The sequence below is a fragment of the Grus americana genome, chromosome 1, assembly GCF_028858705.1.
Source record: "Grus americana isolate bGruAme1 chromosome 1, bGruAme1.mat, whole genome shotgun sequence".
Lineage (NCBI taxonomy): Eukaryota > Metazoa > Chordata > Aves > Gruiformes > Gruidae > Grus > Grus americana.
The window spans coordinates 148,789,980-148,861,246 of NC_072852.1; the positions used below are offsets into that span (position 1 = coordinate 148,789,980).

At 42.0% G+C, this 71,267-nt stretch overlaps 2 protein-coding genes and 1 long non-coding RNA gene across 29 annotated transcripts in view; 2 read left to right on the plus strand and 1 right to left on the minus strand.

Annotated features, from left to right (window-relative positions):
- Positions 1 to 9,457: 9,457 nt before the first annotated feature.
- LOC129213739 (uncharacterized) lies at positions 9,458 to 10,981 on the minus strand. Its single transcript, XR_008579517.1, has 3 exons — positions 10,063 to 10,981; positions 9,906 to 9,964; positions 9,458 to 9,773 (listed from the first exon to the last, which is right to left on the minus strand). It is a non-coding gene; the product is annotated as an uncharacterized LOC129213739 (long non-coding RNA).
- A 9,653-nt stretch (positions 10,982 to 20,634) lies between these two features.
- Positions 20,635 to 46,529, plus strand: LOC129205078 (interleukin-1 receptor type 1-like). Of its 26 annotated transcripts, none has more exons than XM_054822130.1 (14): positions 21,283 to 21,408; positions 22,921 to 23,002; positions 24,532 to 24,615; positions 24,716 to 24,801; positions 25,653 to 25,816; positions 27,502 to 27,733; positions 29,773 to 29,962; positions 30,994 to 31,168; positions 32,326 to 32,391; positions 36,351 to 36,471; positions 39,497 to 39,642; positions 41,214 to 41,357; positions 42,401 to 42,565; positions 43,667 to 46,529. In XM_054822130.1, exons 5-14 carry the CDS (start codon positions 25,660 to 25,662, stop codon positions 44,041 to 44,043), a joined length of 1,773 nt encoding a protein of 590 aa, XP_054678105.1. In that variant the 5' UTR covers positions 21,283 to 21,408; positions 22,921 to 23,002; positions 24,532 to 24,615; positions 24,716 to 24,801; positions 25,653 to 25,659; the 3' UTR covers positions 44,044 to 46,529. The 26 variants fall into 26 exon arrangements, with proteins under 26 accessions (XP_054678125.1, XP_054678105.1, XP_054678220.1 ...); XM_054822245.1 differs by having other exon boundaries at positions 25,683 to 25,816; XM_054822270.1 differs by having other exon boundaries at positions 25,683 to 25,816; positions 32,329 to 32,391.
- Positions 46,530 to 63,848: 17,319 nt separating this feature from the next.
- LOC129199875 (interleukin-1 receptor-like 2) overlaps positions 63,849 to 71,267 on the plus strand; it is a 19,987-nt gene continuing 12,568 nt past the window's right edge. The window contains exons 1-3 of one of the 2 annotated variants that reach the window (XM_054810988.1): positions 63,849 to 65,100; positions 65,540 to 65,726; positions 68,471 to 68,540. In XM_054810988.1, the coding sequence (XP_054666963.1) occupies positions 65,679 to 65,726; positions 68,471 to 68,540 (118 nt within the window). In that variant the 5' untranslated portion in view covers positions 63,849 to 65,100; positions 65,540 to 65,678. Of the gene's footprint in view, positions 65,727 to 68,470; positions 68,541 to 71,267 lie in introns of both variants that reach the window. The other variant, XM_054810997.1, reaches the window with a different exon arrangement.

Consider the following 71,267-nt stretch of genomic DNA (forward strand, 5'->3'; position numbering starts at 1 on the left):
GTCAGAGCCTCCAGAAACAGGGAAATGACGGGGAGACTGGAGGCGTCTGTTTTGAAGGAGGAGGAGGAAATGAGACTACGTATGAAAGGAGACTACAACTGGCATTAGAGGTCAAAGAAAATAGAGACCATGACAAGAAGTTCCAGGTGCATCTCACAAGACTGAGAAAGTAGGCAAAAAGGTGGCAGATAAATCTCAGTGTAGGTAGATGTAAGGTAATGCATATAGATAAAAATAATCTAGCCCATGTTGACATGATTGTGAACACAGAACTGGCACGTACAGCTCAAGAAAGAAATCCTGGACTAATCATTGGCAGTTCTCTGAAGGAATCACCTCAATGTTCAGTAGAAACCAGAAGACCTAGCTGAATGGGTTGAGAATAAAACAGAAAGCATCATTTTGCTGATATATAAAGCCTTGGGGCAGCTCTGTAGAGTATTGCTTGAACAACTGAGTATTGTGTGATACCCTTACTTCAAGATACAGGTGCATGACACAAAGTGATGATTAAGGGGATGATGCAGCTGTCCTATCATGGGAGACAAAAGGCTGAAACTTTTCACTTTACAGAGAAGGTGGCGGGTGGGAAAGATATTGTTGGGACTTACAAAATTTTGAAGGCAATGAGTAAGATGAATGTAGAACTTTTATTCACCAAATCTTATGGTACTAAGATTAGAGGATTGTCATTGCAACTGGCACTTGGCTTAAAAAAAAGACAGTACAGTCAGTACTGACCTTCTGGAAGTGGTTGCTACAGGTGGTTGTGGAGGCAGACGGTATCAGCAGGATCAAAACAGAATTAGACTAATGGTCTAGATTCTCTTGGGGAAACACATCAACGTGCCCTCTGATTCCACAGTGGCATTGCCCCCTTGCCTGACTGTTACTCCCATGGCTGGTTCTGCCTGCTGGACTCTCTTGTGGGTCATGGTCAGGATCCCCTCAGATGTGTTGAGAAGGCCTCTCCCATCAGAGAGGGTCTGGCCCTGCAAATTATGTTTGCCCCAAAGATGGGATTGCACTGCCTGCCAGGGTCTGGGACAGTGGTCTCAGCGTAGGTGTCTAGGGTGGCAAGACTTGAGGAGGAAAGGTCAAGGGAGAGAGCCATCTGCCTTTGCAAGTAGGTTGCTCTTGCTTTAGGGTGTCCCTTATAGCCCCCTCCCCAGGGACCCTGCTTCCCCACCGCAGGCAGTTTCAGCTGAGTTGTCCTTCTCATGCTGACCCCACCACCCCCACAGAGGGAGGGGATGCCTGGGTGTGAAGGGCCACTGGCAGTGGTGCATCTGAGGCCCTCTTTTGCCAGTCTTCCTTCCTGCATCAATGGAGAAACCCAGAAGTGCCACGAAGCCCAGTGGGAGAAGGTGGGCAGCGGAGGTAGCACCCCACCCACAGGCAGGCACCCATTTGCCAGGGTGCTGGGAGTGGGGCGATCCCAGAAGAGGCGCAACATCCGTGCGCTTTTGCCAATGCAAGGCAGGAAGAAGGGAGGAGATGGGTAGGATGGGGGAGAGCAATTCCAACAGCTCCCGACAATTCTGGATGCAAGGTTACATGAGAGGAACGGACCGTAGCTAGTGGTCGGATTGCCATGATGACCCTTAATAGCACCTCCAACGGCCATTGCTGGACACAGAGTGCTGGGCCAGATGGGACATTTTGGTATGGTCCAGTTGGGCATTCCTTTCATTCTCAGATTATTATAAAGATGAACATTATCAAAATGAATGATTCACAATTATTTGTTGCTTAAAGTTGCTTATGCAACTAACATTTCTTTTCCTTTTACATACATTAGAATTATTTAGTCACATACTATTGTACCTTCTAGGAAGTCTTTGGCTCTATTGGCAAGAAAGAAGGTGCTCTCTTTGAATGATCATGTAGTCAGGACATTTTTCCCTCCCTGGTAATTCGGTGAGCATCCCCATGCCTCATTTCTTGTCTTCTGTTCAATCAGAACAGTAAATATTTGTTTCTACATGGACTTCCTTTTGGCATTCACCATTTGTTTTCTAACACTGACTTTGCAATCAAGTTCTTTTAACATAGCAAGTTCACGCTATAAATTCAGTCAGGACAAGACCTTGTGCTGAATGCCATTTTTGCTCTTTATAGCTGCTGACAACACTGATGAAGAAAAGAAGGGCACACCATAAATCTGCCAGTAAAATGTACATATTTCAGGTATCTTAGCATCAAGAGACTTATTATCAACTAAACAATAAAAACTAGGAAAGGCCAAGCAAAGGTGATGTCCTGGTTTTTGCTATTTTAGAGTTAATTTTCTTCCTAGCAGCTGGTATAGTGCTGTGTTTTGGATTTAGGATGAGAATAATGTTGATAACACACTGATGGTTTTAGTTGTTGCTGAGCAGCCAAGGACTTTTCAGCTTCTCACGCTGTCCTGCCAACAAGAAGGTGGGGAGGTGCACAAGAAGCTGGGAGGGGGCACAGCCGGGACTACTAACCCAAACTGGCTAAAGGGATGTTCCATACCATATGACATCATGCTCAGTATATAACGGGGGCTTGGCCGGGAGGTGGTGCGGCTCAGGAACTAGCTGAGCATCAGCTTCTGGTGGTGAGCAATTGTGCTGTGCATCACTTGCTTTGTACATTCTTTTATTATTGTTATTGCTATTGTTGGTTTTATCATCATCATCATCATCATCATCATCTTCCTTTGCTGTCCTATTGAACTGTCTTTATCTCAGCCCATGAGGTCTAACCTTTTTTTCTTTTTGATTGTCTCCCTCATCCCACTGCAGGAGGGAGTGAGCAAACAGCTGTGGAGTTGTTTTAGTTGCTGGCCGGCTTAAACCACAACAGGTGAGATTCATGAAACTCAGGGACTACAGGTGACGTCCATCTCTTCAGAATGGGGGATGCTCCAGAAAGATGACTTTAGGAATGAAAAGGAGCATCTGCCCTTGGGTCCCAGCTGCTAGTCCTCACATAGGTCACATTCATACTGGGTATATGGACCCAGAGTTGAGCATAAATGTGAACTAAGATGTATCTATTGTAGACAACCAGGGAATTAGCAGCCTGTTTGACCCAGACTGCCAAGTACTATCAAATATCTGAAAATGTGGAACAAAGACAGTTGATAAATTTAAATCACCTCTTCAACAGAAAACAAACCTGCAACATCTGCAAGTGCTAATGCTACTTTTATTCTTTGTGACCATTACAGTTCTTCCTTTATTGAGTGTTACAGGGAGAGGCAGGAAGCCTGGCAAACCACAGAAGTCACAGAAGTATAAGCCCAGTGTGCTGGTACCTTTTGAGTAATGTTGCACTTGTAGTCTAAGCTGCTGTAGTGCTGCACTGATTGCGACTATGCCCTACATTTGATGTAGCAGACATTATTGCCTTTGTGTAACTCCACTTGTGGCTAAAAAGCCTTGAATAAGAAATTCAAAGAGTGATCTAGTGACCTCTGTGCAAAATTACTCCCACGCTTACAGTGAGGAGCCATTTTCCCTGTAGTCTGCTTTTTTCTAGGTTTTCAAAAAATATTTGTAATCAATAAAACAGTTTTTTTAGTCTAATCAATCTCCTTTGAAATCATTATTACTGAACAGAACTAGTGGCCACTTCAACACTGTGACAAGCATAGGCTCCCAAAAGCACTGCGGGAGGCTCCTTTAACTACTTGCCTTGTCAGGATGAAACACCTGGTTTTTAAGCGACAGAATTGCTGTCTAGCTTACTTCAGTGCAGGCTTTCCTTAGAATGTTCTTCAAAGACTGTTTTTCAAGTAGCCATTGCAATGAAATCATACAGAAAACCCCATCAATCTTTCATATGAAACTGATTTGTAAATAGAGCGTGTCTTGGCCAGTTTTATTTTAAGGTGTTATAACTGGCTGGCGTTAGACTTCAGAAGGGGAGTTACAATAGCAATAATAATGAATAGGTAGTATCATGGATAGGGTTGATAGAAACTCCGTAAACTTCTGAGTCACCTCTTCTTAATATTGTTAAAATTATCGCTTTGGACAGAAATTTTCTATGCTCTGTAGTCATCTAAGTTTGTTTTTAAAAAAGGAAAGTCACTGAAATCCATTCAGAGATTTCTAAAATGAGGATAAAGAAGAAAACCACTGTGTCTACATGCTTTAAAGCCAGGAACAGGAACACAGTCTTTGTCAGGGACATATTGCTTGCAAAGTGTTATGTGGATTTGGCCAATTTATAAATGATTCCATATTCCATCTCACATACACTCATATTTGCTACGAGTTACCACCTAAGGTCTTTGAATAGTTTTCTTTTAGGATGTTTAATCTGAGTTCTGTCTATGCATTGGGAGCTCGGTTTCTGTGCCATGAGAGAGGAAGGGCTATGTTATTGCAACATCCTCCTCATAAGCCATTGATGCCGACCTTTTCCAGAAAACCTAAAAAATTCTGGGTCCTAACTGCTATAGTGCAAGGAAGGTGAGGAGACAGCCTGCAACTGCTCTGTCCAAGGCCAGCTGTGGCCACGGGCTAGTTTCTTCCACACCTTAGGGTGCCTCTGAAAGCTGCCCTAAATTGTAACTCCTTCAGGGCAGTCTATCTATGCCACTGGATGACTCTTCCTTGCCTACGCTTTTTCTTTCCTCTTCTCTATTCCTGCTTTCCTAATGACCGATCTCTGAGGTTAACAGCTGGGACATACAGCAAAGATCACAGAGCGGTCCAGAAGAGGAACCTACCGGGCGCAGAATCCCCCGGAGGGGCAGGAGGCCTCCCCTGAGTGGGGCACAGCCTGCTAACCATGATCCTTCCCCTCCCCACCTGCTGCGTTTGAGCAATGATAAGCAACCTCACCCGGTCGGCATACAAGTATGTGTCAGATTTGTAATGGTTTCATTAAACTGAAACATGTCCTTGAAAAGCTGCTCTTGAAGAAAGCAAAACAAGCTTTGAGAAGTTTCTGCTAAGAAAAACAACAAGGGAAAGTACCAGCTTTGTAACTTGTTGGACCTGTGCACTCAACTTTCTAAAAGTGGAGACAAGGTCTGTTCTACAGTGAGATCTATGTTGGAGACAGCTTATCATCTAAAGTGCCGATTTGGCTTCTTTCCTTTAGCTCTGTACTTTCCCTTGCAGTCCGTTATATCCTTCGCCTTAGTTGCTCCTTCTCCCAAGTATGCCGTCATTCTGAAACCGTTCCCTGCAATGCTGCTGAGCAACACAGCACAAACACCATATAAATGAAGGATGGGGGAATAAAGAGAGCGCTTACTGTGGAATCATGTGAACAAAAATTATTGTTTCCAGCTTGCCTGCATGTAATGTGAATTTCCACAGTTGGCATGTCCTGTTTAAGAGAAAAAAAAAAAAAGCATAATGCTGTGGTCTGGCTCCTCTTCACTCCTTCAGGCTTCTGCTGAAGAGCAGGAAACTGAAACCAGCAGGACATGAAGCTCGCTCAATCACCTGGCGGCATAAGGGGGCTGGGGGCATTCAGAGCTCAGAACTGCTTCTTGCATTTGCTCCAGGGATGGAAGAGATGCCGCCTCCCATGGCATCACCTTCCCAGCTCTCCAAAGAGTGTCCAGAGACCTGGTGGGGCAGGACAGAGTGTGGGGAGGGAACCAGTCACTACAGTAAGCTGAATTTCTTCATGCATCCCAAACAAGCATTAAAAAAGTAGAGCTGTTTTGTCTGTTTTCATTCACTTTCAAACTCTGTGCTTGGCACTCATGAGAGGTTTACATTACCAGTTTAATAGCTTAAACTACCATCAGCCCAAACTACTAGTTTGATACTAGTTAAATGGTAGTCCCTAATCCAGATTTTGTGTTTCCTCTTCTATCAGACATTCTGGTCATCTGCATTGTTTAAGCTACCACCCTCTCAGACAGTGATTTAGCATCAGTTTTAGGAAATGCCCCAAAGGAGAAAGCCTTCAAGTGGCTTGTGCATTCTCTTCTGTTGTTCTCTTAGACTGGTTCTATTGCTTGATCTCACAGGCCTGGACCTTCCTTATCTCAGTGTGGTTGCTCTGAGCTGGAGAAACTTCAAGGCTGCTGTGAGTAATGGTGAATGGGGTGACTCTGAATTCATTACTGAGTCTTGCAAGAAGAGTTAAATCAGCAAAAGTTGATTTCATAATAGTGGTAAAAGTTCACAATTATTGTTGAATGAAAGAAGCAGCTAGTTGACTGGAGGTTATGAGGTTACATCCTGCCGCAAGCTTTCTTTGCAAAAGGAAAAACAAAAAACCTCCAAGCGAATTCACACCAATGACAATCTCATTTAAGCTGCTTTGGATCCTGTAAATAAGGTCAGATTCCCTCAAACAATATTTGCTCCCACTCGGTCCCCCTGATTATTTAACAGCTTTTTGATACTTCACGTAGACAAATAATAACACCCTGCCCCCCAAATCCAGAGAGCTCAGTTGAAGTAAACAAAAAATGGGAAGAGTAACAAAGGTCAGTGACACGTTTCTCCCTCTCCAGCTCCACTTGCATGTAAAACAGTGGTTAACCTCTGAGTCAAAGCTGCGGCTGCTCTTTGTACCGCTCCACCCCCCCGCCACAGCAGCCCGATGACATTTGAACGATGGATTCGAATTATGATTCCGGTTCAAACATTCATCACAAACATTCTTAAAGCTCTTGGTCACTCTTTTGCAGGAGATCATAAGGTACCTTTACTCTACTTGCAAGCATGGCCTTGCTATACCTTATAACGATCTGTTACTTCACTTTTCTTAGTCCTTCTTCTTCAGGTAGCCCCAGAAATCTGGCTCATCCTCCTTTCTTCCACCTCTTTCTTCCTGCTGATAAAACCCCTTCTCGCCATTCCCTCAGCATCCAAATACCATCTTTTTCAAAAGGCTGTCTCTGGTTATCCCTAATCCATGCAGGTCCTGCTCAAATTTTCCTCTTCTTTATACAAATCTGGCTGTTCTGATGAGCTTGAAAGGTCTAGGAACCTGGTACTTTACTTGGGGCATGAACTGACTTGATATACCATGAAGAGAAGAAGAAAATAGTTTAGTGTAAGGTATGTTCTGAAGTTTAACCTTAACCCTGTAAGTTCACCAACACTAAATATTAAGCTGGCTAGTTGTTTTACTACCTTGAATGCCAGGGCATAAAGCTTGGCATTAACAACACCGGCTTCTTCTGGGTCAGGATGTTTCATAGGAACTGTGCTTTTTAAAAATCTAAAACAGCAAAGTCAAAGCCAGAACTTCTCAGGAAACCACAGCCTAAGCCAGCCTCAGATGGTTCCCACTTTCCTTACTTCTTTGCTCAACTGAATCATCTTCACCATTTGTTTTTTTTAGCCAAATACTATTTATCTATTGCATTAATTTCCCTCCTAAAAGCATTATCAGAAGGCAGCCATTACACATGATTTACTCCCATGAGACAAGGACTTGTGTAAGTCAGGCACATAAGCTGCTGAAAATGATAGAACTACTCTTCACCTGTGTGGCCTGTGCTAGTTTGGGATGTGAAGGGTCTAGAGTACAAACGTTAGGAGGAGCGGCTGAGGGAGCTGGGGTTGTTTAGCCTGGAGGAAAGGAGCCTGAGGGGAGACCTTATCGCTCTCTACAACTTCCTGAAAGGAGGTTGGAGGCAGGCGGGTGTGGGTCTCTTCTCCCAAGTAACAAGCAGTATGACAAGAGGAAATGGCCTCAAGTTGCACCAGGGGAAGGTTTAGATTGGATATTAGGAAAAATTTCTTCACCAAAAGGCTTGTCAAGCATTGGAACAGGCTGCCCAGTAGCGGACTTGGCTGTGCTAGTTTAATGGTTGGACTCAATGATCTTAAAGGTCTTTTTCAACCTAAATGATTCTATGATTCTATGTTTGGGGGGCAAGGTACCATGGATACTCCTTTTCATTGTTCCCAGCTCTCAGCTGCCACCAGAGTCATCTAGATTTTGAAAAGTCACTTACCATGGGAGAGGATTGAGAAACGTAATGGGACTGTTTATTGCTGTTGGTATTCACAATAGCACACCACCAGTTTAGGCTGAACTATTTACACACTCTTGAAAAACAGTCTAATTGCAGCTGGCTGGTTGGAAACGACACTTAGGAAGTATATTAGCAAAAGCGCTATATTTACAAAGCTCTGAAAAAAAGGTATCGGGAAAGGCCATGAGCACAGCACACTCTCTTAATTCAATTGTCTATCATTCTGGACAGCACTTAGATACCCCTCTGAGTTTACCCAGTAGCATCTGAAAGTACTGTGCATGCTGGGTCTTGTGTGCTCTGGATGATGCCCTCCATCTGTGCAAGACACCATGCTTGACATTGTTATGGTCTCCACAGAGTGGGAAGCTGGTCTGGAGGATGGTCCTGGAGCCATAAGATGTAGTATTAGATGTACTCAAATTTTCTAATCTTCATGCTGGAGAGGCTTTATAACTGGTTTAATCTCCCTAGTGCAGACTAAGTGCTACCTTCTTGCAGGTGAATTATGAAGAGAAGTCATCATTGTGGGGTTAACTAAAAGGGTTTTATTAATGATTAAATAATGATCAAATGATAATTAATTGATGATTGAATGAAAATTAAACGGTAATCAAATGGTGATTAAGCAGTAATTGAATGGTAATCGAACAGTGACTTGACAGTGATTTGACGACCATTTAAACGATTTAAATGATAATTTAGAAGGCAGTCACTCTACTACTTACTACATTTCTAATAATTAAGCTATAGCAAGATATAGATATATTTATAAATGTCGCTAGCGTACATGTCGTGGTTTAGGCCCAGCCGGTAGCTGGGTGCCACGCGGCCGCTCACTCACCCCTCCCCCAGCGGGATGGGAGAGGAGAAGTATAACAAAAGGCTTGGGTCAAGATAAGGACAGGGAGAGATCACTCACTAATTATCGTCACGAGCAAAACAGACTGAATGTAGAGAGGAGATTCATCTAATTTATTACTAGGCAAAACAGAGTAGAGCAATGAGAAAATACAATCAAGTCTTAAAACACCTCCCCCCACCCCTCCCATCTTCTCGGGCTCAACTTCACTCCCGGCTTCAACCTCCGCCCCCCTCAGCGGCACAGGGGGACGGGGAATGGGGGTTACGGTCAGTTCATCACACAGTGTCTCTGCTGCTTCTTTGTCCTCAGGGGGAGGACTCCTCTCAACATTCCCCTGCTCCAACATGGAGTCTCTCCCACGGGCTACAGTCCTTCACGAACTGCTCCAGCGTAGTCTCTCCCATAGGGTGCAGACCTTCAGGAGCAAACTGCTCCAGCGTGGGGTCTCTCCCACAGGGTTCAGACCTTCAGGAGCAAACTGCTCCAGCGTGGGGTCTCTCCCACAGGGTCGCAAGTCCTGCCAGCAAACCTGCCCTGGCGTGGGCTCCCCTCTTCATGGGTCTACTGGTCCGGCCCGGACTTGCTCCAGCGTGGGCTTCCCACGGGCCGCAGCCTCCTTCAGGTGCCTCCACCTGCTCCAGCGTGGGGTCCTCCACGGGCTGCAGGTGGAATCTCTACACCCCCTCATCCTTCCTCCATGGGCTGCAGGGGACAGCTTGCCTCACCATGGTTTTCACCACGGGCTGCAGGGGGATCTTTGCTCTGGTGTCTGGAGCGCCTCCTCCCCCTCCTTCCTCACTGACCTTGGTGTCTGCAGAGTTTCTTACATCTTCTCACTCCTCTCTCTGGTTGCAAAAGCTTTTTCAACTGTTTTGTTTTTCCTTCTTAATTATGTTATCACAGAGGCGCTGATTGGCTTGGCCTAGGCCAGGGGCGGATCCATCTTGGAGCCGGCTGGCATTGGCTCTATCAGACACAGGGGGAGCTTCTAGCAGCTTCTCACAGAAGCCACCCCTGTAGCCCCTCCCGCTACCAAAACCTTGCCACACAAAACCCAACAGAGTACAATATACTTTTAGGCATAATGTAAAATGTCACTTTGTTCTAGATATCAGATGCCGAATCAGACAGTTTCACATGATCAGTAGCAATATATTCTGTGCATTTTACAATGAGATATACTGATTAGGTTAAAAACCAAACTAAAATATGTAAAAAGACAATAACAACAATACAAATTACCACAAGGACAAACCTTATTATCACGGGATGTAATATGGCGTTCCATACACCCATTGCCACTGGAAACCATCCTAATAGGGTTTCTCACCAGTGGTGTTCCCCGTCCTTCTTCCCTCTTTCCAGTATGTGGTGCATTTCTTCTCCATTGTGATGTACCCTTATCAATGTGGTTTTGCTTTGTTGTTGTGTCTTTCACAATAAGGCTGGTAAGTCTCTATGTGCCAGAAGCTTGTGAAACAGCGTCAAGTCCATCCTAATGGGGGAAGGTAAAAGGTCTCAATGCAGTGTGTAATCTTCCTTTAACGGCACGTATGAGGTCACTGGGGCTGTATTGATTAGCGCAAATAAAAGAAATGAGGGCCTCCACCCTATGCATCAGGCTTGTTGATGTGCGAATCGGAAATGGTCTATACTAGCGATGATTGTTCCCATGTGAGAGATGAATATTCCTCCCATGATCAATTCGATCTCCAAGGGAGGCATTCTGGTATCAATCCCGGTATTATTCCTGGAAAAAGAAAATAACACAAGTCTCGGAGGAGTGACTTCAGGCTGGTTACCCCTTTTATTTCATAGGTGGGGTACATCCACCCAGCACTAATGCCACATTCAGTTCCACTGAGCTATAGTGGGTGAATGCTTATAGCCCTGAGGAAGTCTGTTTAAAGTAAATTGTATGCCATCCCAGGTAAAAGCAAGTTTTCTTTTATCCTCCTCCTGCAGCGGCACCATAAAGACCATACCTTTTACATCTAGTTCTGCCATCCAGGGGTGAGCAGCACCTTGGTGGTGGTTAATGTACCAATGTTTGGATGGTGGCCGTAAAAGGAGGCGTATTTGCATTTAACTTTCTATAGCGTATGGTTAAGCTCCACCTCCTGTCTGGTTTTTCAACTGGCCACATTGGGGAATTATACAGGGAGTGGAGTGCATTCAGGCAATAGTGTGTCTTTTTCCTAGGGCAGCCATGACCTCCGCAATACCCGTCTGAGACAGGATACTGAGGGATGTCGGTTATTTTTGAGTCAGGCAGTCTGGGTACAGCTCGCAGCAAGTGAACTGTGCCGGTTCTCTGACACCCACAGGTAGCTGCTAATTTTCTCTCAGCTAACCAAGGACACTCTGGGCAGCCAAAAGACCAACAACTACCGTCTGGCACTTTCCAAACTTGTCCTTGCAATACATGAAAGCCTAAAATATTTTCCTTCCCTGAAACTACTGCTAATTGGTGTCTTGATTTTTTTTTTTCCTCCCCTGGCAATAAGAAGTTTGCTCTAGCTACAGGGCATATTTCACTTTTGCCAGTAAATCCTGTTATTTTAACCCTTTGTCAGGTGGGCTTAATGTTCATTCTTTGGGCATCCAAACTTGAAATTATTGAAATTTGAGCTCCTGTGTTAATTAAAAATTTCATTAGCTGTCTTTGGAGGCTGACTGGAACAGAAATATGAAGGTTGTCTGTGTTATCCCATTGATAAGCTTTCATCGGGGGCCTTATGCAATCAGGGAAAGCACTGGGGGTTCTTGGGAGTCTGTCTTACTTGCTGGATCTGTCTGCTGTCTGCGTCAGCTCAGGGTTGCCACGCTGGTGTCGGTTCATCCCATCCCATTTCTGGACGATGATTTACAATGCATCAAATCTGCCCAAGTCAGGATGGGTTGGCCTAAGCATGATGTTTTGTCTTATTTCCTCCCTTTTTGCAATGAGGTACAATTTTAAGACAGCAGGGGCTCCCCTTGTCAGTGGTCTCAAGGCTTGGGGGTCTACAGGGGCAGAGAGAAGGTGATTACCATGTGCACCCCTGTCGTTCATAGTCTGAAGGCAGGCTGCTTTTGTAATGGCAATGGAAAGTTCGCTTAACAATCTTATTAGTATAGCAGTGGGCTGCTCTCTGTCTTGAGGGTCCATGCCCCCTGCCCAATATGCTGCTCAGCACATAATAGAGTGTGGTTCAGTGTTCGGGGCTGGTCCCTGATTCAAGAATGCTCCAGGTCCCCAAAAGCCATCTGCTTCACCTTGATCTAACATAATACGATCTCCTCCAGTTAAGGAGACACGTCACAGACATTCAGTCTTGCTTTTGCCACATGTCTGTCCATATTTTTTGTGCAGACCAGCCAGTTGAATGGGGTCCCACAAAGTGGTTTTTATGCTATTTCTCTGGTTGCCCCCTTGAGGTTCAGCAGATACCTCAGTTTTAATAATAGGGGCTACTTTAAATTCTGATTTATCTTATCCACTTCCCTCCCTGAGTTCTTGGTCAGAGGTCCTCCCTACTATCTCCGTCCCAATCTTAGGGGGAAATGATTAGCTTACGAATTTTGATAGGATCTGGGGGATTGGGGGGGCAAATTATCATGAGTTCTAGCTTACCCTCTACCTTCCTGCATTTTTGTTTTTCCTCCCCCAGTTGTTTCTGCAATTGCTCTATTTGCAGAGATAACAGCATTTCTTGTCCCTGTCTTTGCTCAACCTCATCTTGTAACACTCTCATTTCCTTTTCTTTGCATCTTATACCGACATGTTGCTTCTAAATACTTTTTCAACATTTTGTATATTATTATTACCTTCTCTTTCAGTTTCCTTCTTGCAAGGTTTAACTGTTCTTTTATCTTATTCCAATTATCCCACTTTTCTCACACCCGATTATCCAAAAATTTCAGTGAAGGGTTAACTCCGTGCCTCCGTAACCAGTCAGCGATTGAATCTGCCATCCTGCTGCCTATGCCAATTTTGGTTGCAGGTGAATTATGAAGAGAGGTCATCGTTGTGAGGTTAACTAAAAGGGGTTTATGAATGATTAAATGATGATAAAATGATAATTAATCAATGATTGAATGAAAATGAAATGGTAATCAAATGGTGATTAAGCAGTAATTGAATGGTAATTAAACAGTGATTTAACAATGATTTGATGATGATTTGACAATGATTTCAATGGTGATTTAAATGATAATTTAGAAGGCAGTCAAACACTCTACTACTTACTACACTTCTAATAATTAAGCTATAGCAGGATATATATATATATATATAAAAAAATGTCACTAGTGTACAACATACTTTTAGGCCTAATGAAAAATGTCACTTACCTCATTCTAGATATCAGATACCGGGTCAGGGGTGTCTCAGCCTCAAAGAGTAACCTGGAGAGGTGTCCCTGCTCAAGGGGAGGTCCCCACCGTGCAGCCTGCTGCTGTACCAGAGAGCTCAATGGGCTGGGGCGGGGGGCTACAGAGTCAATCACTTTACACTATATTTATAGTCGAACTCCCTCATTTGGTGTGTGTGCGGGAGTGCAGTTGTAGCAGTTTTTAGTTTTGTCTAATCCCAGCTCAGGCTGGCATTGTTAGCTCCTGATAAGACGTGGCCTAGACTCCTTAGTCGCTGGGAAGATATGGCCTAGCCTAGTTCTCACAGTTTGCACAGCTAGGCTGATTTCATAGAATCACAGAACCATAGAAGGGTTTGGGTTGGAAGGGACCTCAAAGATCATCCATTTCCAACCCCAGTCAGGCCCACTTGTCGGTGATGCCTGAACCAAAGCACCGCTCGCTCACTCAGAGTGAGGGCATCCCTCACACTCCACCTCTCACACCTTTTGCCTTTGCCTCTCTCTCCTCCACTTCACCACGCAGCAGAGTGGAAGTTCTGCCAGTCGCGGTACCTGACCGCAGCCGCCACAAAGGCGACCTGTTACACATACCGACAAAACACGATATCTCCTTAGGCAGAGCCCCAAGACATCCCTGATAAGCTCAGCCCCTGATAAGCTCAGCTGAAACCTCCCTAATGGAGAGCAGTCGGCAGGACAAAGAAACTGCGGTAACGAACTGACCTTCCAGGAGAACAGGAGTCAGCAACAAATATTCAAGGAGCTGATGTCCTACACCCACTTACGTACCTACCAAAAAGGTATTTATGCCAAAAAGGTATACAAAGTAACTTGCTACCTACCCAAAATAAGCTTCTGTGAAAGAGATCTCCTGGACAGACCAGACCCTTGCTGGGAACGCCTAGCTGACTCCAGACCCCATGACGTGGGTCATCTTTGAAGTGAGGCTTCTTCCATCAGGAATTAGCCCCACTCTTGGGAGCGGTTTGGTGAGTGCCATACTGGTAACACCTCGCAAAATATACTTACAGGCATGCCTACAGGTAAAGGTTCATAAGTATATACTTGCTTCACTAGTTGGAATTCTGCAAAAACTTTTAATATATGTATATTTGCTTTACTCTTGTAATATATATATATACACACTTGCTTTCATAGTGGTAATTTTGTAGTATATATTTATATTTATAATTTGTATTTGTATTTGTATTTGTATTTGTATTTGTATTTATTTGGTTTTACTAATAGTAGTTTTGTAGTCATTTGTAATGAAGAAATTGTCAGAAACCCTGACCTCCATGTCCTTGCATAGTGCGGAATCCTGAAAATCCCATGGTCACCATCTTTACACACTCGTGGGTTGGGTAACTCCCACAGGTCATGACCGTCACCGCCACAGTACCCATCTCTGTGGGTGCTCACATATAATCTAGAGAAAAGACAGAGGACAAAAAGAGCACATGGGAATCCAGAGGAGGAAAGAATTTTAGTTCAAAGAATTTCAAAATGAACATCATTTATTTTGGAACACAGGAGCTTACTGTGCCATCTGCAGCTGTATTTACTGTGGGTGGAGAGCTGGTTTTGATTACCAAAATCCAAGCAAAATATTAGCCCAACATTTCAATGAACACAGCAGCAGTATTTTACCGTAACTTTCATATCACAGGTCAGTTGCTAACGCAGTTAAGCAAGGACCATGGGAACAGAGGTGACCAGCTGGGAAAAAGGATACACAATGTAATTTTTCTTCTACTCCCATAGCAAGTAGTCCTTGAGTGACTACCAATAGGAAAAATGAAGTTAATGAATTTTTTTCCTCATCTCCAAAATGCCAATTAATAGCTGTGGCCCAGTTGTGTTTTATAGCAATAAAAACACAGAGTGAATGTCCCCAAGGGAGAAAGCATAATGCCAGTAGGAGCTGGGATTGCTTAACACCACTGTCAGCATTTGCCAACTCATTTTTAAGGGTTCCACTGACAGAAAACCAGCTCATGAACTACTTCTGTATTCCACATTGCTGTTTGCTTTCTTTTGGCTGAGGGGAGCACCAGGCAATGGAAAGTTTCAGCGGAGAACAAAAAAAGCTCCTGCAGGTACTTTCGGAAGCAACAAGAAATTATTCGTCCAAAACATAATGCAGCTCATGAGGGAAATTGTCTTCTCTTCTGTAACATGATCCAGTGACAGGAATTATCATCACATAAATAATAAATTAAAAATGCATGAAATGTATTAGAGATGCTGCAGGCTGTTCAGGCAGGTCCAAGGACTGGATTCATCCCCTCCAGTGCAGACATCCACAGTACAGATAGATTTCTACGGCTGAGAGAGTTTTCAAGTAGACAGAGGGGAGCAGGTCAGAGGACTGCAACTCTCGGTGACCACAGATGGATCATCTGCTGACACAAACTCTGTCCTAAGTGCTCAAGTCAGGCTTTGCGAAAGCCTGAGAGACCTGGGAGCTGAAAGTCCTGAAGAGCTTGCCCTGAAAGGAGGGTTATAAGGAGAAATGTGACATTGTTGTGGTTTTACCCCAGCCGGCAGCTGAGTACCATGCAGCCACTCGCTCACTCCCCGCCATCAGGATGGGGGAGAGAATTGGAAAAGTGAGAAAACTCGTGGGTTGAGATAAAGACAGTTTAATAGGTAAAGCAAAAGCCACACACACAAGCAAAGCAAAGCAAGGAATTCATTCACCACTTCCCATGGGCAGGCAGGCGTTCAGCCGTCTCCAGGAAAGGAGGGCTCTGTCACGTGTAACGGTTACTTGGGAAGACAAACGCCATCACTCCGAATGCCGCCGCCCCCCCTCTCCCTCTTCCCCCAAGCTCCTTATAAACTGACTATGACATCATATGGTATGGAATATCCCTTTGGTCAGTTGGGGTCACCTGTCCTGTCTGTGTCCCCTCCCAACTCCTTGTGCACCCCCAGCCATCCCGCTGGCAGGGCAGTGCGAGAAGCAGAGAAGGCCTTGGCTCTGTGTGAGCACTGCTCAACAACAGGTCCATAGAACAAAACCATCTCTATATTATCAACACTGCTTCCAGCACAAATCCAAAACATAGCCACATACTAGCTACTATGAAGAAAATTAACCCTCTCAGCTGAAATCAGGACAGACATGTATGGCTGGGGAATGGGAAGAAGAAAAAATCTAAGCGAGGAGTGTGGCAAGGGGACACTCTGACACCTTGGCAGCAAGAAAGCTGGGGATTCTTTTAGTTTCTGCTGAGGGTTGTAAGACAAGGATAGGATTTAGAAGAAGTTGTGCTGTAATGAGTCAGTCTCCTTGGGGTAAGACATTACAAGGTTACTCTTCCAAAGTCTGAGCTACTGTTTGTGTTTGAAGGGCATGTGGAAGGAAAAGGAAAGAAGCAAAACTATCTGGGTAGTGTTATGTGTTATGAATGCTGCTGCTGCTGAATGAAAACCTACTGAGAAAATAGTGATCATCTTACAGACCTCACTGCAAGTTAATTACAGCCATTTCACTTGCACTTCTGCTGACTCCAAGAGCTGTAACCCACAAACCAGGATAAAAGATCTTGAGTTGGCTGTGTGTCACGCAGAGATATCAAGTTGTGAAACTTGATTTTCATTTCAGTGACTCACCTACTGGCTAGTGAAGCCGTCACTTGCTTTGGCTCTGATGAGTACTGTTAGTGTCAACATACTGTCTCCACCTCAAGGAAGTCCTAAGGAGACCAAGAATAAACTTGAAGCCATTCCGGGATCTGCCTTGAGAACTGCTTCAGTTCAAACCAGAACTATTCAGGTAATGTCGGTAATACAAGCACTACCAATTTACTTAGGTAGTAATGTGGTAAAGCCAAAAAAAGCAGGGATTTGGACCTGCTTAGTCACACTGGAAATGAACAAGGCTATAGGTCTTCTGCACGCTGAAGGCAAAAAGGAAAAAAAACCAACAACTGTCAGCATTGCTCTCAGGAGGCATGGGAAAGAGTCACAGAAAAGACAGAAGAGAAGCACCTGATAGAGAAATCCACAGTGATTCTGGGTGGACAGGAGGAGAAAGGTGCTCCTACCATTCATTCCTGGTTAAGTGTTGCAGTGGCAGTCACATAACAGCAGAGACCTCCTCCACTTAAGCTCCAGTTGCACATGGAAGCATGTAGAACTGATGAAAGATCTTCTAGCTCTTTTAAAAAGAAAAATTAAAAATCTATTTTTATTTTAAATGAGATTCCAATTGCGAAAGCTGTCTTTTGCGATAACTGGTATGTTACGGTTTTTCACTTACTTACAATGTCAATTTGAGATCAGTTCCTTTATCCACTATAAATTTGCTTTAAGCACAGATGGATATACCCGATCAAATAGGAACTCTCTTTGCTTTGTGTGGAAATCCTGGATGGTGTGACTGAACAAGCCTCAATACATGAAAACATGTTTCAGGTTACTGCCATGTGTACAAAATAGGTCTGACATGCCTTTGAAGGAGTCACACTAAAAGCGCTGTTATGAGTGCAATGCGATGGCTGCGTCTTTGTGTTTCAGTTGCTACCCCATTCTCTCCAAGAAGAGTGCGCTTTGTACAAGAGGGCATTCAGGGAAGGGATCTAGTAGGATATGTAGCTACTCAGTTTTGATTTAGGCTTTGGACTTGGCTGACCAGAAAATCAACCACCCCTGCATTTAAGATTTTCTGGGATGAGGGTCTTGGTTGGCACAAGCTCTGCTGTTGTGCTAAAACCGGTGTGTTCAGACTGTACGAGACTCAGAACTGGGTTGTTTTCAAAGATCTATAGCTTTTGGTGCTGCAGCAAGCTGTACCAAGATTTAATTCAATATAAATAGACTCTCCGGAATGAACTAGCGCTTCTTGCTTGCTTTCCGCATTAACCAGGAGAGGGCCAGAGCACCTCTCCTATGAGGACAGGCTGAGAGAGCTGGGGTTGTTCAGCCTGGAGAAGAGAAGGCTTCAGGGACACCTTACAGCAGCCTTCCAGTACCTAAAAGGGGCCTACAGGAAAGATGGTGAGGGACTGTTTACAAGGGCATGTAGTGATATGACAAGGGGTAATAGGTTTAAACTAAAAGAGGGTAGATTTAGATTAGATATATGGAAAAAAATCTTCATTTGTGAGGGTGGTGAGGCACTGGAACAGGTTGCCCAGAGAAGCTGTGGATGCCCCCTCCCTGGAAGTGTTCAAGGCCAGGTTGGATGGGGCTTTGGGCAACCTGGTCTAGTGGAGGGTGTCCCTGCCCATGGCAGGGGGGTTGGAACTAGACGATCTTTGAGGTCCCTTCCAACCCAAACCATTCTGTGATTCTATGATTCTAACCTATATTAAACTACAAGTCCAAAGAGCCCTGTGGAGAACTTGAGTGGAATTACCAGACTGCCTTTGACTTAACTAGCATGACATAGTCATCACTTCCAACATCAGTCATCGATGTGCCAGGAGCCGTACCTTTCAGGGCAAACTGTTGCTCTGAAGTTCACCCTCGCCAGTTAGTCCAGGATGCTGAAGGACCCAAACCTCTGACTGGCTTCTTGGTGCTGACTGATTTCTGAACAATGCAGTCTCATTAGCAGCAACCTGGCATCGGCCCACAGGACTAAGCCCCGAAGCATGCCTCAGAGGCCTGCAGTTGGAAGCAGTGACAGGCTTTTCCCAATTACATGTGAACTCCACGCCTAGGCACACTCACACAGTTGACTGTGTAATTGAGATAACAGGTTGGGTTGTAAAACTCAGGAAAACAGCTCTACAGTGGAACAAGAACAGAAATTTGCAAAATTACTCCTCTCTAACTGGAGTCTTACTAGATGTTTCATGATCAATTCATTCACAGCACTCTTAAGAAACTCTAGGAAACATCCTCTGCTCTGAGAAAAATGCATACTTTGCTCCTGAATCACAATTTGGCAGTGCTGATGCTTGCGTGTGTTCTTTTGGAAGTGTACTTTTGGTTTGGAGTGATTAGTTTCTCTAAAATGAGTGCGAGAGAGTACTTTGGGTTTTTACTTCAAAAGTGTGGTCATGACAGATATGGGATATCAGAATTATGGAAATAGTGATGTGTGCCAGATCCTACAAATGACCATTTTATCTTCAACGCTTATCAAGTATTATATACATCCAATATAAGTGTGTTACTCTTTCTTGAGACTGCTGGGTTTCTGGCATGCTCTCTATTCTCTTGCTGCATGGTGGAGAGCTTTTTTAGTCATTGCTAGCTACTGGGAGACACTTCTTTCTCTGAACCCCCCATGTCACCAACTTTCAAACTTTGTGCAGCTTAATTGGAAGCATTGCTGTTATCCTTTGGATATTGTGGAACAAAGAATTGGGCAGGTAAACACTTAAAGCACTCTAATACCTTTGTTCTTAAGATTGGTATGGCCTATGAAGTTCCTCCAATTTAGCCAGTCACCTTAACACCACCCTTGACTCAAAAACAGTGAAGGCAAAAGCCAATAAAAGCATTTTGCACAGCTAAAATAGACATGAGAGCTTGCAAAGGCTTATAATCACACACAGCAACAGGAAGAGAAATTTACCCATCCAGCTCATAAAGGGTTTTCTCCCCCTTTATATCATCAGATAAGCTGGTCAACATTTCATGGCTTACTTCTCTGAGAACTCCATGGCTCAAGCCAGCTCTTCATCCTGATATCATCAACATGGAAGAAGGCCAGTATGAGAATCCCTTCTTTCTTCTAATTAGTCTTAATGAAACCAAGAGGGAAGCAAACTAGCCCTTCTACCCGAAAAAGCCCGAGCTTCCCACTTGGGAAAGAGTAATGGTTCTCCAAGTCCAGAAGAGAGGATCTCCTCTATCATTTAATAAGTTAAAACATGCCTTCCTGCATTTTCCCAAACCCTTAACTAAGTTGCCAGACCCTTCACATTGATTTGGAAATTGTTCAAACCCCAAGATGAAGCTTCTTCTTACATTACATTTTTATAATTCATACTAAAAAGTATGTTTACTTCAACAATAAAGTTAATGCGTGTGGATCTTGAATAAAAGCAGAGATGGGGACAAGCGATCACGCTGAGTACCCTACAGTCGTGTCTCTGAGGACTGACTAAAAGTAAGCTGATGGGAACCAAAATGAAGGAGGTGAAGGCAAACTCAAGGAGGAAAAGGCACTGAATTGAAAACTATGGAGAAGGAAACAATTCCAGAGAAACTTCTCCCTGTCTGGAAAAATTTGAATTTCTGTGTTTGAACATGCTTAATTTCACCATCAAACTAAAGAATGTAAGTATATAGAGTTACTACCCAAACCCTGAAGGAAGAACTATTGTTTGAACTGAAAAAGTGATACCCTAGCACAGTGGAAGGGACGGCTGACCGAACCAGATAAAAAGTAAACACATGATAGAAAGCAAACAAAGCTCTGCTCCAAATAGAGAGGTTGAGCAACTTCAGGTGATGGAATACGGGAACGGTGGCAGTGGGCACTCGCATTCTGTCCTGGAAAATCCCAGGCAAACGTGAGGGTCCCTGCACTCACTTCAGGAGCGGGGTGCCAGATTCACCAAGGCCTGGTTTCACTCGTGCTACACAGGTCCCCAGGGCAGGTACGGTTCCATCCGGCAGGCCCTGCGATGCCCCGCAGTGCACGGGTAGAATCTGGTTATTTGAAGACGTGTCTCTGTTCCCACCGGGCAGCAGATGGGCATGAGCCCCGCACAGCGGCAGAGCCGGCAAGCTGAGCTGGCTGCAGGGCTCTTGTGCCTTGAGACCAGCCTGGTCAGGGCTTGCCATGAGCCCCGAGGGCAGCCTGAGGGAAAACTGGTGTCTGCACTGAAGCCAACCCGGCCGCCCTGGCATTGCAGCCTGAAGGGGAACTAAACCCAGGCGTGGCGGCTAAAGGAAGTGGGCTGGTGCCAGAGAAAACAGGGTGACCTCAAACTTCGGGGAGATGCCCCAAAGGAGGCCACACAGGCCACACTGAGGGCCAGCTCGCCTGCGCCAGGTGCTCGCAGGCCCTCGGGGATCGGTGGGGGTTGGCCGGCTCGCCGGGCTCCCCACAGCCATTCAGCCCACCCTGAAGCAGCCAACCAGGCTCCCACCCGTCGCCAGCGGACAGCGGGCCGCCATCCGGGCGGTGCAGGCGGTGGGGCGGCCGCTGGGAGGGGCGAGGCGCCGGCCGCGACCTCGGCTCTCCGGGGAGGCGGGGCTTGCTGCCCGCCCCCCCGCCCGCTCTGTGGCGCGGGCCGTGGCGGCAGGCGCAGCACGGGGAGCGGACGGAGGTGAGGAAGGGCGGTGGGCGGTGCAGGGGCAGCCGCCTCGCTCCCTCCCGGGGCTAAGCTCGGCTTCCAGCGGCGGGACGGGGAGGGCAGCTGGGCGTCCGGCCGCGGCGGGGACCGGGGGCGCAGCTGGGCTTTTCCTTCGTCGCGTGTCTCCCGCTGCCCGTTTGCCTCCTGTGTGGCGGCGTGGGGAGCGGGCGGTGGCGGGAGTGCCTCCTCCGGCCCGGCGTCCCCAGGCCGGTCAGGGTGTCCGCGGGTTGCGGCGAAGGCGGGGATCGGCTCCTCGGCAGGTAGACTGGAGTGCTGATGGTTCCTAAAAAATGAACCGCAACCCCTCGGTTTCTGTGAATGTCATCCGTGTTTTGAGCCCGTTTGTTTGGACGCGCGGTGTGTTCGTACAATCCCGCTACCTCGACGTGGGGCTGCCGGTTTTCCTGCTGTTACGGCACCAAATCGCTTCCTTGGAAGGCGTTTTTTATTTTGCATTTGCGCCTGCTTCCTCGTTGTGTAGCGCCTTATACACAGGTGGGAAAGCACGGTATAAAACTGAAGACTGTAGGAGTGCCGAACGCTACCACAATTTTTTATTTTTTTTTTTTAAAGTACTTGTAACAGGAAGCAGGATAAAGTTTGGCGTAAATCTTCTCGACCCGGTAAAAGACTACAGAAAGTATTTATTGCATAACCGTGATCCAACAGGGGCTCCTTTTTAACTCTTCGTATGACAACAAAAACAAAGCTCTGGGTGAAAGAGCTGCCTGGGGGACATCTCCATCTCCACGGTAGCGAGGAGCTGCTCCGGCGGTCCCGGACCTGTGCTGGTCCCAGCCGGCACGGTGCCTGGCAGCAGCCCGGGCAGCCGGAGCTGGGGGGCGGTGGGTGAGTGAGCTGCTCCTTGAAAGCTGCTCCGCTGCATCAAGGTTCCGGTTTGGTTCCAGCAGCAGCTCTTAAGTTTGGAGAGTTTTAATCGGGGGTTCGGTTGATGTGCTTCATTCGGTTGAAATGCTGGATGGGTGGTTTTTGGTTTTCATCTTTGTAAATTGATTCGGCAGCTGGATGCTTGTTTGAGTTGGGGTGTTTGTATGCGCTTGGATTCTCAAAAAAACAGGTTGCGGTTGGTAAATGAACACGCTCGCCTTTCATATAGATTGCAAAGTTGAAGTGCTGTAAAAGCTGAGAAATTGGCATAAAACTCTTGCAGAAAAGTTGTTTTATAATGCAGAATCCTTAATTCAGATATTTTAAATTAATCCTGAAATGAGAAATACCCATTACTTTTTTTTTGTAAACAATATTACTGATTCTCCCACCCTTTTCCCCAAGTAACACATTAATTTTTTAATACTTTTCATCACTGTATTTTTGATACATACATTTTTATCTGCATGAGCCCTTCTGGTCCCTTTAAATGCCTCTTAACTGTACTCTGAAAATGTTAGTGGAAAAGTAATAACTTACTTCGGACTTAAATAAGAAATATTCCACATTAAGGTCCACATTACTTTATATTGACAGGTATCAGGAGTTGAAATGACATAGAAGAGTCTTTGAAGCGCTGACTACAAAATGAGCTCCTTCCACTTGATGCTGAAAGGAGGTAATGTTTTCAGTTGACTTGAATACTGATCAGATCACTTCTTTCAAGGTGCTCTGGATGCTCTCGTTGCCTCCAGTTTGATGTGAGGTGGAAGTGGGCAGATAGGTAGCTCTTCACTGTACTAGAATCAACCAGTGGTGGCTAGTTATGCAGAGCTACAGATATCCATCTTTTTTTTCCCTTTCCCTTCCCCCCCCCCCCCCCCCCCCCCCCCCCGGTGCTTTGGTGAAAGTTGAGGCAGTACTTCTAACAAACACTTTGATCAGATTCAGACCAGTTAATAATTTGTCTCAAAGTTCAACTGGAATTTAGCTGATAAAGATTTAACTATTGTAGGCTTCTTTGTAAATATTCTTCTTTGATTTCTGTGGTTTCATTTTGATGTAGCTTCAACAAGATGTCTTGGATAATGAGCTTTTCTTAAAGGTATGACTTTTCTGTAGTCCTGCAACTTGCTGGATTGTCTGGGAAGGAAGCATTTAAGGACTAAAGTTTGTGGTCATCACTTCAGTGTCAGAATACCACAGTTGATAACCAGACCCACTTCTAGAGGGTGCTTGTGCATCATTTTGTGTGACTCAGCATTCCTGCATGCCCCTATAAAATGATCAGCTGCATTTTGTTTATATATTGAGAAATTCGAAGGAGCAGTAGTAAGTTGTTAACTTTGGGAAGATAAATATCAGGAAAGTAACTTGGAAATCAAACCTTTTGTAGTAGCTCGAACTGGTGGTGTGGGGTTTTGTTTGTTTGCTGCTGTTGGGTTTTTTTCTTATTTCTTAGAAGACTTCACAAACATCTGCTTTTTAAACAAAGTTTGCTGTTTCACATTTGTGGATTTTGGGTAGTGTTTCTCTGTATATTCTGCTTATGAAAAAAGTGTAAAAATCTTGTGTGGTCACTGGAAACCGTACTGACTGAATAGAAATGCTCCGTATACTGTAGGGTATTGTACCTACAAAAGCTAGAGGCTTCTTTCCTTCCTTCCAGAGTTTTTAAGCTTTACCACCTCAGTATTTGAAGGGGGGGGGGGAATTTTGGAAGAGTAGAACTTTAAAACAGTTGAGCTTTAGCATACAGTATCATGCTAAATATCACCCTTGGTACTGGAGACCAGTAATGGGTGCAAAATGTAAAGCTTAACCTGTTGGCTTGCTTAGTTATTCTTATCTTGCTCTAAATTTAAGTATTCTTTGTGACCTTTTAGTGGTTAAATCTGTCTTACAAAGCGAATACTTACGTCTGGTTTTGTTTCTTGCTTGACACCTGTGTAAAGTTATCTTGTTTTTGCCAGAAACTTCATTTTCCAAAGGTCTTTGGTAGAATTCTCAGTCAATCTTTACTGTAAGTTTTGTTATTGCTCTTTTGTTTTAAGTCATCTCTCAAGTGTAGGCAGAGGGATGATCTTGCTTTTACATTTAGGATGTCTGTAGAAAATTTGGGTTTGTATGTGTATGCTGCTGTCCAAATGATATGTTTTGTAGAATCCTTTTTTCCACTTCTCCACTCCCCTTCTCCACTCTTTACAGGTAAGCTGAAACTCCAAGAATGATGATCAGCTTATTGGCAAGATACAGGAAAGCCATGTACAAGGCAACTAAATAAAGACTATGGTATGAGTGCTTTGTCAGATAAACTGTCCAAAAGAAGTACGTACTTGGAGGCTGTTACATAAAAGTGTTGAACTCTGCTCTGTGTGTCCCTTCCTACTAGCCCAACACTTCTGCGAATGAAATGTTTCAAAAGAAGTAGCTCGTGTGGCTTATTTGTCACTAAAGCGAACTACATGGGATATAAAAGTAAGTCAAGGCCGTGTGTGTTTTTCAGGGAGTACCATCTCTTCTTCCAGCTGTTTCTAGCTGGGTAGAAGGCAAATACTAGCTAGGACCTGTGCAATGGATGTTTTGCAATGGACTGCTACATGGGAAACCAGATTGCTTTAGAGCGAGAGGGAGCAGCACGCAAAATAGTTGGGAACTGAGGAAAGGCGAGACAGCTAAATGCAGACCTTAACCTACAAGGAGCTGTCGGAAGGGAAAGGGGTTAAGTGTTTGCCAGCTGGCTGACAGTAGAAGGCTTGGGAAGGGCTCTGATGACATCTTGCCAAGAAAAAGCAGGCGCGTCTGAGAGGGGAGCAGGACTTGGTTAAGATTTAGAGGTTTCATGGAAACCACTTGCGGGCTGGGAGGGCAGTGGGTGTCTGTTCAGTCGTGTCTTTGTTGGTAGAAGACATCTGCAAAGAAGACCTGAGGTGTGAACTGAAACTACAATTCTTTAACACTTTGTTTTGGATCTGACCACAGCAATTGATATTAGCTGCGGTTTCCACACACGTTTGACTTTCAACACTAATTTAAGTGCCAGATCACACTGGAGTTGGAGCGTGCGTGTCCTCTTGCAGAGAACTACAAGTTCATCTGCTCTTAAAAGCAGTGCTGCCTGAACTGTACAAGAACAGTTCAGAGAACGAAACCTCATACATCTGTGTGATTCTGTCTCTTGTAAACATGTAGAAAGAGGAGTAGCTTAATCAAGTTTGGCTTCTACATTATACAGTGTAGCTTAAATCACTGTATGCTAGCATAACGTGTCTGTGCTAGAGGGTTCTTGGTTCTTTTTTGGCTTAACTGTGCTTTTTTCCCTCCCCAAGATGACTAATGCTTCGCCTTATTTATTTAAGAAGTAAAGCAGGGTGCAGAGGACAGTGCAGCTTGGACACTCCACTAATGGAAAAATATTCTTTGCAGCAAAAGATGACAACTACACTTTTGCTCATTGGTTGTCTTGTTCTACTGATACCTCTGCTCAGTGCTGGTAAGTTAAATATGTTATTGAAATTACCATTTTTAAAAAGAAAACCTGCAAGAGACAGTTTGTATGTATTTAGTAGAAAAGAGTTACTGAGAGCAAATAGTGGATTTGAGATTTGTTTTTACTTCAGCGTATCAAAGACATGCTGAATGCCTCTTCTTGGATTGAAGTTGCACCGGGGTGGAATGGACATAAATATTTTTAAATCTAGCCACATAAATATAGGGTACTGAGGCTTTGATTAGCCTCTCCTTGATTCCTGTGAAGAAAGTCCAAAGAAATTGGCTTCCTTGACTTAAAGTTAGCTGTTAAATGCCTTGAGACATGCTGTAGCTCTAGTCCTGAAAGCAGTAGGGCTTAGTTTCCTTTACAATTAATTAGTAATATTGTTAACGGTAGATCTGTTTTTTCTGTGAAGTTTAGGACTACATCAATTAATGATGTTTGTCTTGCTGCTCTTGGCATAAGCAGTCTAATATTGTTTCTGAATTAGTTTAAGCTCCATAGGGACCTACTTGGAAGTCTTTAAATTAGATGATAGGAAGGTGGTGGGACTGCAAAGATTACTGGAGACTTTTTTTATTTTGAAATTAAATACATTAGCTTTGTATTTATACAGTCATTCAGCAAGATTTGTAAAATCAGTCAGATGTTTTGCAGTTTCACAGGAATTCAGTGTTGCATATGTAAAATATGTAAAAGTTTGGAAGCTTTTAAAATCTGCTTTATAGCCAAATGGCCTGCTCTGTTTGTACGAAACTGGTGTCCTCCAAGTAGTTTTTGACTGCAGCTTTGGGTTCTTGATGACTTCTTGCAGTATCTGTCCTTCTTTCCCTGATGTTTTTTTGACTGATGTTTAAAAAACTGCTCGTTAGGCTGCATGACTGTGTCTTGTCAACTTGTTACACAGCCATAATTATAAAAATTCTGTTTATACTCACCTTTTATGTGATGTTTAGAATAATGTTCATAATTTAAAGGGTCTTCTGGATAGAGATGACAGAAATTGCAAATGTAGTAAGGAAATAACCCATTATAGTCAAGACTTCTTAATCTAAATACTATGCCTCTCCTAATTTCCTTTGTATTACGACATGTTGGTTCACAGACTTCTTTAATGTGTTGAGGTCTTGATGTCACTCCATACTGTCTTGTGCTTTAGGTCAAAAAGGTCTCCCCTCCCCCCCCCCCCTTTTTTTTCTGATTTGTTTTTGGCCCCACAGCCATAATGGCCAGAACACTGTGAGGACCTCTGCACTGCTACTGTTTGCACTGTGCTTTTCACAGATAGTATCTACGTTAAGAATCTGTTAATTCTGCAAAAGTACTAACATGTTTAAATAACAAAGGACGCTACAGGTGAGTTGTGAAGCTTGTGTTGCCTGGTGAATGCCATGTATCTTCTTATACCCTAGTTGGCACTGAGGCTGTTGGACTTGCATGTGCTTGTGGCTGACTACCTTAATTGAGGGAAGTTGTGGCTTAAGCTTTGTAAAATATGTGGTTTAGATCCTCAACCAGAAGGTGTTAAACGAACAAAAAATGGTAGCCTAGCGATGTTTTACTGGTAAACTGTTACAGAAAGTTTATTTTCTAATTCTGTGTAACTTGGAATGGATATTAATACTTCTAAACCATAAAAGTATACAGATTAAAAGCATTGTGGTTTTTTCTTTTTTTTTTAATAGAAGAATGCATTATTTGTGATTACTTTGTGCTTGTTGGAGAGCCTACTGCTATTAGTTGCCCAATAATTACATTGCCAGTGCTTCACTCTGACTACAATCTGACGTGGTATAAAAATGGTAGTGCTACACCAGTAACCACAGAGAGGGACGCCAGGATCCATCAGCGAGAGGGCTTGCTTTGGTTTATTCCTGCAACACTGGAAGATTCTGGACTTTATGAATGTGATGTAAGGTAAGGCAGGGAGGAGGGAAACAACTGGGTTGTTAATGTTTACAAGTGTGACTAATATATTTGTGGAACTCGAGTGTAGAGAATTTTTTGGTTTAGGTGGAGAGCTTAAATCAGTTAAAAGCACTGTTTTCACCATGCTTTTTATTTCTACGTGCTGCCTTTTTTTTCTTTTCTTCTACACATGTAGCATTGCCAAAGTGGTTCAGACAGAAGACTCTTTATCTTAAAGCATGATAATATTAACAATGATCTGTGTGGGTTGTTTGTTTTGGATCAAGTGTAAGGTCACAGGGAAGAGTCTTAACTGCTTCAGCTTTTCCTGTGTTCAAGTTGCTGTTTGATACTGACAGATCAGAGGAACATTTTGGTTTCTTCATTGGACATGGTTAAATGGAAGAAGGATCTAAGAGGACCAAACTCTGCATTTTATGCAGTATCACCACATAGAGACTTTCTGGAGAGCTTAGCAACTTTTTGGGGATCCTTTTGGAAATTCACAAATTAAAAGGCAGAAAACTATCCTTAGGTTTGATTTTAAAACATTACCAGATGTTACTGGTCAAAAATGAGCATGCATGTGAAGAGCAAAGTAATGTGCTAGACAGCTTTAGAGACAGTGAAAGTAATGCGACCCCAGTACTGCTGAAAAGATCTGAGTGCACAGAGAAGAAGAAACAAGGAATAGATTCTGTTCCCTTATTCGGTACTTTAAAGCTCTTGCCATATCTACAGCTCAGATTAGTGCACTGGACTTCACCACTTGAGGTGGCCAAATCTTACTTACAATGGCTGAAATTCCCTCTGTGCTGAACAGGAAATTATTTTTGAGAAGGCTTACAGAAATTGATCTTTTCTTCACCACAGCACACTCAGAACAGCCAAGGCAGGCTTTTCAAGTGACCTCAAATTTGTCTTAGTAGTGTGTAGTTACATGTACTGATGTGCATACAGTACATCAGTTGCGCTGAAGGGGTTTGGGTTGTGAATGAAGTGACAGTGATCAGCAAAGACTTCCAGTGTAGGCACAAGTCTCAGGTCTCTGCACCTTCCTGCTCCACAGTTGATAATGAAGCTAAGTTGGAAGTCAGAAGAAATGTAATCCTTTCAAAGCTACCCAGTTAAATAATTTTAATTTAGTCTTTCCTGCTATGTTTCTAGTCACTCTAGCTATGATGTGTTCCTGTGGCCATCTCACATCCCTGACTTGCTTAATGTCAGCAGGACAAAAAACTTGCTGAAGTTCAGTTGCATTAACTGTAGGCTACATTTTGTGCATCAGTCACTTAAACCTTAATTACAGAGCTTGTCAAGCTGCAGTATATAGCAGTTGAAGCCAGGACTGTCAAAACATCGAGTTCACTCTTCTGGAAACTTCTCCCTTAGCATAGCATTGAGAGATGAAGAGTTGAGCAATGAATTAGTAGAGAGTATTCCTTTACTTCTGGCATAGGCTTCTGGTCTCTAGTGCCATTTCTCCTCTGCAGAGCTACTGTACAACAGGTTCTTGTGCAGTGGTTTCACATTGATATTGCACCTTGATGTACATGTTGTTCAAAAGTTATATACTCTCTCTTCTGCTAAGAGTTATAGCCTGTTTTTTCTTGATATGTCCCTCCAAGGAATGCTGAAATGAACCTCTCTTCTCCTGTTCATTGGGCACTGAGGGTGTTCCAGTGCAGATATGTTTTTGATTATCCTGCCCTGCTGTGCGCTGGCAAACGTAGCGCTGAAAACAGCAAGGCTGGGTTGGTGTGGTGGGCTCTGCAGAGCATCAGCTCTGAGAAGTCCTGGCATCCCTGCTGGCTCTTCCAGAGCAGACCCCACTTCTGCTCACAACACAAAATCAGAGCTTATTCCCATCTCTCAGTCTGGAAGTGGGGGCGAGGAGCTGAGGGTGGTGTGTAAGAGCTAGAGGGCTGTAGCAGGGGTGTTTATATTAGAGGCAAGGCTGGCGGGGATGCTCTCTGTAAACTCCCTGACTGCTGGAAATAAGGAACCTTGCTGTTAATGACCTGACTTGTCTGCTGTTCTCATTACAGGAGCCTTAACCACTCTGACAAAAAAACTATAAATTTAACAGTTTTTAAGAACGATAACAGCTTGTGTTTTAACGGAAAAATGAAGTTTGAACAAAAAGTGATGAGCACAAAAACTGGAAAGATTATATGCCCTGATCTAGAACATTTTAAAGATGAAGACAATAATCAGCCCGAAGTATACTGGTATAAGGTATTGTGCACACATATTTCAGATATACAAGATAGGAAATAGTCTATTTAAAATGTATTACGAAGTAACTGTGAAAAGCAGCTTTTGCAAGGGAAGGTTTATTTCTCTACAGTTTGAGTAAGGCATCTATCTTGCTACGCTACTGGGGAGGTGCAAGGAGGTATGGGAGGCATATTTTTAAAAAAACCAAACTGTCCATTTTTGGATTTGCAAGTTTTTTGGGAGTAAAAAGCATGTGTTTTGGTTTGATCTGTGAATCTAGTTTATCCTTTGATTATGTTATGTAGATAATAAGTTTAAAAACTTGTATGTATCCTTCAATACAAGGCTCTGCATAGCTATTTCAGTTTCACAGAGTATCTGTTGATCACGTTGTGGTATTCTTATGCCTCTTGCTCTGATTCTGCCAAAATATTCAGTAGACTGTGCAAGCTTAGAAACATGTATTTTTGTCTATGTTAAGGTAAAATTCTAAAGTAGTTCAACTCTTAATTCTGATGTTGGTATTAAAGTAGCTACATGGGCCTGTACACGTAAAATAACGTTGGTGCTGCACCTATACATCATCTTTTCAGATGAAGTGATTCTAAACTGCTTAGAGGTCAGGGAAGAGAAGGAAGTTTTTCACTGTACTTGCACTGCAACAGAAACAGCACGAGGCACTGCTACAGCAGCTCTCATTCATCTCGGTGTAGCAGGAATGCAGGCATGTATTCTCATAAACTCTGCTACATGCGTAATAACTTTCATTACAGCTGAATTAGATAACTGTCAAACTATTAAATGAAAGCAGTGAACTAAAACACAGCATTTGAAAACTTAAAGGATTGGCTGCAATGATTTTTAAAAAAAAGTGCAGCAAGACATCATCAGGCTTTGTGTTAGAGCGTAGTAATGCTTGGATAAGAACCCACATTTTGGCTTTCAAAAAAATCAGTATTTGTCAAGTATTTTAATAATCAGTAGAGTTCAGTAACTTAATTATCAGATTATTAGTTCCCTTAAATCACAGGTACTTTTTATATATTTAGGAGTGTAAGGCTGGTTTTCTTGAAGACAAGCGACTTCTTTTGGCAGAAGGTGAGAATTCTGTCTTGATTCACAATGTAACTGTACAAGACAGAGGAAACTACACATGCCGTATGGTGTACACATATATGGGAAAACAATATAATGTTTCACGAACCATAAATCTAGAGGTTAAAGGTGAGTGCATTGAGGTTATTCTCTTCTCTTTTTGGTTCTGCTGTAAATACTTGTATGCAGGCATAAGTTCTTTGGCATGTTACTCTTCAGCTTTATGAAATTAGAGTTGCAAATCTTCTTTAATTAATTTTTCCTGAATGTAAAATAAATACAATAATGCATATTGCTACCCTTGAGCATTGCTTCTAAGGAAGAATTGTCACAGGGAAATGAGAAATGCAGGGTTATGAATGAGAATTGGAAGGAAGCAGTGGTTACTGGAGTGGGTGTTGTTTTTCTTAAAACAAATAATGCATCATTAAATTAAATACATTTAAAAAAAAAAAAATTTGCTGAGACCATCACAGCAAAACACCTACTTGTGGCTCTGGTGAACTTCCTTACAAAGTTCACTAGAATATCAATTGATGGGAATGGAGATGTGACAAGCTGTATAAATACTATAAAGTTAATCTTCCTTTAGAAAGGATTGGCTTACTGCTGGCATTTGGTTGTGCTTTTCTGCACAGAGAACTCAAAACTGGCTGTCTCATTCTCCCAGTACTGTCGTGTATTGCTGTGATCATTGTGATTGCGTCTTTGTAGGCAGCGTTGCTGATGACCTGACGAGTACCATGATAATAGTCCTATCGGAAAAGTTGGCTGGAGGTAGAGCGTCCATCTTTTTAGATTAAATCAAAATTCAGACAGATGATACAAGAACAGTGGGTTGTTAGCATTGTGCAGAATAATACAATTCCAGCCCAGTTCAAGTGTGTGCTTCTAACTCTTTCACTTAAATACACCTGATCTAGGTGGTTGTTAATGCGATCCTTCTTTCTCTTCCTTATCCATCCCTCTGACAAAGATAGTTGCATTTTTGTTTTCTGGTTTTGTATTACTTTGATATCAAACACCAGTAAAATTAAGATTTTTTTAAAAATATATATTTTTAAGGTAAGCTAAAGCATTTTGTAAACTTGGAAGCCAAAATAGAATAGTTTGGATAGAGTACAGCAAATCTTGTGAAAGATTTTTCTGTTGTAAATTTGAAATTGGTAGTAAGTATGTCGCTACAATAGTAGCAATAAAACAAAACCATTGTAAAACTATCAATTGAAGTTAGTTGTGGAACTCTTCTTGCCTGAAGATCTTATTTTTCTCTTTGTTTCTGTTAGAAGGACCACTGCAGGTGAGACCAGAGTTTGTTTATCCGAAGAATAATACAATTGAAGTAGAACTTGGTAAGTAGTGACTATGTAAGAAGTCGTTAACATTCAGTAAAACAAATAAGCTCCTGGTCTTTCTGAAATAACACATGAACAGTTCCACTAGACTTCAGCAAGACTTGGAGATAGGCACGTGGATTGAGGATATCTGAAAGACAGGTGATAGAACACGATTCCCGCAAGTAATTTGTGGGGGACGTAACAGTGTACCTGAGATTGGAGTCTCTTGACCAGCAGTGTTGAGTGGGATGGATTTTTTTTTTTTTATTATTGACACCTGTCCTTTGTACCACTTCTCAGTGTCTAAGTCTTGACGTCATCTCAGTATCTGTGGAAATATGGTTACGTATATGTAACACGTTAGAGTAGTTACCAGTTGACAAGTTCAATAGTTTTTCCTCCTGTCCTGTGTTTCCTGTCTCCCTTTCCTCTCCACAACCTGGATTTTATTCGTTGTTCTAGGGTTTTGAAGTGTTTCAGATACTGATCTTTTGTGAAACAGTGAGCTGCTAGTTGATGGATATCTAAGGTATTGTTTATCTTAGCAATTTCTTAAATAAGACGTTCTGGATATGAGGAATAACTTCTTTCTAGGGAGGATGGCCAGGCGGTGCAGCAGGCTGCCCAGAGAAGTTGTGCAGCCTCTGTCCTTGGAGGCTTTGGAACCTGACTGGATAAAGCTCTGAGCAGCTCTGGTCTGACCTCAGACCTGGCCCTGCTTTGAGCAGGAAATTGCATTAGAGACCTCTCAAAGTCCCTTCCAACCTCAATTATTCTGTGATTCTGTGGGCCAAGTATGCAAGTCTTTCCCTAAGCAAACCTATACATGTTAGATTGCATCATATATCGGAGAGAGTTGTGTTCTACTGATGTAGTCCAGAAGAATGAGTTTTGGAGCTGCTTGAACTATAAATTTTTTTCCTCATTTTGTACCAAGGAGAACTATTTCAAACAAAGTCTTTGATTAAAAATGGTATTAACTGATTTTGGAGAAGTGTGTTTGTTTATTTGCTAGAATTTCCTAGTACAAGATCTAAGCTGGTTTGTAATCTTTTGAAGAAGGATTATTACCAATTAGCTCATTAGAGAAGCTCTGAGGAAAGGTTGCATTGGGGCTCTGGCACCATACGGGAGCTGAGGCAAGAGCATTGTGGATTATTCTTACGTACATCATGCTGATGGTAGTCCCACATAACGCAGCTACTTTTGCTGATGCCTTTTCTGACATGGAGCTTGTAAATACTGTGTATATCAGGAGTTCTTTCTTCATGTTGAGGCTTCTTTTCACATCACGTGAAACATTTTTTCTGGCCCAAATTCTGACTTGGGGTATATGGTATTAAAGTGAACAGCATTAAAATACTGGTGGATTTTTTGGTTTGTTTGGGGTTGTTTTTTGTTTCAGTGGTTTTGGGTGTTTTGGGGTTTTTTTGGTGGGTTTGTCTGGGGTTTTTTTCTTGGGTTTTTTTTTCTTGGGTTTTTGGTTTTTTTTTTTTCTCTTTTTGACCTCAAGAGCTTGTGAATGTCTCATTCTGAAGTTGCCAGGTTCTGGTGAGGATTAGTAGATTTTGACTAGAATAATGGGCTTTAATAGAAATGATGTTCCTCCAAAGTCCAGAAGGCTTTGTTTTAACCAGTGAGAATATCAGGATATGATAGAAACAGTATTGTTTTATAGACTTACAGTCCTGCAGTCTTCAGATGGTTATTTAATTCTGTTGGAAATACTCTGAAAAGGCTCAGCAGCCTCTTTTTTTCTGGTAATTACATCTTCTCTGGCTTCATTACAATTACATGCCTGAAAAGCTTTATTTGTGCTCCTCCACTAATAAGGAAATTTGTTTACCACATCTTAGAGTGGAATAGGGACACTTTCCACAGTCATCTTTTTTTTTTTTTTTTTTTTTTTTTACCTCACACAACCCTAATCTTCATGTGTGAAAACTTTTGTCCTTTTCCTTTGTAATTGTGGCTGTGGAAGAAATGAAGTAATATTACAGTGGGGCTTCCCTGTACTGCATCTCCCACCCATTAAAATATCATCCCCAGTTCTGGCTGGTAATTAATTATGACTTTCCATTTAATTCAGAAAAACTCCTACCAATGCACCCTGTACTCAGAAGGAGTCTGAGCTGCATAGGCCCTTAAAAGGCTCTTGAATTTACTGAACATATCCTTTAGTATTTTCTTAATCCTTGATAGTACTTGCTGAGGAAATGGAGAATTGAGCAGTTATTAGTCCAGGGGCTGCCTGTGAGTCTCAGCCTACATTAAGATGTGCTATGGGACAACTTGTTTAGCTCCGTATCTTAGAATAGTGTTTGGTCCATATTTGTTATGCATGGGACACTGCATGAATTAAAAGTTACTCATGTATCATTGGATGCCTTAGACCAGATAACATGAACAAACCTTGATTGCCTTACAGCCACTAGGAAAGTAGTCACATGTGAGACTAAAAAGAGACACAAAGCCCACAAAGTGGATTTATTGTGGCTACTGAACCACAACAAATGTTTCCCTACTATAGGGGGACCCTTTAAAGGAAGTTGGTGAAGTTTTTCTTTTGTTTTGAAAAGGCACTACCATTCAAAAGTAATACTCTCTGTCTGGTACCTTTAATGAGATGCTGGAAAAAAAAAAATCTTTGCTCTTATTAAATGCCTGGCTGTGGGGCAGAACCTGGAAACACCTGCATAAACCTGGAAACACCAGTATGCTTTTTGAATGAGAAACAGCAGGAGAAGGTTGTGTAGAAGCTTAACAATACACTCATGAATGTATGGAAATGGAGGGCATGGAACACTTGAGGGATTTTCTTCCTTTTGAAGAGCTGTGCAATGCACTAAACCACATCTTTAGAAAAATTCATTATTGTGGTGGAAGGACATGAGGGAAGAGATTGGGGAGCATCTGTGATTTCTATGTGAACTCTTGTTCAAGTACCTGCTTTGCATGTGAGCTAAAGATTTATTCCATACTTTTGATAGAGACTATCCCTTGGTGGAAGCATTTAGATGTGATGTGGTTCTAGGAAACAAAACACTGAGATCTTTACATAGGTGAACTAAGAGCCCACCTTCTCCTATCAAATCATAACTTCCATGGGTAAAATACAAAAGGAAAGGATCCAAGAAAGCTGCTTACCTTTCTGTAAATGAGCTCTCTGAGGTACATTGGCAGTAAATATATTCTGCAACTTGGCTTGCTTTCTTAATACTGAGGTAAGACCTGAACTTTTGGTGGCAAAGGAGCTGAGTGACAGGTGAGCTTGCTTTCGGAGCAGAGTGCGAGAGTATTCAGAAAACATCCCAGTGGACAATGTTGGCCAAAAGACTCTGATCTGGAGTAAAGATGTGCGTGGTCACTAAGAATGGGATTCAGCTCCAGGGTGTAGTTGTCTACACGTGGGTATCTGCATATGAGCTAGGGTCCTTAATTCGTGCTGTTATCAATAGAGGCTCAATTCAGTTGCCTACACGTAGATGTCTAGTGCTGTTTTGGGTGGTCTTGGCTACTCTAGCAGTGCAGGTTTCTTGAAGATCTGTAGTCCTATTTGCTGGCTCCATACGGATGCCTTGAATGCTGGAGAGCATCTCAGATGTCACCATAATCTGTATGTGCAACTGATTTGAGCCCTGGAGATGTTTCCATGGAGTCTGGAGAGCCCTTCAGTTGATAAGGTCCAGCTGTCTATAATGTGAGTGGACTTAAGCAGACCTGAACTCTGTTACTAGCTTAGACATCTAGCTTACGTGTAGACGTGAACATTTAGACACCTACATTTAGGGTGGAATTTATATCCAGATCGGAGACTTCCAAATGTGGATTACAAATGGATGAGTTTGAGGACTCTGCTTTTCATAAGGTAAGTGGGTTTTTTCATATCCCTCCTTTTCCAAGCTGTTCCCCAATCACTTGATTCCGCTTCTGTTACAAGATTTTCAATTGCTGTATTTAAATGTTTTTTGTAGGCTCTCATGTAGTTATGGAATGTAATATATCAAGTGGCATAAATGGCTTGATTCCATTCTGGCAAGTTAATGATAAGGATGTTGATAGCTTTGATAGCACCTACAGGGAACAGTTTTATGAGTAAGTATCCTTATACATTGAATTTTAAGTGCATTTGTAGGTGAAGTAATCTGCAGTAATTTGCAGTGAATTCACCATAATGTTGACTACTAGTCAAATGTCAGTAGTCATTGAAAGACTGACTAGAAGTCTGCATCAAGTACTTTATATTCTTATGCTTGGTTTTTTAAAAAAATAAACAGTTTATTATGAATACTGATGTATCTGATAGAAATGTAATGAAGCAATCATACGTAGGTTTTTATAACGCTGTTGTGAAACATATAATTTTGTAAGGCTTGTTTATGCATTTATTCTTATGCAATCCTTTTTGCTAATAGTTTAAAGCCTGCCCTCTATCCTTAATATGGGAAAGTTAGATTGTTCCAAAACAAAAAATCACCCAACTTACTTTTGTTTGTGAAGTCGATCCTTTTCCAAGTACAAACACAGTTGCTAATCCTCAAGAACACAAAGCAGAAGCTCTTGTTGCAGGACAATTAGGAGGGTTTTTTTTTTTATATTCAGGAAAATTAAACACAAATTAAGCTGTGATAAAACCTGCAATTCTTTCAAGACAGCAGGACCTTTGTTACTCAGTGACTAGTCTATGCTGTAGCAGAGCGTGGATGTACTGTTTGCTGTCTCATTGTATCAATCACTGCTGTTAAATATAACCCTTAAAATGTAGAGCAAAGAAGAAAGAAAGAAAAAAATCTCAGCTGATCCGTTCACACTCATGCAGAAGCATTGCCATCTCCGTCAAGTGCCATCATGAGTGCAAAATATAGCTAGAGAGTTAGGTGGCAGCCTGCTTTTAAGATGATCTTTTTCATTCATCTGTATCTGGCCTCCAGAAGGAACCTTAGTTCTACTGTGTCACCAGGTTCCTTTGGGGGAATTATTACCTTCGTTATAGGTCTGTATACTTGGTTGTTTACCTGTAAATATCAGGGCCCCAACTTGCGGTCTCTAAGGCACAATGAAGTCCATTATTCTTTAGGGCATGAAGTTTCTCAGCTTCACTGGTTCAGACACATGTGCAGCTCTGTGTAGCTATGTTTAAAGTTATAATAACTGCAGCTTCTTCTGAAACCAACTTGGTACTGCTATTAAACACATCTTCCTGAAAAGCATTTAATGTATTTGACTCAAAGCAATTCTCTTTTAAGATTTTTGGCTTGCTTGGAAGTGATCTCCATTTCTAATCCCTACCCTGCCTGATAATTTTCCTATGCCAGAGATGGAGATGTGCAACATACATCCTGTGCAAGTTCTATTTAGGATTAATAGTTGAAAGCATGTTATCCAGTATTAGAGAAATGAATCTAATTGCAGTAATAATGTTTCATTTAAAAAAATAGTAGCAATTTCTCAGCAATTAAATTTGTGGAGCATTTGCTAGTAGCAAACCACACTGTAGGCATGGCCCACATTATGGACTTGAGGCTTACACCTAGGAAGTAACTCTTTCCTTGGCTGGGAGGAAAGTTAAAACTGACTTGAACAAATCTGAACGTGTTGCAACATGATGAGGTTTGTACTAGCGTCCCATGACAGAAATTGCTGGCAATTATTTATGTAATAGAAACTGGTTCTTCAGGATGTTCTGCAAAGTAAGTTTTCCTCCTTGAGTACATAAGGAGATGCCACTTTGGTGTGTAGAGTAGGATGCCAATTTGTAAGTACCTTCCTGCTGCGGCTCCTTCCACCTTATACTTGTAAATCTACCTTAGAGCAGGATGGTATTTAGCAGGATAACGTGCTATATCTGCAAGCTTCTTGTTGCAATAGATATGAGACATAAATGCAATATCACCATGTTTGTTGTCATTTGACATTTGACCAGGGTCACTCAGCTTTTGTGAATTTTGTTCATTATTATTTCCCAAGTTGGTTTGTGCCATTGTCCACGGACAATGTGGGCTCAGGGAGTCTGTTAGTATGCTTAGAAAGGTCTCTGCTTCATCATCAGTATAAAGAATCCTAGAAGATGATTTTTCTCTTGACACTTTTATTACTAGTTATTACTGGTTTGAATAGTCTTTCATTCACAGAATTATTTAGGTTGGAAGGGTTCTCTTGAGATCGTCTAGTCCAACTCCCCTGCTCAAGCAGGGTCAGCTAGAGCAGGTTGCTCAGGGCCGTGTCCAGTTGGGTTTGGAATATCTCTGCAGGTGGAGGCTTCACAACTTCTCTGGGCCGCCTGATCCAGTGTTTGACCACCCTGACAGTAAAAAAGTGTTCAGATGGAATTTCAGATAGGAAAGTGTTTCAGTTTGTGCTCATTGCCTCTTGTCCTGTCAGTGGGCACTATGGAAAGGAGCCTGGCTCCCTCTACTCCGTCCTGTCAGGTATTTACGCACGTTGATAAGATCCACCCCCTGCCCCTGAGCCTTGTCTTCTCCAGGCTGAACGCCCCCTGCTCTCTCATATGACATGTTCCACTCCCTTAATCGTTTTTGTGGCCCTGCACTGGACTTGCTTCAGTAAATCCATGCATCTCTTGTACTGGGGAGCCCAGAATGGGCCCCAATACTCCAGGTGTGACCTCACTAGTGTTGAGCAGAGGGGAAGGATCGTCTCCCTCAACCTGCTGGCAGCACTTTTCTTAATGCAGTCCAAGATGCCAGGGCACTGGTTATTCCTCCTCAGGTGTAGGATTTGCATTTTGCTTTGAACTTCATGAGGTTCCTGTCAGCCCATTTCCTCAGCCTGTCAAGGTTCCTCTGGATGGCAGCACGACCCTCTGGTGTATCACCCACCTCTGAGTTTTGTATTTGCACAACTGCTAATGGTGCACTCTGTCCCACCCAGCAAAACCAAAATCCAACAACCCAACGTGTATGGAAAATGCCAAGTCCCCTCTGGTCGTGAAGCTGTTTGTTATAGGGGTGATATGTACTGTGCTTCACTGGCTTCTTAAGTTCATAGAGATAAAAAATGAATGTTATTGTATCTTTGAATAGATGAACCTGTCCCATGTTAAGCACTGGTATTTCAGATTCTCTACAGATGTTTCTTTTTTACCCTTTTTTAATGACAGAGAGGTGACATCTCATGGACTTGCTGTATCTGGAACAAAATTTAACATTTCACATGTGAAAGTAAAGGATTATGCTCATAAGTTTTTCTGTCACTTCATATATGGTTCTCAAGAATTTGCAGCCTACATCAAATTGGAACGCCCAGGTAAGAGAGCTCATCTTGGTAAAATGATGATCAATAATGCTTACTTCTCCGTTAGTTTGACAACATGCTACTTAAAGCTAAAACTGAGTGATGGTCCGTTGTGCAAAGTGGGCGATGCAGCTCAATACCTTTCTTTGTGATTTTTTTTTTGTCGTATTCTTAGAAAAATTAAAGAAAATAGCACTTTTAATTTGCTTTGTCTTTTCTCATTCAGTGTTTTAGGAACTATTAATGAAAGACTCCAATTTATTTGAAGCAAGTATGAGACCTCAGTGGAATACTGTGCTTCATTTTACACACTTGTACTTAACATGTGGATCAGAGGAGATAATGTATCTAGAAGAGCAGTGAAAATGGCCAGTTCTCTGAAAGAGCCGGGGGGGGGAAGATATAACTAAGTGTGCAACAGATTGGCAGAAGAACACGAATGTATATGTGGACCTGGTTGTCCTGTCCTTCAGTAACAAATAATAGGCTCATATTGCCAGGAGAAAAAACCCCAAAACTATTTATATAGTAGGAGAAACTGTAACAGTGATGATAGTGAGGGAATGAAATAGATTGCTTGGAAAGGTTATGGACTTTCCATTACTGATGCATGTGCTGTGTTATCACCTTCTAGATAGGCTCATGCATGTTGCTTGGGAGCATCCTGCCACTTGTTGAAGACCCCAGTCTTGCACTCAGAGACAAGCATAAGTTTGACCTATTCCTGGCTAGCATGAAATTTTCTTTTTAGTAGATGAACTTAAACGTAAAGTGAGCTTTAAAAACTCAAATGCAAGGCTGAAGGACTTAATTCTTTTTATTTAAAAACAGATACACAGAAAAGCAGATCTCCAGATAGTATAAGTGCTGCCTTTTTTTTTTTTTTTTTTTTTTTTTTAATTTAGCTGCAGAAGAGCCTGTGGTCTATTGAGCTTGTATTCAGCTGGCTTTGTCAACTGTCAGCTAATCCTTTGACAAATGTTGTTCTCACACTTCCCTTTAGCGGACCACATTGTAAACAAATAATTGACTGAAAGTGGATCTGAGCTCTAGTTTGTTATATAAGTTCTTCATAAAGGGTTGGATTTAACCTCAGAACTCCTTTAATATGTATGAACTAAAAAATGCAGTTTGTGGAGGGTGTTTGTTTTAAGGACAGCAAATTAGTAGGTTCAAAGTCAGGTCTTCGAAGAGGCTAGAGACAATGGAAAACTGGTTGATCTGGGGAGAATAGCATGGTCAGGAAATCTTCTCCCCACCACTGACTGTCTTGCTTTCTGACCGATAAAATTTTGTACAAGAATTCTCACTCTATTGCTGCACTAGGAGATATGTCAATATTTTGGTGTTTCAACTGAAGAGTAGTCTGATTTGTCACATTGCTTAGGTATCCTTTCTCTGAAATATAGAAGTAGGCTTGTCAAACAACAGTATTTGCAGAAAGCATACATGAAAAACTTTCAGTCCTATTCATTTTTTTTTTAATATGTTAATGATTAAACAATTTTGAACATCTCTTGTCTTTCTCTGGTTCTGGTGTATAACTGTATTTTGTTTTTCTTTCTTATTCTACTCTACTGCAGCTCGGAACATTCAGGGTTTCTTAATTGGAGGAGGAGTTTCTTTGGTATTTTTAGTATTTTTTACTCTTTTTATCTACAAGATCTTCAAAGTTGATATTGTGCTTTGGTACCGGGACTCGTGCCATCCTTTCTTGGGTAAAAAAGGTACGTTTGTGTAGCAGCGCTGCGTGGTGTAATGAGCCTCCACCTTCCCTTGCAGAGCAATGAGTTAACCTCGTGAATTGCGATTGGTCTTTCTTGGGATTTTTGAAAGGATAACATGTTTTTAGGATGTTTAGAATTAGTTCAGATAACACGAGCATCTACAGGGGAGAAATCAGCAACTTTCCAGGAATGCAGTACTGTCATTGCTTTCCCTGAAGACCCACTTCAGTGGTTTGAATGCTGTCCTGACAGCAGTTGTTCAGATTTCTTTTAATGACTGTTCTTACAGAAAGCAGTAATACAGTGGAATTGTTAGGTGGTTTTTATTTTCCATAGACAAATCAGGGCAAATTTCACTTTCTTCGGTTTTCTATTTGAGGGCACTTCTGATTACTTTCTGTAAATTCCTGGCATTCAGAAAAATGTCGATAGAGGTGCTGTCTATGAGAGTATGCAACATCTGAGCGGAGGTACATGGCTAGAGAAAGAGAAAATACCTTCCAGAGGTATCGAGGTTCTGTTAAATGTCTTTGAAGTCTTTTAAATTTGGTCTTTCTGAAAAGTTTGTTCCAAAATATCTAATACAATTCAGACCTTGAAACTTGCCAAATACTTTGGTTTTGTTTTCATGTCTAAGTGGTTGCTGTGTTTTGAAGGTCCAGGTTACAAAAATGACATACGAGTTATATGGCAGCTGGAATTTCAAGTATTCAGTTGTACTACTGGAACCAGTATTTTCCAGATAATTCAGTGATAACATTTTTTTTTTGTTTAGAGTTCAAAAACGAATACTCAAATCTACTTAATTTTGCAGGTCTCTCTTGCCTATTCCGATCCAGCGTACTGAATTCTAGAAGGCCTGATTCTACAAATATTTCAGGCTTAGTATAATTATACATTCTTAGATAATAGCAGGATTAGGACCTAAACTAATGATTCAACTAGGGAAAAAACAGAGTTTAGAGATTTTTTTGTTTGTTTGCTTGCTTGCTTTTTTGTCTTTAGAGTCCATTTCTGTATTATTCTTATTGCTCACTCTTTAGTTTCAGATGAAAAGATCTATGATGCTTATGTTCTGTATCCAAAGAACAGAGAGAGCTGCTTGTATTCATCAAATATTTTTGCTCTGAAGATACTGCCAGAGGTCTTAGAAAGACAATGTGGATATAACCTCTTCATATTTGGGAGGGATGATTTACCAGGAGAAGGTAAGCTATCTGAAGACAAATTACACTCCAGTTTTCTCATTGGCAGCTGCAAATACAAGTCAGAAACAGGCAAGCAATCAGATGTGATTCTAAATATAAAGCAACACTAGGTTAGCAGCAATGATCAGCTGTATCAAGGACTACTTATCTCTAGAGAAAGTTCTTACTAAGCGTTGCCTTCCTTGCAAGACTTTAGAATCCTTGTGGAGGTTTCCTCTGTGTGCATATGCGCATCAAATTTAAATTTCTAGCATCTGTCACTGAAAATTGCAAAGTCTGTCCTACTGACTGTTTATATGAGGTGCAATGATGAAAGTTTTCTGAATCCTTCCTGGTCTTATGACTTTAGGAAGATAATACTGAGACTGAAGAAATTTGCAGAGTAGGCCTTAAACAGAAGGTTTTGTTTAAAAAAAAAAAATATAAAATTGGGTGTGAACAAACCTACATGAGGTGGTTCATGGATCACTTTTTTACATCTGAAGGCTTTTGGTAGTGGTTTGAGAAGGAAGAATTCCCTGCGAAGTAGAATCTGAAGTACTACTTTATTTTTCCAGCTTGAAAAAATGCAATAGTCTGTTCCCAGGGTTAACCTGTATGTTTTTTGTGTGGTATTTGCCATATTTTGCTGTTTTAGAATTAATTGTCCGGAATGCCATTGAAGGGAGGATTCTTTGCTTTCTCTTTTGCTTACATGTAACAAAAACCAGTTAAGCATATTGGAACAAACCATTTAAGGAAAAGGTCATAGTTTTATCTAGGCCTATGGTTTTGGAACTTGTTTATTGGCAATTGCACCTATGATGGTAATAAAATGGCATTAGCGAGATAAGTATTAGATAGTTGGTAGCTCTTCTCTGTTTACGGAAAACAAAAATATAGACGTATGCAGCCTGATGGGGTCAGATTGTGTGGCGTTGGCCAGATCTCTACTTACTGGCTAACCCAATGTAACTGCTTGCACGCTCTTATCCTGTCTCTATGGGTGAAGTAAAGTATGTTTGGCTCAAATATCGAGCGGTGAATGAAGCAGCTGCAACATGTTGGTAGCAAAAAATAGAAACATACAGCCTTAATTTTGCACAACCTTTTTCTCTACAGCTGTGATCAGCGTTGCTGATGAAAAAATCCATCAAAGTAGAAGAGTGATAATTGTTTTAGTACCAGAACCCTCCTGCTCCAGTGTTATAGAAGATGTGTATGAAAAGCAGCTAGCCATGCATAATGCTCTTATCCAAGGAGGCATTAAAGTAATTCTCATTGAACTTGAGAAAATACAAGATTACACAAACATGCCAGAAGCCATCAAATATATTAAGCAAAAGCACGGGGCTATCCGGTGGAAAGGGGACTTCTCAGAAAGGTCTCACTCAGCAAGTACCAGATTCTGGAAGAAAGTGCGCTACCACATGCCATCCAGAAAAAGTGCATCTTCGTCAGGATTGCATTTGTTACCGAAAAACTTTAATTCTTCCTAAAAAAACAACAGAAAAATGACACTTATTGACTAACTCAGTTCACATAGTTGGTGATGGACTGATTGAAAGTCACATGTATCTGTTTTGTGCAGACAATCTCATCCACATTTTCTGGATTGAAGGTACTACAGTTTCTTCTACAGATGTGAATCATCCTTCCTTGGGCCAGATCAGCATAACACCTTGTAATGTCGTCAGTGGCACAGTGATGACATGGAAACCGTGTAGGAAGCACATGAGGCCTTTTCCAAAAATTGCACTGTGATTTGGTGGAATTCTTTTGGTATTATAAATGGAGGGGAAAAAACCCCAACCTATCAAAAAAACAGAAAACTTGTGTTTTGCAATTAAAGGTTGAATATGAAGGGAACTGTAATAATTACAATTGTGATATTATGTAATGGGTATGGCTGATGCCAGTGAATGTTTTTGTTTCAATTTTTTTTAATGAAATGACAGAAACCTTTTATTTGTTACAAGTTTGTTATTTGCTGCCTTGTTGAGTTTGCTGAAAGAGAAACCTCTTACTGCATCAGTGTGTTATCGTCCAATAGAAAAGGTAAGAGACAATCTGAGCCCCCGAAATGTGATACTGAACCTGACAAAGCATAAATACTCTTCCTTCATCTTCTTTACATTTTAAAGAACTGCACTATTTTTAGTCACTTATCCCATGCAGACATCGTAAATACACCATTGTAACGCTGTACTGAGTCAAAAAAAATTAATCTCAAAAGGATTTTTTTTTCCCAGTTAAGTGGCTTAATATATTTGTCCTTACTACCTAAGTGGAACAATTTAGCTAATGATACAGACTCTCGTGGGGAGTACAGGATGGTTGGCTTCATCCCCATCAACCTTGAGGACCGGATCAAGGGGCTTCAGGGCACCTGCTTCTTGTGGGTTGCTGTTGCTGAAGGAGAGCAGGTCTCAGCCAGGGTGCTGGTCCTAGCATTTGTTGGCTCTGAGAGCTGAACCTGGCTGAACAGACTGATGCGGCAGAAATCGTTCTTTTCCTTGGGATAGTTTTCTCCCAGATTAGTGAGTTTATCTGGTTCCCAGAGGGTTCAGAGTGCAATGGGAGAAGAAAAGGAGTAGGGGGACCATGCTTTTGGGCTACAGGTGTGTTTAGAAAATAGAGCTAAAACAGGATAGGCTTCTCTCTTGCAGAACCTTTTGCTCTCTCCCATTCAGATTCTAGCCTGTCTCTTCCCATGCAGCTCCCTTATCTTGGAACAAGCACTTTACTATCGCATCAAACTCCATTACTTTCCAAGCTTTGCAGGCTGTTGCTAATACAGTATTAGGCAGAAATTTTCCCTTTGAGTTGGTCCTTTGATATCTCCACTTTTTCATCAGAAAAAACATCATGTTCTGTATCCTTCAGAATTCATCTACTCATTTTGACACTGCAGTGTGGGCTCTTTCTTCTTTCATGGCTGAGGCACTTACCATGTTACGCCTCCATCCTCAGCCAAACAAAACTGATGGTGTGAGGTGCCGTCCCATGGAAGAACTGCCCAGTGAACGTGGGATAGTGTGACCCTTGTGTTCTGCCTGATAAGTGATAAAACTAGTGGAAATAGGTTCCTCTCCCACCTAAAGTGCTTTGCTTACCTCAGTGTGTGCTGGAAATTTGAAACTGCTTCTTAGAGACAGTGCCTTCTGAGCTTTGTGAGTTGAGTGTGTGTTTGGCCAGAATGGAATAAGAATATCTTCATTTCAGGTTACGAGGGGGGAAAAAGTGCATTTGAAACATCAGACTATTTCAAACTGTCATGGTACTGGGATGTTTTTTTGATGAATGTCATGTACATAGACCAATGCACACGCTTACATTCTGTTCTCATTCTGTGTTTTAATCAAGACTGAAGTGTCGAGGGAGGGACAGTTTGGGTCATGAAGTGCCATGTTCACTTAGCTGTGCCACACAGCTTTTAAATACCGTGTGGGTTTGGTGGTAGCCTGTTGTACGGTGAGAGCGCCTTGAGATTCATATGAAGTGACTGATGTCCATCTGAGCAAGGTGAACTGTTAGGGTTCACATTGATAGAAGAATTTAGTGGGACAGAAGCTGTACAGTTTGGTCACAGAACTCTTCTGTAAGAAGATCCCTATATCAAATGTGAAGACTAGACACTGGAAGTATGGTATTTGTACTCTGAGGACTAGGGTGCAATACTGACTTTGTGCTTCCACCTTGACAGCTCGTAGTATGCAGGCCAGCCAACGGAGTTCCGGCGACCTCAGGCCTCCTGAACTGTTTTTTTGCTGACTGGAATAGACTGTATGAAAAACTGCTACTTGTTATCCCTACTTTTGGTGGAAAGTTATTTTACTGAGCCAAAATACTGTTTTTAAAAAATATTTGTTCCTTTTGATATATTTATACAACCAATGTTAAAGTTTTCATGTGTGTTACGTAAAGACAATTTGAAGAAAGGTCCATTTCTTAATTCAATAAAGCACTACATACTTTTTTCTTACAGCACTGCTTTTTTTTTCTTTTTTTTCCCCTCATTCCTCCACTGGAGCATGCTGAGAATGGACAACTGCAAGGCACAGTCTTGAAGCATCTTAAGCAAGACTGCTCTATCAGTTCTTCATTCTGGTTACTGAATGCATGTGAGGAAAAGGGTCTCGTTAACCATTGTGTTAATCTGGTCTTGGCACATCATCAGCACTAATCACCTTGCCCTGCCTGGGCACACGGGAGCTGAGAGCCTGGCTCGGTTGTGTCCTGTACTCTCCTTGCAGTGAGGTGAAGCTAGAGCAGCCCAAGGCTACTGCCTTGCTCTCTGGGACCAGCACGGTCCCCAGCAGTGTCGCACCGAGCAACCTCCTGCTGCAGCTTCTCCAGAGCTGGGGGAAATGCAGGAGACCTCAAATGGAGGAGATGTGAAGGGCTTCTCTGCAGTAGTGGAGAGGCAGCCTGCTCTGCTTAGCTCCTTGGGCAAGCCCTGACTTTCTAATCCATTCCAAGAAAGCTGTAGGAGCTGGTCTCACATGGGACCTCATTATTTCAGATGGGAGCTACTGTGCTTATCATAAGCCTTACAGAAAAATGTTCAATCCTAATCGATCAAAGGAGTTTATAAAAGTAGGAGTTTTAAATTTGTTCTGTACTTTTCTGCATTCTGATTGTTTTGAACTTCTCGAAAGCTGTTACTGAGTATGTTTTCTGACCCTTTTTCTAGTACAAGTAATTCCAGCTCCGTTTACTTGCTGGTTTTATCCTGGGCTTGTTTTTACATGCGACGTAGATAAGCAGATAAGAAAGCCATTAGAGGAGTAGTTCTGACATGAGGTTTTATATACCTGTGCAGCTCTCGCAGTAGTTGTTCAGACTCAGAACTTTTGTTAACTCCTGTATAACCAGCAGCAATACGTCTAATTTTACATTTAGGCTTTATCAGCATTTTCATGTGAAATTTCCCAAATGAGGTATTTTCAAGACCTGTATTGATAAAGCTTTTGCCTTTTTTTCAGGCCTAATCTATTCTATACACCTGTCTAAAACCCAGGCAAGGGTTCAGGCTGTAAATTAATGTGTGTTTGAAGGTCCTATGCATTTGTTGCTTCCCCTTAGGAAAGGGATCAATATAAGCATCACTTCCATGCTGACAGCAACACAGCACAAATTCTGCTTAAACCTCTTCCAAGATATAACACCTTTGAACTGTCTCTGTGTACTCAGCGATTAAAAGATTGCGGTGGAAAGAGTCAAGTCAGAGAAAAATCACTGTTCCCTCTGACTGGATTCAGCATGATTTACTGTGAGAGCTGAAGCCAACCTGACCAGCAGGTTTCTTGCCTGGACTAGAGGAACGGTACCAATGGAGCCCTCCCATGTGAGCTTTTCAAGTATACATTACTTTAGTCCCATCCTCCTCAAAGCCATGACAAGCAAAGCTTGCCATTCAGTAAGGAGGGTAAAGAAGGTCTGCATGTGAGGCGAGTAAAGCTAATGTACTTCTTGGATGTCTTCACTGGTAATGAACTTAGGGGGAAGCAAGTTAACCAAACCTCAAGCCCTGGATGAAGCAAGAGAAGGAAAGAGGGGTGGGAAAAAAAAGAGCTGTTGATTTCAGGAGGATACTAAAACAGACATCCAGAGTATCAGTCTAATTTCTGCATGTAAAATGAACTCAGGAAAAGGATTTTAAAGAGAGGTTATGAGGCTTATGATGTAAAATTTATAACTTTTGTTTATTATATTTTGGGTTGTGCACATTCATTGTTTGAACGTTTGTCTTGCAAGAGTATTAAAGATACTCTTCAGCACCTACATACTTTTTTCTTCTAGTTTTCTGCTTGTGCTTTTTAAAATTGTTTGATTTTGTTCCCATGAAATGGATAGTTGCACTCTCTAAAAATACGTAGAGAGATGATTTCAACAAGGCATTGCATAATCTGTCTTTAGTGTTTGTACAGAATGCGCAGTCTCTTCTTACTAACTGTCTATTAACAGCAGGGCCCTGTGGGTGCTAATAAGCCTTACTGGCCCTGATCAACCACACCTTGGGCCCAGGAGGCCCATTTTAGCCCACCCCTTCCTTGCTGGGGACACTGGGATGGACCCTGGCTGGGAGGGAGCTGCCAGCCCACGTGGCATCCTGACAGGTAGTGAAGTGTCTCGTTATCAAACGAACCTTAGCTTGACTTGGTACAGAAGTAGAAGCCAAATGCCTGTGATGAGAGAGAGCCAGGCTGGAGCGCATCCCTGTGAGAAGCTGCTTTGGGTTGTTCTTGCAGTTACAGATTTTGTTCCTAAATGCAAGAAAACAAAACACACGCTAAAAAAAAAAACCACCAAAAAACCCAAACAACAACAACCCAAACCAAACAAAAACCTACAAAAAACCCACAATGAAAGGAATTCTATGCAAATCCCAAATGGCTTTTGTGGATGTAACTCAGGGACTTTTGTGTTCCCATTTCTAAACACTGGTATGAAATACACACAAAGTGGAGCTTTCTGTTCTGATGTTAACAAGGCTAATTTTGCTGTGGCTGGTACCCCTCAGAGATGAGCATCTCTGCCTTCCGAATTAGGCTAGCTCTATGGTGAGAGATGTTTAAGCAAAGCAGTAGTTCCAGCAAAATTTAGCAGTAGTGTAATTAAAATATTTTTAATTATTTAAATATGTTGTGATTAAATTCAAACTACAGCCCTTTTCAGCTTCTGCTTAAATAGTAAATGCATCTTGCTGTAAAAGGCGAAGGTGGTGTTTATGTAAGAGGGGACTTTGTGTATCAAGCTTTTTAGATGTGCTCAGTTATTTTCTCTGCCCCTCTTTACTTTCTAAGTTACGTTTTAAAAGGAAACCTTAATTTTATGTACATGAACCTACACAAACGTGGGTGATCAGCGATACTTCCCTTGGCTAGAATGGCTAGTGTGTAGCCAAAAGAAGCGAAGGCTGCTCAGTGCATCTGGGGCGCATCACTGAACCCCAGTACCCTTTCCCACATGCCTTGTCTTGATGGACCACTCTGGCTTTGCAGTTTGTAGCAGGCTTGTCAGCACATCATCAGCAAACCCAGCAGTTATCTATGATACACAAAGTGGAAAATAAAAAAGTTTTCAGAGATGTCTTGATGAGAAAGGAATTATATTGTTACCAGCAGAATACTTTCAGCATTCTTGAGAGGGATTATTATAGATTTTGAATTAAGTTCATTATTTTTATTATCTGTCCATGTTTTAATAATTGTTATTGCATTTAGGAATGTAATCTGCTTAAAAGGTTTCTTAGATTGAAAGAGGATCTTGTACTAACCAATATGACTGTAAAAGGAGTGAAGGGAATTACTTATGCAAAATCACATATAATTACTCAGGAAAACAAAAGAGTGGGGTGATTCTATGCATTTTCTATTATTTCTTTAACTAAATCCAAAAGTTTGATGTGATGATTCTCTGTATTCGTGAGGAATGTTGAATTGAAACACCCAAGAAAACAGGTTTCTTCCATTATAGTAATCCTTTCTAAAATACAAAGTTATAATAGAATTATTAACAATCTGTAAATAGTTTTGTGTGTTTAGAAGCATATTCATGTTCAAATCCAGAGCCCTGGAGCCCAGCCATTACCCAGTTATTCTTTATTTGGTGCTCTTGTCAGCAGTTATTCTTTCCTAGTCAAATGATGTTGGTTATGAGCGGAGAGTGGAAACTTGAGGTGGAAATCACCAGCCTGGACGTTATATCAACACTTGTGTGCTCTTGGAAGGCGAGCATGCTGAGGAACAAGCAGGTCACAGTTTGTGGCAGTTCATCAGGCTGTGGAGTGTGAATGTGGGCGGTTCGGACACCTTTCTAGGATGACACAGCACCTTCACTGCTTTGGGAATGGAAGAAATGCAAGTACAGGCAGGTAAGTCTTCTGGGGACATGCAGAAGGGCAAATAAAACCTTTGAGAGCTCCCATGGCAATAGTTGTAGTACAGGACACATTAGTCCTTCAGTGCTATTGAATCTAGGTACCCACCACAGCTGTATCCTGACCCCACACCAGGATGTCACGTGGATTCAAACCGGCTCTTTGGCCTTCCCTGGAAGAAAAGCCCGTGTGCAGCTAGAAGGGAGCGATGAGCGTGCTCTGCCCAGGTCTCCCGCAGAGCCCCAGCATGCATCCTAGTGACGAATGATCGGTACTTTGAGAGGCTGAAATATTATGAGAAGTTCCAATGCAAACACTTGATTAACATTGAGTTAATGGCAGCTAAGCACCAGGCAGCCACTTGCTCACTCCTCCCCCGCCCCGCAAGGCAATGGGGAGGAGAATGGAAAAAACAAACTTGTGGGTTGAGATAAAGATAGTTTAATAGCATAACAAAGGAAGAGAATTAGAATAATAATAACTACAACAGTAACCACAACAATAATAATACAAGTCATGCACAAATGTAATTGCTCACCACATGTGAAAGGAAAATAAAACAATCCAAGACCCAGTCTGTTTCTGAGAAATGAATCTGCTTCCCCCGTTCTATCTGGAGCATGACGTTCTACGGCAGGGAACATCCCTCTGGCCAGCCTGGGCCAGCTGTCCTGGCTGTGCTCCCCCAGCTCCTTGTGCACCTGGCAGGGCGTGGGAAGCTGAAAAGTCCTTGGCTTAGTGTAGACACTACAACTACCCAGCAACAACTAAAAACATCAGTGTGCATCAACATCATTCTCATCCTAAATCCAAAACACAGCACTATACCAGCTACCAGGAAGAAAAATTAACTCTATCATCTCAGCCGAAACCAGGACAGGGTTAAAGTCGTCAGCCCACATTTCCTGCTGACCCCAAAGGAATAAGCAGCAAAGACCTATTCTGTCAGCTACCGATGCTTCAGTCTTCAGCCCCTTTTTTCAGACTCAACTATTGCTTTATTCACCCAGCAGCCCTGGATGTTGTTCCTTCCCTGAGCAATCTCAGTTCTGCCTAGGCTACCAGCATAAATATAAATATTGTTACAGTTTGTGTTGTGGATTTTTTCCAACCAACCACTGCTATGGCTACAAGCTTTGAACAATAACTAACATAAACCAGCTGTTAAAGGGAGTTACAGAAGTCTCCAAGTTGTATCAGTACCATGCTGGTCCTAAAAACAGATGATTATTCAAACAGTAGAGAGTGATGGTAAAGGTGCTTGTTTGTTTCTGGCTTAAAAAGGAAGTAATGGAAAGGCAGAAGCTGGATTGAGATGATGAACGGATGAGCAGATGAGGTACTAACCAGCCAAAAGGCTATTTTTTAGTTTTCCTCTTTTTTTATTATTATCTGAATAACTTCAATATTTGTCTGCTACACGGGATAGGTATTTCACAAGAAAGCTTTATTTTTATCTAAAATAATATTGTTCGGGTATTTCTAGTAACATAACAATGTTCTCTTCTTCCTTAGTCCATAATACTTTTGTTAGATCTCTTGGGGATTTTTTTGGTCAATGCTACATTCAAACACAGCAGCCCAAACAAGTAGGAAAAAAAAACCCTTTTAAAAAAAAAAATGGTTATACCAGGTGCAATGAACAAGAATTCAGGTGCAGACCTGCTTTTTTGCAGTTCATCAGTGGAATAGAATGTCAGTATCAGCTGCTGGTTATATTTCTAGGCTACTGCTATCCCACTTGATTTATAGATATTTTTAGGCTAGTGCTTTTTTCAGATAGCATTTTGTATTTCTGGCTTGTTCTTTTGGTTTATTCTTAGAAACACTCCCCTCACCCCCTTGGGAAGAAAATGAGCTTTTTTTAAAAAAAAAACCCAAACAAACCCAACCCATTTGATTGAAATTAAACTTGGTAACTAATTAACTTATCTCTTCCATCAGCAGATTAAGTTAAATTTATCTATTTCAGTGATGCACTCGATGCATATATTGTGATTGTTCAGACTTGTTAATATTAGAAAACATTTTCCATAGTCTTCCCAAATTCTTGGATTTCCCTTTGTGTTCATGGATAAAAAAAAGCTTTCTTTGATTATGTATCTTGTGACATACATACAAAGATAGGGGGGTTGTATAGGCCTCTTGCACAGCAGAAGTAATTTGTAAGTTTTTCCACAGTGAAATATTGGGAAACTCAGAGTGAGGAGCGTAAGGGGAAAATGCCAGAGAAGAGACGTGTCTGACGGGGAACACGCAAAAAGATTTCTGTAGAGGAAAATTAGTACAGGCTGGCATCCTGTGGAAAGGAAATTAACAGAAGATGTGCTGAAACATCTTACCTTTTATTTGTTCTCTACTCATTCTTCTTTAAACAGAGTTTTGCCTTCAGAAGTAGAGGTATGCCAGCCAATGCATGAAATCTGCTGGATAATTTGCTACATCTCATGTGGAATGCACTGGGAGGCTACAGTGATGAGTAAAAAACTATGGTGCTAGCGTAGATAAAAATAACAGCAACAGTAAATGGTACAGAAGACATGAACTGAGTTTGTTTGAATACTAATATTCACAGTGATCATGACTGATGACATAGAATCATAGAATGGTTTGGGTTGGAAGGGACCTCAAAGATCATCTGGTTCCAACCCCTCTGCCATGGGCAGGGACACCCTCCACTAGACCAGGTTGCCCAAAGCCCCATCCAACCTGGTCTTGAACACTTCCAGGGATGGGGCATCCACAGCTTCTCTGGGCAACCTGTTCCAGTGCCTCACCACCCTCACAGTAAAGAATTTCTTCCTAATACCTAATCTAAATCCAGTCAATTCCTTATCCACCGAGTGGTCCATCTATCAAATCCATGTCTCTCCAATTTAGAGACAAGGATGATGGGCGGGATAGTGTCAAATGCTTTGCAGATGTCATTTGCTCTTCCCTTATCCACCAATGTTGTAACTCTGTCGAAGGCCACCAAATTTGTCAGGCATGATTTGCCCTTAGTGAAGCCATGTTGGCTGTCACCAGTCACCTCCTTATTTTCCATCTGCCTTAGTACCACGTTGGCCATCACCAATCATCTCCTTATATTCCATGTGCCCGAGCATAGTTTCCAGGAGGATCTGCTCCATGATCTTGCCGGGCACAGAGGTGAGACTGACCAGCTGGTAGTTCCCTGGGTCTTCCTTTTCTCCCTTTTAAAAATGAGGGTTATGTTTCCCCTTTTCGGATCAGTGGGAACTTCACCATATTTCTAGAAGACAAAATTTCTGTATTTCAGACTTTGCCTATCCCCAATCACTAAAAAGAGTGAGGTCCAATGTAAGTGCTCAATTGTCCTAAATCTGCTTCTTCCAGTTACTAAAATTCTCTCACAGTCTTTGTCTTCCATACAATGTACTTTTTTTCTTTGCTATGTAGTGTTTGCTTAAAATCATCAAGGCCAGTGTGGGGACAAATCCAAATGACTTTGTTGTGTTGTGCAGTCTGCTGGCTAGGGCACTTCTCTAAGACATGGGAGATGTAGTTTCATCCATCCCCTCATTACACACAGAAAAGGAACACCTATGATTTTTTAGCTTTTAAAAAGTAATTAAAAAATACAAAAAAATGCAAACATTGTAGCTATCTCCAAGATATCTTTCACTTCATAAATCCCCTTTAAAGGCCAGATTTAATACTCAAACATGTTAAATAGGCTTATTTGTGCATTAACTTCAAGAACTGGAGAAAGTTTACCTGCATAGATACTAAACAGAAGCAACTCTAGTGATTTTAAAACAGCCCAAATGTATCAGATGCTGAGCCTGAGAACTTACTCATGCAAGTAATTCAGGTTGTGTGCTACGTATCATCTTGGCCAAGCTTCAACAGGAATTATTTGTACTAGGATGCTCCTGTGTGCACAGAAACCCTGGGTTAGTCATGTAGGATTAAAGGACTGCGAAAATTCAGATTAGAGAGTGTTGGGCTTTCTCAGTGTCCCTTTAACCCTTAACTACATAAATGCCATTGGTCCTGGCTTAGGTGCCAAAAGAGGCTTTCTGACTCTTATGTTAAATAGGGGAACAATTTGCAGGACTGGGGTCGTGAAAAGCAAATATAGTCTGACAGGGGAGCTAGAAAAGACTCGTATTTCTAAAAAAATGGTTCCTTTGTTCTGCCAAAGTCCTCTTCAGCTTCTTGTTTCCTATCGCTTGAATGGCTCAGACTATGTAAAATTAAATAATTTTTAAGACCACAGTCTAATGGTACTTTTTAGAGTATAGTATCATCATAGACCACAATGTATCAAGCTTCAGAGATTATTTACTTGCTGTACCCTGGAAAGTCAATAATACACTAGTCAATTTTTTTGTAGAATGGAGAGACACAGAGAAAGATTTGTAACTGTATTTGTATGTGGTTATCAGCTGTTTCTGAATAAAAATATTTTACTTTTCACTTTTCTCTTTGTTTCACAGTGTTTGAACTGGAGAAACACCATCTTGCTGATTTATAACAGACTCCAGCAGAAAACTAACACGATGATACTTCAGAAAGGGCATTTCATCAAAAAAGAGGATGTGACCTCTGTGCATTATCTTTCTGCGTTACCTTTACCCTTCTCACTCCACTTCCCCCACACACCGTGTTAGGCTTTAGCAGCCTGGCAATCCTCTTCATTTAAGGATTTGGTCTGACATCTACAGGCACAACTCCTGCGTGCCATGGGGCAGGCAGAACAGCATTGGTATCACCAGTTCTGGCGGTATTATTTACATGAATCCTGGTAGCACCAGCATGCAAATTAATTTTAATCTGACTTTAAAAAAAAAAAAGTTTATTGTAGATTTGGATTCTTTTCTTTGTCTTCAGGTTAGTGAGAATCAGTTGTCCCTCAGCTTATATTTTTAATTATTTCTTTTAAAGGAAAATCTAGACACATTTGGTTGTCTTTGAGAGAGATGAAATTTTTAAGAGATGGACATGTGGTGGAATCCCAAGAGTTGTCAGTGTTGTACAAGCCAGTTTCTCAGTCTCTTTTATCACTGGAGTATGATAACATAAGAATTTTGTCTGTTTTGAATGCACTCTCTTTGAGACAGTAGCTGTATGCAGCTATGGAGTATCTAGCCACAAAAAGCTCTGTTTGTGGTTAATTACTTACGGGTATACTACTGTAACAGAAATATTTAAAATTCATAATCTTAATTCTCTGTTCTTGGTATGTTGCGAAGAGATTTGAGTGATTTTCAAGTACTTAAGATAATAAAACATGTCTTCCCCATTGTGCTCTCACAACAGAGCCATTTTCCTAGCATCAACTTCATTGCTTTCCTTTTTATATACAAGACTCTCTTCTTGATGGATGCTTCTTCTCTGCAGTGAAGCTCGATATCACAGAAGTGCGGAGAGAAGGCCACAACCATTGCTTTGTGCCATACTGGCCATGTTGCAGCACATGTTGCTATAAAATGATGAAGTTATTAAAACAGTGAACACTTCTCTAGCTAGGAACAACAAAGTTACCCCTAATTGCACTAGTGTAACCAAGAACAATTTATGTGGAGACTTGGACAACTGAACCTCTAGAAGGAATATTAATAAAACCCAGAAAATTTTAAGTCATGCCTTTCAGAATAAGTATAGAAAGAAATCACTGAAGTTTTACCAAGTACTTGATTCTATCTAAGACTTTTTTTTTTCCCCAGTAAGTCAACTGAAACATTCTGTTCCTTTGCTTCTACTGAAGAAGATCACATATTTTAATGACCTATAGTGAAGTTCTTACAAAGAAGCTGGAATAATTTCTTGACTAGTTTTAAATAATACAAAACTCCACCACAAGTGGGAGATTTAACTCTCTATGAATTGCCCAGAGAAATCCCTTTAGGCAGCTTAAGGAGATCTAAATTTCTGTGTCTTGCATTTGCTAGACAGTTCCAGTGACTGATGCAATATTTTCATCATGTCTTTCTTTTCCTTTGCTGGGTTAGCTCAAAATGCTCGCGATTGCCTGGTTGCAGGACTTCTTGCACCGGCATTTTTACCTGTTGCGAGATGGAAGTATTACTCTACACATTTTTAAAGACTGATGCCATGCCTGTCACCTTTGCCTGCAGAAAGGGGGTATGCTTGCATAATCACACAGATAAAGCGCAGTGTGCACTCCTAGAACTGTTAAGAACTTTATAACAAAGTCAGGAACTGTGAAGACTTGCAGGAGACGACCTCATGGGAGAATTTTGTTTGGACTTTCCTGTGTTATCTCTTCACCACCTAAATTGTAACCCCCCACTCTGCCCTCCAGTTTTTAGAGGGCTTCATCTCAAGCCCCCTAGATGCAACGTGTATGTAATTATAAATGCATTTTTTTCCTTGTCCGTGACCAAGAACTTGGTTGTGTATACCTGTTCAATGTATATATAGCATCTATATATAGGCCTGAACTTGGGAAACACAAGATGGGAAGGGGCTTCCCCCTTGGCTAGTTCATTCCTATCTCTGGTGTTCAGTTATATTGTTCTCTCTGTGATTTATCATGTTTAATCCTAAGAAAGTAGTTAGGTTTCTCATGTCCATTATTGCTGTTCAACAATCTCATTCAAGCTGATTCTTAGAAACTCATAGATTTGTAGCTTTAATTGACAGCTGAGACATATTCTTCTCCTTCATTGGTATCTACTGGATATATTATTTATAGACAGCAGTTGTAGTCTGTCTTCAATTTAACCTGGACAAGCCAAATTAACTTAATCCTTCCTGAAAGGTAACCTTCTCATTTTCCCTAGTACATAGTAGTCCTCCTCCCATGAGAAGTCTTTTCAAATTTGTTGACTGGGACAGCACAAAACATTTCAGACGAAGGTGGGCTGGTACTCTGAACAGTGTTGCCAGGGTCCTAAACAGAAGATACGTGTATATGGAGGATTTAGTGATCCACGTGAGAGCTGGTGTGAGTAGGTGCAGGCCTGAGCTGTGCTGCACGTACCACGTGGCTGCAGGACAACCTAAGCCAGCTCACGGTAATGGAGAAGCCTGTAGGCAGCTCCCCCTTGGCACCTGGTGATGACTCTGCCTGCATGTCTCAGCTTACCTTGAAGAGAAGCAGACTGTTTTCATACAACACCCTCTGCTTGACAGTAGAGATGATGAATACTTCTAAGGACACCTGTGTATTGGGTTTGTGTGGCAAGGTTTTGGTAGTGGAGGGGCTACAGGGGTGGCTTCTGTGAGAAGTTGCTAGAAGCTTCTCCTGTGTCTGACAGAGCCAATGCCAGCCGGCTCCAAGATGGACCCACCGCTGGCCAAGGCCAAGCCAATCAGCACCTTTGTGATAACATATTTAAGAAGGGAAAAAACAAGTTACAGAGAGCTTTTGCAGCCAGAGAGAGAAGTGAGAAGATGTGAGAAACTCTGCAGACACCAAGGTCAGTGCAGAAGCAGGGGCAGGAGGTGCTCCAGGTGCCAGAGCAGAGATCCCCCTGCAGCCCATGGAGAAGACCATGGTGAAGCAGGCTGTCCCCCTGCAGCCCATGGAGGAAGGATGAGGGGGTGTAGAGATTCCACCTGCAGCCCATGGAGGACCCCACGCCAGAGCAGGTGGAGGCACCTGAAGGAGGCTGTGGCCCCGTGGGAAGCCCACTCTGGAGCAAGCTCCTGGCCTGACCTGTGGACCATGGAGAGAGGAGCCCACACCAGGGCAGGTTTGCTGGCAGGACTTGTGACCCCGTGGGGGACCCAAGCTGGAACAGTTTGCTCCTGAAGGTCTGCACCCTGAGGAAGGGACCCACGCTGGAGCAGTTCGTGAAGGACTGCAGCCCATGGGAAGGACTCACATTGGAGAAGTTTGTGAAGGACTGTCTCCCGTGAGAGGGACCCCATGCTGGAGCAGGGGAAGAGTGTGAGGAGTCCTCCCCCGAGGAGGAAGGAGCAGTAGAAACACCGTGTGATGAACTGACCGTAACCCCCATTCCCCGTCCCCCTGTGCTGCTGGCAGGGAGGCGGATGTTGAAACCAGGAGTGAAGTTGAGCCTGGGAAGATGGGAGGGATAGGGGGAGGTGTTTTACGATTTGATTTTATTTCTCATTGCTCTACTCTGATTTGTTTGATAATAAATTAGATGAAGTTCAGTCTGTTTTGCCTGTGACGATAACTGGCGAGTGATCTCTCCCTGTTCTTATCTTGACCCACAAGCCTTTCGTCATACCTTTTCTCCCCTGTCTAGTGAATGAGGGGAGTGATAGAGCAGCTCTGGTGGGCACCTGGCCTCCACCAGGGTCAACCCACCACAACCTAGTAAAACCTTTAAAGGCTTCAGTGCTGGCAAATCTCCCCACAGACACGATTTGCGCAGCATGCCATGCCCTGACTAGAGGTCTGGCTGATGCCGCACAGCTCCACGTTGCCAGCACATAAAGAGACATCAGATTATCTGTGCTATCTCCTTTTACCTTCTCGGGTTATCTCCAATAAAGCAAATTTTAATCAATATCCCGTGGAGTCTGAGTGCCTTTCTCACTGGGATCTATAATGAACGCTTGTATCAGTGCATTACAGGTGCCTTAGATACTTCTCTGGAAATAGTTCACCTGATTTCCTGATTTAAGACAGCATTTGCTTTTTTTTTTTTTTTAAAATAGATATACCATATTGGTGAGTCATGGGAATCTTGACACCCAATTTTTCTCCTTAGTCTGTGATTCTGGATGGCAAGCTGTTACTTTTGTGGGAAAAACCAAAACAGAACAAAAAAACCCTAGTGGTGTAATTCCTGAGTGCACAAGGAGCACGTGAGTAAACACCATTATGAGCCAGGCCTCTGGGTCACATACTTCTCTTCCAGCTGTTGTGCCACTGGTAAATTACATAGGAAAACTTCAATTTTTTTTGTGCTGACATCACTGATGAAAACAGATATGAAGGCAATGGCTGATCCCCTGGTGTGTTCCCTCCATGCCAGTAACTACAGCCACACCTTGGCTCTTCCCTTTTCAAGTATCTGCTGTCATCTTTCACTTGCTGTCTTCCCAGTCAGCCTTGCAATTCTGGTTTGGCAGCACAGCTCAGCTTTCTCCACTCTACCATGATAATCGGTTTCCAAGATGAAGGTGATAAGGATATTGAAACAAAACAACACACTAATGTGCTGTAACCAAATGCTGCAACATTTTGTATTTCCCATTTCCATTTTTCCACTCCTATTTTAACCTTTCTGAATCAAAATTTTTTACATACCCGGCAGCTTACAGTTTGTTTTTGAATATTTCTTTGTCAATAGAGGATTTTCTATTCTCCAATTGTATAATATATACATTTTTAAAAAATACTGTAGAATGCTTTTTCTGCAGAAAAGCTTGTCTCCTTCCAACTATTTTAGATGGCCCAAAGAAAGATATTACCTCTTGCAGCAGCTCTCGCCATGCTTCAGGATTACTAGCTACTGGGCCTACAACTTCATACACCAGTTACTTTGGAGTTTAGGATAGAAGCTGCTTGGCCTCTCTGAATGAAATATGCAGAAAACTTAAGAATTTTGCTTTCTTCTTAGTTACTGTAATTTCCTGATCATATCTTTGTTTCTATTAGCCTTGCTGCCTTCTTCTCCCATAGTTGCCATTACATTTCTCAAAGGAGATGAGAGGATTAATGTGGTTTTGTGGCCACATGTACTTCTTCTGCTCATTCTGATCGCACCGAATTCCTATTTGATTGGTCATTGATATTGCTAAAGAATATTTTACTAAATGTTTTAATTTACCTTGTGAAACTAAACTCCATCCGACTTTTGCCAGTGCTTGTGGTTATGACCTCAAAAACAGATCTTTGCTTACCAGTCAGTCCCACGTCCCATTTCTCTAATGTCTTTTGCCAAGACAGATTCCCCCAGCTGAGTTTTAAGCCTTCCAACCTGCAGGTAAAATAGAAGAAAGTCAATTTGTTGGAAGCATGAAAAATGATAAAACATTTTCTTTGGGGGAAGAAAGGATAGATTTTGCCATAAAAAGTGTGCCTGGCTTTTCTACTAGAAACCTCCTAAAAGTACAAATTACTTCCTATGCTCTACTGGTGAATAATTTGTAACTGAAAGGTGTTTGATTACCACACTTACAAGTCCAGAGAAATTCTTGTAAGATGGATATCTGCAAAATGTAAATGCTAAGCTAGCTTGCTCAATGTTAACACCGAAAGTGGGATTGCTCAGTAAAATGGAATTACACATTTTCAGCACTGCAAGCACATTTAGATGGTCTTGATATTCCTAGTATTCTGGTTTGGGATGATAGGTATCAATACAGCCTGTTTTATGCAGCTTTAACTGTATCAAAATAATTACCTGCAATTACATTTCTTGATATTTTTTCTTGTAGCTTTAAAAGTTTGGTATGTACAACAATATTCTTAATGACTTCATCAAAGTTATCTTGTGCAACAAAGCTTAAAGTAGAAATGGCAGAAAAATATACATAAAGGGCTTTAAAATTTTGTTAGGTTGTTATTTGCCCTGTTTAGTTTCAGACAAAAAAGATATATGATGAATAGGTATTGCAGCCAAAACCAAAAAAAAAAAAGATTGTGGCTACAAACCACATAGTTTTGCCCTAAATATACTTCCGGATGTCTTAGAGACAGTGTGACTATAGTCTCTTTTCATGTAGGAGGAATGATTTACCAGGAGCAGGTAAAGCATGAGATTACTGAATTCTATAATTTCCTTTACAGAAGTAGCAAGTACGTTTGCTTGTCATTGTCACTTGTCCTAAAAAAAATCAGGGCAAGAGTTGCCCTGATTTTTGCAGGTTAAGTCAGTTGGTGTGGAGGACCTGGTGTCCACACAATGCATGCTTAAAGAGATTTTATTTCAGACTCCTGATCCAAAGAAAAATGCTAATGCAGCCCAAAGGAAATGAATGTATCTGAAAAGGGCAAGTTGTCAATATTATAAATTGCGGGAGACAAGTGATCTTGAAAGCTGGAACAAAACTACTGGAGGATGTAGAAAAACAAGTGGTTTATGCTAATGAAAGGCAATGGTCTAAAATCATCCCACGCAACTTCCATCCCATCCCTGCTGAAGTGAATGCGATCACTGTGATTTCCTTCTATGCATAACTCAAAAGGATTGAATTATTTATTGCAGGTAACATTCTCCCTTCATTGGTTATATAACGTTTATCAAATAAATCAAGCAGATGCATGCAGCCATCCAATGGAAAAAGGAGTTCACAGTGATACCTTATTTAGCAAACACATTTTGGAAAAATGCAGTATACCAAAAGTTACCCCCAAGTCCAGTCTCTTCATTTGCACAGAAGTAGCCTTCTTTGAACACCTCCTCAGTTGCAGAAAGATAAGCCACATCATAAGATAAGCCACATCATAATCATTGCTCTGCTGCAATCCACTTGCAAAGATGGCACTGATGAGTTGTGTTAGAGCCCCCCTAACAGATTATTCTACCTTAGAGCTTTATGAGACAAAATACTTCTGAATTTTCTTGCGGATTTAAAACAAAAAAGGTAAATTCCACTGCACAGATCTGATCAGGAGGACATCTGGAAAACCCTTTGCTTAGCATCACTTTCATTGCTGGAGCAGGTGGCTCTTGGTCTGCTTTGAAGTGTTCCTGGTGACCACATCAAATCTTCAAGCACACTGGTGTCAATGTCTGCTTTCCTCGGACAACCCACTTCTCTGCTCTTCCATGCAATTTTTGTCTTGTGACTGCCATATTCTGTGTATTTTGTTGTCTCATGAAACACAGTCATTTCAGTTGATATTCTTTCAGCTTTACTATAATGTGGTTTTTCTAAATTCTGATTCACATCAATCATTGGATACTTGAATGATTGAATAGTTCTTATTTTACCTATTGATTTTGGTAATCACTATCTTTTATACCAGATACATTTTTACCAGAGACATTTTTTTCACTATTAGTGGTATTATAATGAAGAGATGAGAAAAAATAAAAATACTGCACACAGCAGAACCTCTAGTGTGTACATCTCAGAAAGAATTCTTCAAAAATGATTTTTTTTTTTTAAATCAGTGCTTCTAGAAAAAAGGTAGTAGAGCATATCAGGGAACACTTCACTTGCCTTTATGATAATCAGATTTAAACTCAGAGATGCTTGTTGGTGGTGCAAAATAACAATACAGAAAATAGAAATTTTGCATAAAAATTACTTGACCTAATGCAGTGAGTTCATAACAAACATTTCCAAACTGAAATATGGATATAATTGCTGACCAAAGAAAGACTAGCTGACTGCATAAATCCTGCTGTGTTTGCTGAGCCAGGAATGAATTCATTCTCGGTGTTCCTCCAAACAGCATAATGTCTGGAACTGTTACGAAGTGTCTCCAGCCAGCACTACATACCTTGCATTGATGGAGGACGATATATGCAGGTATAGCAGGGCGTAATCTCCCATCTTTGCTTATCTGTGGCTACCACATGGTGGGCAGGATGGTTGAATGTGTTTCTGTTTGGTAAACGCAATGGTACCAGAAGGTGGAATGAAAGAAGTACCAGAAGTACAATATAAATCAGGGTGGAAGGAGAAGGACATGTCTGGATTATTCTTCACAATTTTTGCAGAATACTTGTCATTTGCTTAGCAAATGTGTTTATGATGTATTTTTAACAATAATGAGAACATTTACCTTGATAATTCTAAAACGTCCATGATTGCTGCGCACTTTGGGAGGAACCTAAGAAAGAGCTTTCTTCTACCTTACTATTTTAGTAGCTAGTCAACAAGTCAGTCAACAAGTATGCAACAATGCAGACTTAAAAATGCCCATATCCGATTCTGTGTTCACCAGGCTACATTTAAAGAACTTCTGCTTTGAAGAACTCTGACTCCAGCCGTGATGTGCTAGTGAACTGGAGAGAATTAAGAAACACCTGAGTATAGCGAACATACTGTTCCCAGAATAGCCCCAAGCTAAGTAACCTCTAAAAAATGTCAGGGCTGTTTAGTAGCTGTTAAGTTTGTAGGTAAAAACTTAGGGGTTAAATGGGACTAAACCTGTATGTTCAAGCTTCAGAGACAAATATCTTAGTGACGTGTGGCTGTTTGGGGAATTTAGACCAAGCTTTCAAAGTAGTCTGGTGAAAAAGCTCGTAAAACTGCCAGTGTCCCTGAAATGCTCCTGCCAACAGGGTCCGTAGCCTCGACGGGATCTTTCTCTTGCAGTGACACGGTCTCTTCAGCTACGGAAGTCTGCAGCTGCCCGTACTACAGGGGAAAGAAAAACAAAAAAAAGAAAAAAAAAAGTCAAGTCACCCCAAATCTTGCAATCCTTACCGGGAGGATTTCCCACCGGCTGCCCCCGCGCCTGCCCTGGGGCGGAGGCCGAGCCCTGGCCGCGGCAGCGGAGGGCGGGGCGGGGGGACGGCGGCTCAGGCGGCAGGGTCGGGCGCTGGTTGAAGCGAGACAGCCGCCTGCCCTAGCGCCACCGCCTGCCTTTTTAAACAGAAAATGGGTCTTGCTCAAACACTTCATTTTTCGCATCCTGGGTTTAATCAGCACTGCCTGTGTGCGCCGGGACACCTGCCGCCCTGCGCCGGGGAGGGAGGCAGGCAGGCAGTCAGGTCCGTCCCGGCCCTGACGCGGGGCCACCTCACCGACGGTGCGACGGTGCGAGAGCCAGCAGCAGCGCGGCGGCTCACAGGCTGCCCGGGCTTTCTAGGATACAGCAGCGGGGGCTCCCCCCGCCTCGCTCCGCCCCCGCACGGCCGGGCAGGGCCAGCAGGCGCGCAGCAGGTAGGCAGCGGTGGGGATTCCCCTGGGAGCTGGCCGGTCCCGAGGGAACCCGCCTCCCCTCAGCGCCGGCCGCCTGCCCGTGACGGGGGAGGCGGCGCTTTCCCCGCAGCGGCGCGGCTGTTACGCAGCGGGAGCAGCCGGCGAGGGTGGGGGCGACCTCTGTGGCAATGCCGGCCGGGGCGGGGGGGGATACGGGACACACGACATGAGGTGCCGCGCCCGCCCCCGAAAGCCGGGGTTGGCCGAGGGCGGCAGCGGGTTGGGAGAGGCGAGGAACGGACAGTGGTAGCGGGGATGGCTTTCCTTCGTCGGTCGTGTAACAGGGCGGTTGGGGTCTGCTGGCTTGGGATAATCCGGGGGGAAAATCCGTAGAGATGCGGCGATAGTCGTACTTTGTTCCGATGTCCCGTTTTTGGGGCTGTGAGGTGGTGGTGTCTCTTGGGGGAGCTGAGGGCTGGGGACAGTTTAGGAGTGGGAGTGAAATCTATTTTAAAAGGTCAGCATTTTCCTCCGCAAGCCGTGCGTGCGGCGTGTGGCTCGGTTTCTGAGAGAAAGCGTGAGAGCACCTTTCCTTTTACCAAGTTAAATCTTGGCCCCTGGGTCTGGTGAGTCTCTTGCGAGCGCACCGCCCGCCGGTACCCCTCACCGAGCGGCTGGCCGGCAGCGCGCCCGGGCGCCCGTGACTGGCAGCGCGGTTCCTGCACCGCTGGGGAGCTACGGCCCCTTTCAAGTCAATGTTTGCAGGAATACGTAAGAATTTAAATGAAGAATATTGAAAAATGTTTTGCTGTGAATCACTGACATCCCTCACCAGGTATGGCAGCAATCGGTTTTCCTAGATCAAAAGTGAGACACTTGATTAAGTTCTCTTGAAGAGGCATGGCGTACCTTGCAGTTAATAGAAGTGTTTAAGGTAATATGAATATATATTTTGTTATGATTTAAAACGTTTATGAGTTTATGTAGAAGAAATGGTGTGATACTGTGACTTTCTGTCAGTTCTCTCAATTCTGAGAACACGACTGTTGCATGTTTTAATCTGTCCATGTTTTTGAATAAGACATTGAAAGAAAAAGTGCCACAATTGTGCAAAAATCAGTGAAAGACATGATTCTTCAAAGTTCTGAGGAGACTAGGTTTTTTTTACATGAGTAGATCAACTTTTAAAGGACTATAGAGCAGAAGAAAAGGTGGCTGTACCAATTTAGTGACAGATTTTAATGAAACTTATGCTTTACTATGTGCTATCATGGATGCTGTAATTGTAATTCAGATGGATGTATCATTGAAGACCTCTTTCATACACTTGTGGTTTTTTTTAGTCTTAAATTGATACAAATATTTCCTTTCAGGGTGAAACTTTATGGACATGGCCTCAGAGAAATGGAATTTTTTCCTCTCTGGAAAATTTGGGCAAAGATAACTCCAGATGAATTCTGTCCTGAGTGGTAAAGCTCCACAGATTGATTGCAGACTCAAGATGTGGACAAAATGGCTGGGAAAAGGGAGAAAATTAGCTGTTTATCATGGTGGAATGTGGTAGGAAAAACATTCGCACTTGACTCTGCAGTCATATGTTTTTTATCATGAATTATGTGAATGCATGCACAGAGCAGAGCCTAATTTTGCTGTTGGGTATACCTTCCACAAAAATGGAAGTTTTTTCATTGAGAAAAGTCAGAGACAAGGAGGAGTCTCCTCAGAGACACAGGTTTTACACAGGTTTATCTATATTTGCAGATCTTCCATGTTGGCAAAAGGCCAAGTTATAAATTTAAATAGATAGGAAGAACATTGAATTTATAGAGAAGCAGGATTCTGGAAGACTTTCCTTCAGAACATGGCAAAATATTACTGCTTCATGTACTGAATCCACTGATAGGGGCAAAAAACCACTTGAGAGACCACGTGTGAGACAGAACAGTAGAGTAAGGTAACACTGTAATGGAACAGAGCTTATGAAAAAACAGTGATTCAGAGAAGTCATAAAGTAAATACCTAGTCATAACTGGAGTCTATTCAGTCCCATTTTCTTTTTAAATTATTCCCATTATAATAGTTTCATCTTCTTTAAAATTGAAAACTAGAGATTTTAAAAGTTACTATCTGTCACAATTAGCAAAGAAAGTTAGAGCTTTTCTACAAACATACATAAACCCCCTCGAGTGATTTTAAAGTTTGTGTATTTCTTTTTATGCTCACCATTCTTGCCGGGACTCGTTCCTTCTTACAGCTAGGCAAGAAATGACCTGTCTGGTAATTTGAGCGGAAATTTGCAATGAGGGAGGGGGGACGAGAAGGGGAAGAAAGGAAGAAAGCAGGCACTGCAAGAAGCAGTGTGGATGACGCAATATATGGCACGCTTCTGAGTCAGTTTGGTAAAGTAGGACACAGCAGCAGGAAGTGTCATGTTTGACTATTGACGAAATTGGTGATCAGCTAAAGATTCTTCACAGAAGGATGAGGTTCTCCTGCTCATCCTTCAGTTTGAATAATTGCATTTATCCTTTCACAGTGTTGTAAAAACTGTGGTAGGCTGAATAGAAAAAAAGCAGTAAGGTAGACCAAGTTAAGGAACAACTTGTCAGAGACATGCAACTAATAGATCCTTCTCCAAACATGTTAGGGATAATAAGCTGACCAAAGAGTCCTGAGAGCCAATAGATCATTCAGATATAAAAAACTCCTATGGGATTGGCTATGGAAGATACAAACATAGCAAGGGAAAAAAAAATAATTTGCATTTCTGTTCATCTTGGAAGAGCATGGATTTCAGTGCCAGTACCTTTTCTTATGGCTAATCTTCCATGGAAGGGTCTGTCTCAAATTGAAAAGTCAGTAAAAGGCAGTTATAGAATGAAATGATCTGTAACAAAGCACCATGACTGGCTGATATTCATTCTTGTGTTCTTTTGTTGTAAATGTCTCACTTAAAGCAGCTTTGGGACCAAAAGATCAGAAAATGATAAATGTTTTTTTATCCTCTCCAAGTGATCAAAAGAGAGCCAGGGAAGTGGAGACTGGTGAGCCTGGTATCTGCAGCAGGCAGCTGGGTAGAAACTACTTTGAAGAATGGAACCAGTGGAAATGAAGATAAATTATGTAGGGAAGGAGTCAACAGTGACTTCTGTAAAGGGAAGGCATGGCTCTCAAATATTAGAAGTGTGTTAGAATTGTATGGATGTATGTGAACACATTGGATGCAGGAGGCATGGTTGATACAATCTACATTAATTCCCAAAAGGCATTCAGCAGAGGCTGTCAAATGAAGCCAAACTGCCATAATATATTTATTCTTACATTTATAAATAAGTAGGTAAAAGATAAATGCTCAGTTTTTCAGGTGGAGGAAGATCACTACTGGAGTCCCAAACCACTCTCTTCTGCTCAGCATACATTTTTAATGATCTGGACAGCAGGAAACTTGCAGTGGCGGAATTTGCCAACAATACAAAGCTATTCAGGCTAGAACACAGAGGTGTTAATTGCAAAGAGTGGCAGAAGGATGTCATAATAGTGAATGGCTGGGTAAAAATAGCAGAAGAAATTTTTTGTAGATAAATGAAAAATTAAAATGAAAACACATGGACAAAATCCTAACATCATATGCTCAGCAGTTGATTGGGTTTACCTGATTTTAACACTCAATGATGAGATCTTGGGATTTTACTACATGGGCCCGTGGAAATAACAGGTCAGTACTCAGTAGTACTCAAAGAACAAATAGATTGTTATAAATTATTAGGAAATTATCAGGAAAAAAACCCAGAAAAATTCATTAGTTTATAAACGAAATTATCAGGAAAAAAATTTTTAAAAAAAATTAGTTTATAAATCTGTAGTGCACCTATGTTTTGAAGACTGTATGCAAGTTCTGTTCTCCCCTCCCTACCTCACACAGGCTGTAACATAACTGGAGGTGATACAGAAGAGGGTGGCAAAGATGGTCAGAAACATGAAATCGGGTTCCATCTAAGGGACATTTAGAGAGACTAAGACTGTAGCTTGGGAAAGCAAGAACTGGGGAGGGGTGTGCTAGAGATGTAAAAAAAATCCTAAATGCTTGACAAGTTGAATAGGAAATGTTCACTCATTTTTTTCCTTCTGGTATAATAATTAGGAGCTGCCAGATAAAACAAGCAAGCAACAGACTCAAAACAAGCCAAAGACAATTGCTGTATTTCCTTTGTCCTGTAATAACTGTGTAATGCAAATGTTGACTTTAAATTGTAGAAGTTGATATTGGAAACCACCAATTGAAGGTTTTCTTTCCATTTCTGCAGGGAAACATGACAGCAAAAACATTGTTTTCATGTAATATCACAACAGCATTTCTGTCTTTAATTATTGCAGGTAAGTTTATTGGTGGCTATGGAGGGTCTTGTTCTGAAACTTATTTTTTCACACAAGTAATACTAATTTTCTGTGAAAATGTCTGTAAAAGTCAAATTTATGTGCATGCCAATGAGTTCTTTTAAAGAGTCCTAAAAGCAGGAACCTATAAAACATATAATATGTGATATTTTATGTACTATCTTATCACAGAATCACAGGATCATTTAGGTTGGAAGGGAGCTCTTGAAATCATCTAGTCCAACCTCCCCAACCCCCCAAGGGTCAGCTAGAGCAGGTTGGCCAGTACCGTGTCCAGTTGGATTTTGAGTATCTCTACAAATGGAGACTTCATGACCTCTCTGGGCAACTTGTTCCAGTGTTTGATCACCCTCACAGTGAAAAAGTGTTTTCTTGTGTTCAGATGGAATTTTTTGTGTTTCAATTTGTGCTCATTGCATCTTGTCCTGTCAGCGGGCAATACTGACAAAAGTCTGGCTCTTTGTTCTTCAGTTATCTCCCATCAGGTATTTACACACATTGATAAGATCCGCCACACTCCCCAAGCCTTGCCTTCTCCTCTGCTCTGCTCTGCTCCTCTCTGCTCTTCTTCACTTCTGCTCCTGCTCTTTCAGCCTCTCCTCATGTGACAGATGCTCCACTCCCTTAATCATCATTGTGGCCCTGTGCTGGACTTTCTCCAGTAAATCCATGTGTCCCTTGTATTGGGGAGCTCAGAACCGGCTGCAGTACTCTAAATTTGGCCTCACCAGTGCTGAGTAGAGGGGAAGGATCACCTCCCTTGACCTGCTGGCAGGTCCTAATGCAGCCCAGGACGTTGTTAGCCTTCTCTGCTGTGAGGTAGCATTGGTGGCTTATGGTCAGTTTGTTGTCCACCAGGACCCTGGTGTTCTTCTCTGCAGAGCTGCTTTCCAGCTGAATGGTCTCCAGCATGTGCTGGTACCTGCAGTCATTCCTCACCAGATGCAGGACTTTGCATTTCCCTTTGTTGAACTTGTTTGGGTTCCTGTCAGCCCACTTCTCCAGCCTGTTGAGGTCTGTCTGGATGGCAGTACGACCCTCTGGTGTATAAACTGATGAGATGAGTTGTAGTTTTAACTTTGCAAAATGTATCCTTAGGATTTTTTCATATTGGAAAATATAGCCATTTGACAATAATATATCATCTAGATTTTTGTAAAATAGCTAGGCTACTCAGTTGCAACTGCATAGTTTCTGTTCTTTAGCTGTCAACCAATAATCCAGTTCATGTTTCTAACATTTCAAACAGTTCAAATCAGTTGTTGTCATAATCTTGTCATTCTACCTGGAATCTTGCAGCAGTGCCAGACTGTTGAAATAAAAACATAATGAATTTCCATCCCTTGAGTTTCTAGCAAGTCATTTGGTTGGAAACGGTTTGGTTTTGGTTTGGGGTTTTTTTCCCACGGATGAACAAACTGCAAGGTTCACACATCCCTTGGATAGTCTGGTTTTTGGCTAAGTAAGTAATCATATGGAAAAGTGATTATTTGGCTGCCCTCCCCTCAATAGCAGAGAGTTCTATTGTCTGCTTAGTTATGTGTGTACCTTATAATTCTTTCCTGCTCCATGGAAATAATGGAGGACATTGGGGGAGGGAGTTTTCAGAGAAACTGAGGCAAAAAGTATGTAAAAAAAAAAAAAAGACATTATTTCAGAGTATTAGCATTTAGTGGCAGAAAAAGGTTATTGGTTCCTGTGGCCACAACATTTCATAATCATCAAAGTTATTATGGGACATTCAATACAGATATTTGAGCAATTCAGTGTTTTGATAAGTAATTTGGAAAAGATTTATAGCAAAGTGGTGAGAACTGTGGATGATACGGAATTGTCCCTGGTGGCTAAAACTAATGCTGACTATGAAGAGGATATCTGGATATTGAATGTTTTAGCAATAGAATGTCAGTAAGTAAAATCAAATGGATGTGTAGGGGCATGGAAGGGTCATACATGTATAGCAGAAACAAACATACTGTATGTGTGTGGTGTGAACATTAAGTTAATTAATAACCACTTGGAAAAAATGCTACTTTGACATCTCGGGATGTTCTCTGGAAGCATTAGCTCTGTCATCAGAAGAGCAGAATTTTTGGGAAGCAGAATAGAGCAGAAAACAGAAAGCTTCATTATACTACTCTGTAACACCATGGTGAATCGGAATCAGTTGAACTCTGCAGTTCTGGTCATTCCATCTCAGAAAGACTATATAAGAAAAGGTAGAGAGATGAGTGACAGTGCTGTCAGGTGTGTGATGTCTTCCATATGAGAAGCCGTTAAATGAATGAGGACTTTCAGGTAAAGAAAAAAGATGACGGAGGCAAGGTGGGATGGAGGTCTATAAAATCGTGAATACTATAGAGTGGGCAGATGAGGGAATGTTTACTTTGGCATTTCTCATCACAAGAAGTACATGATACCCAAAGAAATGATAAAAACCAATGAATAGTTTTTCATGCAGAACATGGGAGAAAAGAAAGGGGCCAAAAGCAAAGCATTACTGTACGTGTTCTGTCCTACTCTCTTTTCTTTTGTATTTTCCACCGGTTGTTATCAGAGATGGGGTTGTGGGCTAAACAGATACTTGCATGACTCTGTGTGGCATTTCTTATATTCTAATGAAACAAGGAATTTTAGTTAAATGGAATACTGACTTTGGATACCAGGGTCACATTCCTGAGTTAGTGCCTTTTTTGTCATACTGAC

What these genes read in the sequence shown, in the direction of transcription:
- LOC129205078 (XM_054822150.1), top strand. Translation starts at nt 25,660, where the DNA reads ATGCTTCGCCTTATTTATTTAAGAAGTAAAGCAGGGTGCAGAGGACAG. An exon ending in CCGAAGTATACTGGTATAAG is followed by an intron (nt 29,963 to 30,993) that starts GTATTGTGCACA and finishes TTATATATTTAG; the next exon opens with GAGTGTAAGGCTGGTTTTCT. An exon ending in CATAAATCTAGAGGTTAAAG is followed by an intron (nt 31,169 to 32,325) that starts GTGAGTGCATTG and finishes TGTTTCTGTTAG; the next exon opens with AAGGACCACTGCAGGTGAGA.